General features: G+C 41.2%; 3 protein-coding genes across 3 annotated transcripts; 1 reads left to right on the top strand and 2 right to left on the bottom strand.

Moving 5' to 3' along the window:
• Window positions 1-6,004: 6,004 nt before the first annotated feature.
• Window positions 6,005-18,475, bottom strand: SERPINB11 (serpin family B member 11; the record flags this gene model as incomplete). The annotated part of the gene is made up of 8 exons (XM_081098050.1): window positions 6,005-6,895; window positions 8,456-8,611; window positions 9,268-9,410; window positions 11,014-11,131; window positions 12,873-13,001; window positions 14,068-14,127; window positions 15,925-16,109; window positions 18,370-18,475. 8 exons carry the CDS (start codon window positions 18,473-18,475, stop codon window positions 6,491-6,493), a joined length of 1,302 nt encoding a protein of 433 aa, XP_080954176.1. The 3' UTR covers window positions 6,005-6,490.
• Window positions 18,476-40,802: 22,327 nt separating this feature from the next.
• On the top strand, window positions 40,803-48,885 carry SERPINB3 (serpin family B member 3; the record flags this gene model as incomplete). The annotated part of the gene is made up of 7 exons (XM_081098046.1): window positions 40,803-40,967; window positions 41,528-41,584; window positions 44,206-44,334; window positions 44,653-44,770; window positions 45,854-45,996; window positions 46,291-46,446; window positions 48,008-48,885. 7 exons carry the CDS (start codon window positions 40,803-40,805, stop codon window positions 48,410-48,412), a joined length of 1,173 nt encoding a protein of 390 aa, XP_080954172.1. The 3' UTR covers window positions 48,413-48,885.
• A 7,714-nt stretch (window positions 48,886-56,599) lies between these two features.
• SERPINB13 (serpin family B member 13) lies at window positions 56,600-68,164 on the bottom strand (the record flags this gene model as incomplete). The annotated part of the gene is made up of 7 exons (XM_081098047.1): window positions 56,600-57,004; window positions 58,710-58,865; window positions 59,071-59,213; window positions 60,611-60,728; window positions 61,101-61,229; window positions 67,465-67,521; window positions 68,006-68,164. The coding sequence occupies 7 exons, from the start codon at window positions 68,162-68,164 to the stop codon at window positions 56,600-56,602; spliced, it is 1,167 nt and encodes a 388-aa protein (XP_080954173.1).
• Between the last annotated feature and the right edge of the window lie 3,925 nt (window positions 68,165-72,089).

Below are 72,089 nucleotides of genomic sequence, written 5' to 3'. Positions count from 1 at the left end.
GATCTCAGAGCTGGAGTTGAAACAGTGTTTCGATTATAGAACCCAAACAAACCAGATACCTGCTTTCAGCAGCAGAGGCCTAAGAGCTGGAGCCACGCCTCAGAGCTAAAGCTGGCCCAGAATAAAAAAAAAAAACAAAAAAAAACGGAGCAGTTGGGAGCTTCAGTAACCCACCAGCCTGAAAACAGCCCTCAGCCCCTCACCCAGACTGGCCAGGCACCCCAGTGGGGACCCCCACCCTGAAGAGGGTGTGACCAGCTGCAAACAGCCATCATCCCCTCACCCAGGCTGGCCAGGCACCCCAGTGGGGACCCTCACCCTGAAGAGGGTGTGACCAGCTGCAAACAGCCATCATCCCCTCACCTAGGCTGGCCAGGCACCCCAGTGGGGACCCCCACCCTGATCCAGGACACCCTTCAGGGCAAACCAGCCGGCCCCGACCCGTGCACCAGACTTCTATCCTATATAGTAAAAGGATAATATACCTCCCAGCACCAGGATCAGTGGAGCAGCGAGGCCTCCTGGCACCGGGATCAGCGTGACAGGGGGCAGCGACCAAACCCCCCTGATTGGCCCTGCTCTGTGTGTGGCAAGGTGCGGCGCCCCAATCCCTCCCCGCCCCCCTCTGGCCCTGCTCTGTGTGTGACAGGGTAGAGCCATAACCTCCCCATCGACCCTGCCCTGAGTGTGACAGTGGCGGCGCCCCAACCCCCTATCTGCCCTGCTCTGTGTGTGACAGGGGGCGGTGCCCCAACTCCCCTATGGGCCCTACTCTGTGAGTGACATGGGGGAGCTCCCAACCCCCTGATCGACCCTGCTCTGTGCGTGACGGGGCAGCGCCCCAATTCCTCAATCGGCCCTGCTCTGAGTCTGACCAGGGGCTGCACCTAGGGATTGGGCCTGCCCTCTGCCACCCGGGAGTGGGCTTAAGCCAGCAGGTCGTTATCTCTCGAGGGGTCCCAGACTGTGAGAGGGCACAGGCCGGGTTGAGGGACCCCCTTTCCCCCCCGAGTGCACAAATTTGTGTGAACCGGGCCTCTAGTTTTTTATAAACAGCAAAGTCTTTTTATATTTTCAATGGATTTAAGAGGCTAGATCCAATATCAGTTGTTGATATTTTCTTCCAGTATTTTTATAGAACATAGCTCTCACTTTAAAAATATTTGAAGAGATGCCCAGTTGAGGGATATAATTACACACCTGTAAAAAATATTTATCTGAAAATGGTCAACAGGTGATGGATGTACAATATATGCTAAAGTTTGTGGACGAAAGTTGGAGGAGATACAGGATTTGCATAATCTTAAAAATCTCCTCAAGATATTTATTAACTACAAAGGGATAAAAAGGTAACCTGACAGTGGAGAATCCTAGCAATCACTAAATTATCCAAGTGATCCAGGCAAACGTCACTAATATGGTGAACTGAGAAGGACACAGCATTATTCTTCTGGTTTTCTTCCCCAAAGTGCACCATCTCCCTCCAACTGGAATGCATCACACAAAACCAGATCAATGGACATCCTATAAAATAATAGATAGATACTCTTCAAAATTTTCAAGGTCACGAACACTAGGGAAGACCAAGGGACTTTAATAGACTAAGTATAAATAATAACTAAATGCAACATGAATCCTTGGGTCTGATCCCAGAACAGAAAGAGGACATGGCGGGGGGGGGGGGGGGGGGGGGCTGGGGATGGATAAAATTCAAAAAAAATTTGTAGTTTAATTAATAAGACTATGTCAATGTTATATTTTTTATTCCTGATAGTTGTACTATGGTTATGTAAGATGTCAACATTACCAGAAATGGGTTGAGAGATATAAAATGACTTTTTACTATGTTCGCAACTTTTCTGTAAGACCAAAATTTGTTCAAAATAAAAGAAACTTTTGGAATTAGGTGCTTAAAACATGAAAGAAAGAAAAGGAATTATTAAATATTTTTTGAGTCCCTACTATAGGCTAAAAACTGTTCTAGACATAGTCATGAATGAGTCAAATTCCCCACTGATTTATACTTCCTTTGCAAATATTGAACAAATAAAAAGGAAAAATTGAGCTGTTAAATACAAAGTGAAATAAATTTAATAAGTATAAATTTAATAAATATTATAATGTCTGATTGAAATAGCCTATGAACTATTTTACCAAGATTCCTGATGAGATTTACAAATTACATACCAGATATCTACCCCACCCTCTGTTCCCTCTGCCAGCAAGCCTGCCATCTAGTGATAGGATGGGGAACTACAACAATATATCTATAACCTCTAAATCAGTGGTTCTCACCCTTCCTAATGCCACGACCCTTTAATACAGTTCCTCATGTTGTGGTAACCCCCAACCATAAAATTATTTTCGTTGCTACTTCATAACTGTAATTTTGCTACTGTTATGAATTGTAATGTAAATATCTGATATGCAGGATGTATTTTCATTGTTACAAATTGAACATAATTAAAGCATAGTGATTAATCACAAAAACAATATGTAATTATATATGTGTTTTCCAATGATCTTAGGCGACCCCTGTGAAAGGGTCGTTCGACCCCCAAAGGGGTCGCGACCCACAGATTGAGAACCGCTGCTCTAAATTAATGAGTCAGCTAAAAACTAGGGATTACAGGATTTTAAGAGGAGCTGTGGCAGAAGCAGTCTCTAAATTGACACTCTAACCTCGCCTCCAAAGTCCACAAAGGTACTGAGTAGCATGTAGCAATAGCGCAGAGGGTAAAGCATGGACTCAAACCTTGGCTCTGCAACTAACAGTGTGACATTAGACATGTTACTGACACTCTAAGTCGGAGTGACCAGGTGACATCACATACAGTTATGGGGATAAAATTGATAAAATACTTAAAATGGTTCCTGGCATGCAATAATACTTCAATAAATGGCAGTTTTCATTGATGTCATTCCCCTTGAAATGAAAGTTTTCATGGATGTCTTCCCACAGCACAGATATATCTTATATACATCTCATGTCATTGTCTCACCCACTAGGAGAAGCTCACGACACACCAATTGACACACAGGGTTACCTTGAGTGTAAAAGCTGCATAAAATTTAGCTGAATAACTGGTCAAATCGGTTACATTATTTAATGCAATGAGGTTTAACTTTTGACCATCCCTAGCAATTTTACTTCATATGAATGGTGTCCTAACAAATCAGCAACCACTAAACAGCTCAGCTCCCTGTTAGCAACACCTTTCACTCAGTTAGACAGGCTGAAATTCCCCTGGCACTTGTGACAATTGTTGCAGTGAGTCAGCTGATCACAGTGGTCATTGACTCTCCTAAACTGTAACTTAGATGTTCTGGTGAACCCAGCTCAACACAAGGTGTACCTTAAGCCATTTGAGGTATGTGGGAGTATACAGACTCTTTCATCTTCTTTATCAGGAAAGACCATGCAGAAACAAAACATTTGTCCACAGTGCAGCCTGGGACTATTTTTTTATAGACCATCCTATTAGAATTGTCTGCTGAACTCTACCGTTGGTCAAGTTCATGGCATTATCTCAAGCCTATCTGATTTAATTATTTTTTAAATATATTTTTATTGATTTCAGAGAGGAATGGAGAGGGAGAGGGAGATAGAAACATCCATGATGAGAGAGAATCACTGTCCAGTTTCCCCCAACACTCCCCACACTGGGGATGGAGCCCACAACCGGTCATGTGCCCTGACCAGGAATCAAACCGAGAACTCCTGGTTCATAGGTCAACGCTCAACCACTGAGCCACGCCAGCCAGGCAAGCCTATCTTATTTAAACCAATGATCTTCACTTTCCAACTCTAGAACATAGTAGGCACTCAAAACATTGAAGCATTAGAGGGATGAATTCCTTAATTCATTCAACCCATATTTATTGACTACTATGCTCCAGGCATTGTTTGCACGAGGACCGTGGTCGGCAAACTGCGGCTCTTTGTCTCCTTGAATGTGGCTTTTCCTAAGCCTTAGGAGTACCCTAATTAAGTTAATAACAATGTACCTACCTATATAGTTTAAGTTTAAAAAATTTGGCTCTCAAAAGAAATTTCAATCGTTGAACTGTTGATATTTGGCTCTGTTGACTAATGAGTTTGCCAACCACCGCACTAGGACAACAACACACAGCAAGGTTTTTTTTTTTTAATCCTGACCTCATCAAGTTCACATGATAATGGGAAGAGATTCTCCATACACAAAATAAATAAATAAAATGTGTAATGAGAGCAATAAGTGCTAATGAGAAAAGTAAAACAGGGAAGAGTAATGCAGAAATTCAGGTGGTATGACATGCATGAAGAGGTGTTGAGGAAGCTCACAGGAGCCTATTTGCATCCTAGAAAGAGTTTGTGCTCAGGAGGAAATTCAGGGTGTCCATGACCCTAGGACAGTGGTTCACATTTGGAGGCAAAGGGCAACTGTGCAAGCAGCCCACCTGTGTGCTTGAGCCTAAATCCCAGGGAGAAAAGCCTCCATGGGACAGTTTGAGTAGCCTCTCCTTGAATAAGGCCAGAGACCTGCTTGGAAACTATGGGATGGGATAGCCAATATCCATGGATGGGAGAGTTTTCCTATCCCAGCTTCCATTTCGAGCACTGAAACGCCTCCCCACTCAAATTTATGGGACCCTTTGGGCAGGAACAGCAGCTCCAGGAACTCAGGGAGTCTTGGCCTAATGCAGTTCTGGACATAGCACCAACAGATGGTGGCACCTTTGTGGACCTGTTGGTGAAGTCATAGGCTTCCCCACTGCTCTGTAGCACTAGAGGGAAGGGAGTAGATTCCACACTAAGCCAACCATGAATTGGGGAAAAGTGTGGAATCCCAGACAGGATTTGGGGAACTAGGGAAGTGAGGCATGAGGCTCTGACGGACCCACATATTCAGTGAGATCCAATACAAAGTTTCATGTAGTCTGAGAGACACAGGGTATACAAAGTCATATAAAGATTTAATTAACAGAAAGCAGTATTTTAAAAAAAAATAAATCTGTAGATTGCATATGGAATTCGGAAACCCTGCCAAATCCCAGTCTGGTAAACGTCAACCAACAGCTTTATTACATCTTAACAAAGGATCTTTTCAACATGTGCTGAAGGTGCTTGGGGACTAGACTGGGGAATTCTTGGCATAAATGTCAGAGCTGTTGTGGCTGACTCTGACTCATGTCCATATTACTGGACAATTCCATCACCCAATTAAGCATTCCAGTGGCGCCTTTCACTGTCACACCTAAATTGTCAATGATGCTATCTATCTATGTGTAACCAAAATAAACCATGAGCCAGTTGCAAAACTGTCCCAGTCCTACAAAAGTGATTAGTGACATGGAAAATGTTCTTCTGTGATTTAATCCATGTAGTTTATAATGCCTCTTTCCCATCATGAAGATGGCCATTTGGAAACCCAAGTGATCTTTCTAGAATGTGAATCTGATCAAGTCGTTTTCCTCAGAAAAGAGCCCTCACTCCCTGAAATGCCTCTCAGGGGTCATCACTTAAAGGAATCCCCCCTCCCACCACTTCACTCCATCTTCAGGGCTTGTTTTCATTGAGAACAGTCTTCTCACAGCAGCCATCACCCATTGTCATTACTATTCTATAGTCTGCCTTCTCTGCCTTCTCTTCATATTAGCTTATGAAGACAAAGACTGATATATATATATATATATATATATATATATATATATATATATATTTGGTTTAACATGGTGCTGGAACTTAGTAGATACTTAAAATATTTCTTCAGGCAATGAATAATAAAAGGACCAGAATCTTTTAAAGTCACTAGTTTGGGGTAGTAAATCTGGTGTTTGGCTGGAGGTATATGTGTCTTTGGGGGTCTGGCCATGCTGAGCTGAATGCCTCACTGAGCTCTGCTTTCTCTATCGACACAAAGAGGAAACATGTGCCACCAGTGGAGAGAGATCAAAAGAGTCTATTACTCCATTTAGGGTCTGACAAAAATTTGGCCAAAAATTTCACTAAAATGGCTTCAAAGGCATTTCATGTATTTATTATAGTCAATACAGAAGTTTGAACTAAAATTCAGGATGTTACATTTACACATGCAAGGAAAATGTCAATATTTTAAAATCCAACCAAAGTGGGAACCCTTTGATTGGTTTTTCTAGAGGTGGAGTGGTCACTTATTCAAGAACTCACTGAACTCACTGATATACACAAGTCAAGAAAATGTAATTCTTTAAAATTTCCCTCAATGACTTGATTATGTCACCAGACAGTACTAAAATGAGGCCCCAAAGATAAGAGAACCAGAAAAGCGTTTTCTATAAATATACCTTCCTCCATGATTATCATAATCTTAGGGTTCAATAACTCATGGAATAAGTTGGGAGAGATCCTCGACCCATTTTCAGACAAGCAAACTGAGGCACAAAGGTGTGATAGGTGGGAACTGCTCAGAGTCATGGGTTTATCCCTGCACCTCCTCTGTGACTCTGAGCCTTGCTCAACCCCATTTGCTTAGGGAGAGGCAAGCTTGCCACAGAAGAGAATGGTGTTGGTGCCAGTGTGCCTTATGAAGAACAGGAAAGGGTGGTTCGCCATGAACTGAGCTCGGATGGGGAGTCTTTTCATGACGAAATTGTCCCCAGTGGCTGCTGCTGCCTCCGTGCCCTCTTCGTTGACATCCACATATGACTTGTGGATGACCTTTGATACATACAGGCCCTTGGCTGGTGACATTCCAGACAGATCAGCTTTACTCTGGTGGAAGACATCTGTCATCCCGAGGGATTTTAGCAAGGAATTCAGCTCATACTTGATCTCCAGTTTGAATCGGGGCAAATGGACTTCGACATTCCTTTCCATCATGTTGGAGGAGCTGGTCCACTTGTGAAACATCTTCGAGTTCAGCCGCTTCTCTATCTAAGAGACAAAACACAGATGGACCCACACGAGCCAAGCACACACCTCTGCATTAATTGCTGCTTGTTTTATAATTCTCAGAGTGAACTACTCAATTCCACTGACTTCTTTTCTACCTTTAAACTGTGCTCAAATTTTATCTGAAAGAGAAAATAATCCTGCATTCATCCACATCTTCTATTTTCTATTGTCTACTTCTCATTGATATTTTATAATTAAACTTATCCAATGTGTGTTAATTCATTCCCTCAGTGTGTCGGCTTTACCTAAACTCTCTCTAATGCCTCAGCAATTGTGTTCTCATTTCCTTGAAGAACTCAAGTACTTCTTGGTTCTCATATCTGAAACATTTAATAGCAATCTCCATTATGAACTTGTTTGTTATTTGGCTTCTGTGACATGGGGACTTCTTGTTCCACTCCACTTTAATCTCCTCCTGCCCCACTCTTGAAGCTGACCTCTGGGTGCCTACACTTAGCAAGTCAACTCCCACATCCCTGCTCAGATTTCCCAATGCAGCCTCACAACCCTGGCTTATTTTCCACCCAGTTCCAGATGTTTTTGTAAACTCTTCACACTTCTGTCCTTGGACATTTGAAACTCTCTACAGGCCTCCCCACAGCTCCAAACTAGCATGTCAAACCCCATCATTCTTTTCCTGCAAGAGTTGAAGACTTTTGGGTCACCTCACCATCCTGACAATATCAGGTCAGTGGTTTCTATCTTTTCCTTCTGTCTGTGCCCTCATCCAAGTTACCACAACTTCATGACACAAAATCATCTCGCTGCCTCATACTTCTAAGGCCTTTGCAGGTGCTCTTTGCTCTGGTTAGAACAGTCCCCATGTGTGTATGTGAGCTACTGCAAGGGCCCAGAAGCTAGACTGGTCTCCTAGGCAACAGTCATGCTGGCAGAGCACTGGACAGTCTCAGCAAGGCTGGGAGGAGCCATAGCAGTGCCTTGCCTGCTCTGTGCCAGGCAGCTCTGATGGCAGCCAGGGAGGGGGGGTCATATTCAAACTCAGACCACCTCCCTGAACTCTTCTCAGTGACTGTGGCTCTCATTTCCCCACAAAACCAAGACGCTAAACATGGTGGTTGGCCCACAAAAACATGCGACTTTTGGGTCAGCAGTACATCTTCCTGCTCCTGAGAGGAAGATGACTTCATTAGATGTCCACAGACTGGGAGCTCGACTTGCATTATAATTTCATTACGAAGGTGTTTCCCAAGTGTCAAATGATCAATATGTGTGTGTCTGTGTGTACAGCATGGCCCTTTTGCTACCAGATGCCTTTTTAAATATAACACAAGGTGTTTTCCCTAAATACATTATCCTGAAGGCCAGGGCCAGGAATCCTCCCTTTCCTCTCACAGTCCCTAGGGCAATGGGGCTAAACCAGCTTGTGATCGAATTAGTGCTGGCTGCACTGATATTGTGGAATACACACAGTGTGGGGAGCGCGCTCGTGTGTGTGTGTGTGTGTGTGTGTGTGTGTGTGTGTGTGTGTGGTGCACATGCACGTGTGCTTTTTCTGCTGTCGGCATTCCTGTAACATACCTGTTCTAGAGTCACTGTGCCCATGGGAAGCAGGATGATCATGCTTAGTTTGTCCTGCACGTAGGGCAGCTCAAGCACTTGCATCTGCGGCTCCTTTATGACGGCCAATTTAAACCTTCCCACTTGATACATCATTTCCACAATTACGCTCTTACCCTATGTTTTTGAAAGATTGTAATTAGACAATGGTGAAACATGTGTGTGCACATGCATGTGCACTGATTTTCTTGCACGACAAATATCTGCACTAACACTATAAATGCGTGGGTAAAATATCAACTACAAAACACACACTTATTACTTTCTTATGCAAAGGTTATGATTCTGTATTCCAAAATAAGTCCTAGTGAGAGCCAAATTGTTTGAATAATGAATATAGTAATAAAAACAATAATATAGATGTTCCCCCCCCCCAAAAAAAAAGCCAGGGTTTCCCAATAAAATGAGTTATATAGGAAAATGGTATCATAGGATCGTTTCCTTTTAAATTTAATTAGATATTTTTTAGGAGAAAAATAATAGTTGTGTTGTGCCACTAGAGCAAATAGCCACAGCATATATGGAGAATAGCCGGAAGAGAGCAGGCTTTCTCCTCTTCCAGGACACCCCAGTGTCTGAAGGCTCCATTCAGGTGCCTGTGAGAAAGGTTATGGTCACTTCATAGGGAAAAATGAAAATAAAATTCATAGACTACACAGTTAAAGGTACCTACAGAGATCTAGAAGAGTATTTCCACTAAAACTTCCTAACCTGTCTATAAAAATTATTGTAGTCTCCAAAATTTATCATCGGTCTGAAAATGAAACACATACCTCACTTAGCTGAAAAGGGGTTTTAATCGTCTCTCTTTCCGGAAATTTATTTTGCCATTGTCCTTTGAAATATATGGCATTCACCAGGACCATCACAGAAGAAGGGTCGATTGTGCCCTCTCCAAAGAGGTTTGTAATTTTTCCTTGTAATAAGAAAAAGAATAGATAATAGATTTGGATTTAAACTTATTGATAATAGTTAAATAGTCACAATAACTACCATTAAGTGATATGTGTAAAAATAAATACCCAGCATGTGGATCCCTAATGCACACCCATGGCAGATAACAATAATCAATCTATTCATTTATGCTAAAAAAATATTTTAAGAGACTTCTATGTGCCAGGCACTGTTCTAGGCACGAGAGCAATAAACTGAGGCTAGAACACTAAACTAAACAAACAAACATCCCTACCATGCTTAACATCCTAGTGACTCCATTGCGGGCTTTTTCAGGTAACCTTAGTTTAAGTCTCAGACTCTTTCTCACCACAGAGTTCCCAGGCAGCCACTAGCAGTAGATCAGAGTTGGCATGTGAGATAAAATATATTTTCCTCTACTGTTCTAAGTAAATTAACATGTCTAAAAAAATGTGTAGAATTTTCCATGCATTTTCTAATAGTACAAAGACCTGAATTGATACATATTTTAATCTGGTTACCTATTACTGAATTTGAATGACATCCATCAATTGACAAGATACTTTTGAGAGGTCACTGCTGTTAAATGATATAATAGATACAAATATGTTAGCATAAAAGTCAGAGAAATCTTAAGGTCTGGGAACGGGGTGGGTTAGTTTCTGGGAGAAGACACGAGGGTGACCCTGGAGTGCCCTTCCCAGTAACTAATATTTTGTTTTCCTGACCTGGGTGGTGGTACACCAGAGTAGTCATCATAGTGATAATTCACTGAGCAGCAAACACATCATGTATATACTTTTCTAAATATACGTAAATTTCAATCAAAAAGTTTATTTAAAAACTCAAGCTCTAAGGAACATATTAACCAATTGCAATGTGCAAACATTATTTGGGTTCTGATTCAAACAAAAAAAAGAGGCAACTGGGGGAATACAAAAGCTCACTAAATATTTGTTAATTTTAAATGATTTTTTAATTTTCTAGGTGTAATAATGGTATAGTGTTCATATTTTTTAAAAGCTTATATTTTTGACAGGCACAAACTGAAACATATAGAGAGAAAAAAAATATTGGGATTAGATCCCAAATAATCTGAAAGAGGTGGTGGGTAAAGGGCATGGCTATCTTAAATAATATTGACTTAAGTAATAAGTATTGCAGCTGAGTGATGGATGAATAAGGATTCCTTCTGGTTTCTCTTTTTTCTTTAAATTTTTCCTTAAATAGATTTTTTAAAAGAAATGAACACATCTCTGACATGAACATTTAATGTTCCATTTTTAAAAAAGAAATATTAACAATACATATAGGGTTTGTTTTAAAATTGGGAAATGTAGGTTTAAATTTAATTAAACTTACTGGCAGAATGTATGACAACGTCTCTCTAATGTAGAAACAGTGTTCTTTTCATTCTCAGAGTCACTTAGCTAGATCATTGAGGACAATGGCTAAAAGAGATTTTCCAAAATATTCCCCCACTTCCTCCACTGTTAATTCGTTGTGTCTGTTTCTGGACCTCACCCTGCTTCCTCGTTAACACTGCCTCAGGGAGTTTACCAGCACAAATTAAGTTTGTAGACATAAATGTGACTTATCCTTACCATTAGTTTTGCTTGCAACCCAAGCATTAATAGTTTTCCTGGTTTCTTCCGTAGACTTTTGAAAATCAACAGTTTGAAGCCTGGCTTGATACAGTTTCTCAGAACAACTTAAATATTGCTGTAAAAGAAAGGATAACTGCATAAGACCACAAAAAATAATGTAAGGAAAGCAAATACTTCCAGTTCGATGTATTGTAAAATTATAACAGACAAAAGCAGTTTGTGCATATATGTTGGAAAGGAAGCAGAATCCATACAAAGACATTTAGTCAAATCAAAGAACTTTCCCAAAGAAATGTTCAGGAAGTTTTGGTTGCTACTTCTGTCATCTCATGGGCATTCTTAGCTTCAAAATGTTCAAAGCAAAATGACAAATTGTGGTAGAGTGCCTACCTTTTCACTCTAGCCTTCCAATTTCCTCTTCAAAGGACACAAACAAATGGGAGTTACTGCTCTAATGTTCCACATAGGAAAACAGAACCGGAATGGTTAAATGGTTTCCTTGTTTGAGGTCCAACAAAAGGTTAGGTCTCTATATTGTATATTTCAACCTCCTCATGAGCCACCATAAGTAAAATTAATAATAATATTCTCTGATGTAGACATTGACATTTTTTTCAACTTTATATAAAATCACACTGGTCAAACAAAAGCTAAGACACTGAAGCCAGCAGATTAGCTCAATCACAGCAGGATGACGTAGCAATGAAAAACAGGAATATGGATTTGGACAGGGATCAAATTCCAGCTTTGCCATTTAATTATCTCTTTGACCTTTCTCAACTTGACTTTTTATTATTTGCTTCACAATTGTGGTATTAATGACAATTTTGTACCTGCATCTTAGGACTATGTAGAATTATATAAGACTAGTAGCCCTGCGCACAATTCCATGTGCCAGTAGCTCTCTGTGGGGCCTGGCTGCTCTGCGCCAGCTGCCCAGAGGCTCTCTGCTGCCCAGAGGCCCATCCACAGCCAGGCACGGAACACTTGCCTTGTCACTGGGGCGACAACGCAAGTGTTTCCCCCCACCCCCACACCGCTCCATGCCCACTGCCCAGAGGCCCTCCATGGCCAGGGTGACAAAGCAAGCATTCCGCCAGGCTGCTCACGCTGCCCACTCTTAGCAGCCACCCCCCTGGGACTGGCAGACTCGGGCGGAGCTGAGAGGACTGGGCACCACCATCTTGTGGCTATGGGCACTGCCATCTTTGTGACAGAGTGATAGTTAATTTGCATATTACCCTTTTATTAGATAGGATTATTAGATAGGATAATGTCTATAATGTATGTAGTAGAGTGATTGACACATAGTAAATACTCAATAAAACTCCATATTCCAATGCTACTGGGAAATGGCATAAATAGTGTTAGAATTTTGTAGCAAAAGAAAAAAAAACGCTTGATTTAATCCTCTCATTTTAAAGGTAGAAGTGACTTGCTCAAAGTCATATGTCTAAAGGAGAACAGAACTCAGATCTCTTGGCTCCCAGTCCAGTGTACTTTTGACTAATTCTTGATACTCTGCCTTTTAGGACCTTTGAAGAAGAGATGAGAAATGGATTTTTAGGGTTTTTTTCTGGTCCATAAGGGTTAATTCTTACCTGCTTTATTTTGTGTTTCATCCCTAACATTGGTTCTTGGACAACTTTGGTGATATTGCAAAAGTAATGTTTTTTATGTTATATTTCATAACCTTAAATGGGGGATTGGTGAAACCATTTCATTGAAACTCTAACAGGGTTCAAATTTAATCTCTTAAAGATAAATGTGACTCTTTTCATTTGTGATTTACTTTTTGGTGTGAAATTCAGAGGATGCCAAAGAAAGCTGTTGACCACCATTCCAAATGGACTTACCTGATAGAATGCCTTTGTCTGTGTCCCATAGAGTCTGTTAGCGATGCTGAGGGTATAGTTAGAGTCTGGCTGGTTGATTTGAGAGAATAGGGCTCCAAACTCTGAGTGAATCCTTCCAGTTTGGCTGCACTAAAGCACAGTAAACAAAGACTATAGTATTAAGTTGCTGGATTAAATTACTTGATTTATAGAAGAGTTATAAATAACATGAAAACAACAAAGAGACTTGAAAGCATTTTTCTTCTCTAATTTCCTCTGGCACAATAATCTCAGCTCTCTGTGACCCTGGTTACAGATTGTGTGCAGAACTGAAAGCTATTGCAAAAGCACATGTACTTCCAGCCCCAACATTTTAATTCAAAACTTGAAGTTATCATATATAAAAAGATCCTAATTGGATATTCAGGGCAATAATCCAAATTTTCTGTGCATTTTTTTCTGCCTTTGTACCTAGAGAATCATTTCTATTTTCTCTCACACTCCTTTCAATACCTCCGTTTCTGTGACCACTTAATAGGTCTCTTCAGCTCCTCCCTGAACTGACCTTCCACGCCCATCTGTCCCTCATAGGAGGAATCTGGTTAAGCATGCAGCTTTGATGCATTGGAATTCATGGACAGTAGAGGGGTTATGCCTATATTCCCTAAAGTAAAGATTGCCTAACAATAAATTAGGTCCTGTGAGACAAGTATTCTGTGAATCTATACCCATTTATATGCTTTCTGTTGGTCACAATCAACACACAACTATTGTCATATGGGAGTTTTGTATACATTTCATTTCTAAAGAAATGTTCTTACTGAAAGGAATTAAGAACAGCTGGGCTGGGCAGCATAGAGCCCTGTTTTCCTGGTGTATAATTATGTGACAAAGCCTCCATGTCTTTTCTCAGTCCCCTCACTAGTTTGAAAAATGTAACACTGCACATGGCAGGCTCAACATGCACACAGTTTGTAAAAGAACAGAAAAGCTTGATGACAGTAAGTCACCTGATAAAATCTGGGGATTTTATTATTGTCGTCATTATCATTATGTTAACTCTGTAGGCTAGCAGTTATAAGGAAGATTGAAGGAGGATACCAAGGAGGACATTGTAAGCCTCCTTAAGGAAGAAAAGGGGGCTCTGCTGCTCAACCCCTGCACCATTATCTCTTGGTGCTCTCACAAAGAGCGCTTGACAGCTCAGCAGTCATACCTTAGCTGAGTCCTTAAACTTTGGCTTTAATGATTCTGCAATATGATTAAAGTGAAGCACCTAGAAAATGAAAGAAGAATCAATTGGCATCAAAAGCAGCGTATAGTCTATAAAGATTAACAGTTACAAGTACCTGTTTTTCCATTTCAGATAAAGACCAATGCAATAGCTAACATTTAAAGATGTTATATTACAAGTCCAAAATATAACATTTAAAAATGTTATATTTATAAGCCTTTACATATCTTACTTAACTCTCCCAGCAACTTTATGAGTAGATACTATTATCCCCGTTTTTTGTGAGAGAAATTGAGCCAAAGAAAGATTAAGTGACATGCCTGGGACCATTGTCTGTGAGAGTCCAGGGATTGAGTTATCATTCACTAGACCCTTCTCCCCTCTCCTTCTTTTCTCACACTATTCACTGTGACAGAACCCATCCAAGGCCATGTAAAACATTACATGGTTTTCCAGCACAATACCTATTTTAAATGCAAAAATAAATCATGAAAGCGCATCAAAATATGGAATAAAGAAATAAAAGACAAATAATAATGGAATGTGCAAGTATCCTGGAAGTTGTTGAATGACATTCTTCTAGGATTTTCACATCAATAAACTACATACATAATGAAAAACCACTGTATATCAGCCTGTGTAACCTGAAAGTCACCCTCAGCCTAGGTAACCTGAAAAGTCACCCTTTCTCTCTTAGCCTCAGTTTCCCCAACTATGAAATAAGGATAACAATAGCTACTTGCCACACCGGTTATTATGACATTCAAATACATTAAAGAATTTTTTAAAAACTCAATAATTCTTAAAGTGACATTAAATTGTATTATAAATTAAACTTCTAGAGGGCAAGAATAGTATCGTATATTTGCTTTCTGTTATGTTTAAATCATTGAAAGGATGAACTCTAAAAGTAATTGTGGAAATGTATGTGTGAAACTACCGATGGTGAGGAAGAGACTGTATTACATGTATTGCATTATTATATTACTAAAGGCCCGGTGCATGAAATTTGTGCATGGGAAGGATGGTCTCCTCAGCCCAGCCTGTGCCCTCTCCAATCCAGGACCCCTTGGGGGATGTCCAACTGCCAGTTTAGGCCTGATCTTGGGGATCAGGCCTAAACCGACAGTCAGACATCCCTCTCACAGTCCTGGACTGCTGGCTCCTAATCGCTCACCTGACTGCCTGCCTGGTCGCCCCTAACTGCCCCCCCCACTGGTCTGATCACCCCAAACTGCCTCTGTGTGCTGGCCTGGTCACCCCTAACTGCCCCCCCTGCTGGCCTGGTGGTCCCTCATAGACCCCTGCTGGCCTGGTCACCCCACTCAGCCTGCTGTTCAGTCGTTTGGTCATCCCCGCTGCCAGCCTGGTCATAGGCAGCCATCTTGTGAGGGCATGAGGGTTAATTTGCATATTACCTCTTTATTATATAGGATAATGTATTACATTATTTAAGTCATTATCCACTTTTTTAAAAAATATATTTTATTGATTTTTTAAAGAGAGGAAGGGAGAGAGATAGTTAGAAACATCGATGAGAGAGAAACATCGATCAGCTGCCTCCTGCACGTCTCCTACTGGGGATATGCCTGCAACCAAGGTACATGCCCTTGACCAGAATCAAACCTGGGACCTTTCAGTCTGCAGGCCGATGCTCTATCCACTGAGCCAAACCAGTTTCGGCTCATTATCCACTTTTAAGAAATACGATTTGCCCAAGTGTGTTCTTTCACAAGATGGCAGTTTTCTTGGTGTAAAGATACAAGTAATTTGGCTGACCCATAGCGGGGCACAGGTAAAACTTCCAGACTCTGGGGACATCTTTGGTGCATTCCTTACCTTTTCCATTTGTTCTGCACTGTTTCCTCTGGCACCAAGGAGGATCATACTCAGAGCATAAAGCAAACTCAGTGGGGAAAAGAAGATATTATCTTCCACATGGTTATTGTTCAGCTCTTTGAACACATCAAGGCAAAATTCAATGTTTGCTGTGCTGAGGGAATCCATTTTATGACCAGCACTACCTGAGAACAGAAAAGAAAACAGCTCAGAACATTACTTGCAGATATAGATAATACGTGGAGTTTAGTTATTAATTTCAGGAATTAAAGAGCCTCAGCACACTGCTTCAGAAATTAGAAAATGCTAGAGAGGGGAATTCACGGTAGTTTTAGATTCTAATGAATAGAAGGTTTACTATTCATTTCAACCAATACTTCAAAGCTATCATTTGTGCACATCTAAAAGTGATCTGATTGTTCTGGAGCAAAAGAGCAGAAGGAATTAGATCTTTGTGCTCTGAATTTTCATGTTTAACAACACTCCCCACCCTGGAATTTGTACAGAAAAATTCTTGAGCTACATAGACTCAGCTAAATGAGGTACTTTCCCACTAGACTGTCCACTGTCACAAGGAGAGAACACTTGCATCCTGGTCATTCATGAACAAACAAGGTGAGAATCAGTAAGACAAACTCAGGCAAACTTCTCTGCTCATTTCCTCCATGAAAGTAATGCAATACTAGCAAACAGGTCATGCCATGAGAAGGTGCCCAAAGTCCTCAGCCCTGGGCCGCAGCCATGATGTCAATGAAAATGGAGGACTGGGAGAAGAAAATCTGAGAGAAAAATATAATTCTGGAATATGTGTTATCTAAAGACAATGTTTTGTCAGGAAGGAAGAGTTTATTTTATTCGGTCCCATAAATACTTATTGAGCAATCCTAACTAAAAGGGGTTGTAGATACAAAACTTATTGAGCACAGTTCTTGCCCTTGGGGAGGTGTCATTCTCCAAAAACCTCCATTGGCATCAAACACTTTCTTCCTTTAACCTCTAGGTCATTGTTTTTTCTTGGTTCACCACCTGCCTCACTGGGCCAGTCCTTCTTGGTCTCATTTGCAGAATCTCAAATCTTAGTCCTCTCCTCTGTTTACACTCAGACAGGTGATCTCACCCAATTTCTAGCTTTAATTGTCACTGATATGCTTTTAGCTACCAAACTTATATTGCCCTTGAATTCCAGATTCATATATCTAACTACCTACTCAACATCTCTACTTGAGTGTCTAATATGAATCTCAAATTTAACATGTCCAACAGCAAACTCGTGACTGCCTGAACCTCTCTCCAGCATACACCCCTAGCAGCTATCTTGATCTTTGTAAATGACAGTTCAATTTCTTCATTTGCTCAGACTAAAAACTGTGGGATCATCCTTAAACACTTTCTCATTCACATAACATTCCATCTATCAAAAAATCCCTTTTTCCCCGTCTTCAGAAATACTCACCATCTACCCATTTTTCACACTCTCCAGCTACCACCCTGGTCAAAACTATCATCATCCCCCTCATGGATGATGTCATCTCCCAATTCATTTTCCTACTTTAGTCCTGACCCACCTCCATTATATTTTCTAGAGAAGATAGAGTGATGTTTTTAAATACCAGTTGGTTATGTACTAACAGCAGAACTGCTTATGGCCTTTGCTCAAAAACCCTAGTGGCTTCCCTTTCTTTCAGAGCAGAGGCCAGACTCTTTCATGATCTGGCCCCGACAACTCTCAGTCTCATCTGCTACCAGCCCCCGCACCAGCTCCCTCTGTTCTAGTCATATCAATGCCCTGCATTCCTTTAACATGCCAAGCAGATTCCACCTCAAGGCTGTTGCATATTCTATTCCTCTGCTGGGATGCTCTTCCCAAAATTATCCAAATGGCTCACTCCAGCAGTTCATTTCTCTCTCTGCTCAGATAACACCATCAATAAGGCTTTCACTGGCCACATTTCTCCAGTTATCTTTCAGTCCATTGCAATAGTATATACATATATATGCACAGTTTTACTTATTTGCCCTATGTATTATATATGCACAGTGTACTTATTTATTTGCCTTATATATTATCTATTTATATAAACATAAATAAACTATATATACATGAATATATTATAGTGTATGTTATATATTATACATGTATTTATTGTCCTGAAACCCCCTTCCTTTAGAGTACAGCCTCCATTAAAACAAAGACTTTGTTTTTTATGCTTTATTTCACTATCTAGACCAGTCCTGGCTAGCCACTCACTAAACATCTATGGAAGGAAGAAATTTCAATCAAATTAACACTAGGATATACAGGTATGATAAGGTGTCAGCAAAAGCCACACTTGATTAAAGAATAAGCTTGCCCCTCATTTGGTTCACTACAACCCTGTCCAAATGCCATATTTTGCTACTCTGATCTGTTCCCCTTTGACAACAAGCACAGCTGGAGCTCTTTACCTTTGTTGCTTTCTGGTGGTGAAGTGGACAGTTTGGTAGGTGAGATTGGAGCTGCGTCCCTGAAGAGGAAATATAAAGCCTTCACTTTTTGCCCCTCCCTTTCCATTTGTGTCCTTAGTGATTCAGCTCCACACTTGCTGGGAGGTAAGTTCAGCCCTCAGAGGAAGGCTCCTTAAATGTCATCAGAGCGGCTTTGAGTCCCTGAGATTCTCAGGATGGCCAGTGTTTTCTGGAGAAGCACCCAGTTCTTGAACATTCTCTGCTCTGCTAAAGGGGAAACATTGGCAAGCTAACCTCTATTCAAGAAAGTAAGCCAGCTGTCTAAAAAGAATAATGTGTACACATTCCAGTTGGCAGTGCCATATTCCACATCCCAGGGATTGCCCATGTCCACTTGCAGGCACAGAGCTACTCAATGGGAAAGATTCTGGCCGTGATGGACGCTTCCTGGCCCAAACACATTCGTCCCTAGATCTTTTGTGCCCTCCTCCATGGAGCATAGGTTTTTACGTGGAGCTTCAGCAATCTGCTGGCAGGTAATTCCTGTCCCATAAAAAGAACAGAAGAATGAGCTCCAGCAAGAGTTATTCTGTGGTTTCAGTTTAAAAGCTTGGTAGAAGCAACAAGCCAACCGTACTTAAAGTGAGTTCAGAAGTATGATTCAGGACTGTGTAAAAGAGATTATAGATTAGGGGTAGGGATGCAAGCTGGAGACAAAAAAAAAAAAAAATGTCTGCAGTATGCAGTAGCCAGAATCAGCACTATGTGACAAGCCCAGCTTACCAAACCATTCTTGTCCACATTACCCACAGCCCATCCTCCTGGTTTGATTCCACTGCCCAAAGGTAAGCTCTGATGGCTGAGTGCACTGCACTGAGGTTATAAAAAAGCCCTTCATGGCCGGTGACTTCTCTCTTCTTCCTCAGCAGGCAAGGTGTCATCCCTGGACAAAAGGAAACTGCTCTACTGGACATGAGAACTAGAAAAGATAGATTTAAAATGATGGCCCTAATAGCCACTTTGCACATAAAAATACCTGTATGCAACCAACCATAGAACTAAAAGGAGTCCAGAATCTGTCCAGTCTTTCTGTGCTCAGAGAGAATGTTTTTTGATGTGAGCCAATTCCAGCCAGAGATTTCCATGGCTTGGAAACCTCATATCAATGCATAAGGCCAATCCTACACCTCTTCATCTTGTTTTCACCTCCCTTGAGGTCTAATTAAAAAAGGACTGATTTTCTTAGCTTCCTTGCTAACTAAGAAGGGCTGATCAAAGGAGGTCTTTTTCATCCTTGGTCTATACTGTACTCTTGTTATTTTCCTTATCAGAGGGGAAGCTCTTGGGCTCATTTTTTAAAAATATATTTTTATTGATTTCAGAGAGGAAGGGAGAGGGAGAGAGAGAAATAAAAAACATCAATGATGAGAATCATTAATCAGCTGCCTCCTGCACGCCCCCTAATGGAGATCGAGCCCACAACCCAGGCATGTGCCCTTGGCCAGAATTGAACACGGGACCCTTCAGTAAGCAGGCAGATGTTCTATCCACTGAGCTAACCAGCTAGGGCAGTGGTCGGCAAACTCATTAGTCAACAGAGCCAAATATCAATAGTACAACGATTGAAATTTTTTTTGAGAGCCAAATTTTTTAAACTTAAACTATATAGGTAGGTACATTGTTATTAACTTAATTAGGGTACTCCTAAGGCTTAGGAAGAGCCACACTCAAGGGGCCAAAGAGCCACATGTGGCTCACGAGCCGCAGTTTGCTGACCACAGAGCTAGGGCTTTTGGGCCCATTTGATTTTTCTTTCCAGGTGGAAGGACATCCATTATAGAACACTGTTTGCCTCTCTTTACGCTCTCATTCACTCCTAGTGTTTTAGTCTTAGACCAGTGGTTCTCAACCTTCTGGCCCTTTAAATACAGTTCCTCATGTTGTGACCCAACCATAAAATTATTTTCGTTGCTACTTCATAACTGTAATGTTACTACTGTTATGAATTGTAATGTAAATATCTGATATGCAGGATGGTCTTAGGCGACCCCTGTGAAAGGGTTGTTCAACTGCCAAAGGGGTCGCGACCCACAGGTTGAGAACCGCTGTCTTAGACAAAGTCTTGCATGCATGTAATTTACTTGGGAAATTATCTCAGGAAATAGAAATAGAAGAAACAGGAAAAGTTATACAATAATTGTTAGAAGTTGGCCACTGGTATCTGATCCCATAGACCAGTGGTCAGCAAACTCATTAGTCAACAGAGCCAGATATCAACAGTACAACGATTGAAATTTCTTTTGAGAGCCAAATTTTTTAAACTTAAACTATATAGGTAGGTACATTGTTATCAACTTAATTAGGGTACTCCTAAGCTGACCTTTGCTAAAAACGTCCTCAATCTGATTGAGGTACGTTCGCTGAAGTCGACCCCTTCCAACTCTCCCATCCACACTTGTCTTGTATACTTGTTTTATCTATCTCCTTTCAGAAACTGACTTCTGAAACTGACTCAATCGCACTGTACGTGCGCACCCGCATGTGGTATTTTGTGGAAGAGCCATACTCAAGGGGCCAAAGAGCCGCATGTGGCTTCGCGAGCCGCAGTTTGCTGACCACTGCCATAGACCTTCAGAAGAACCTTATAAAAAGTATCTTGAAACTGCCTTCTCGGTAGAAGAATGGGGGAAGCCTTGTCTCTTGGCTTTCAGCCCATTGACTTTCATCTCATTGACCTATGAACTCAGGTTGCACTTGTATGGGTACCAAGCATGTGCAACCCACATCAAGGCATCAGAAAAGCTCTGGAGCTGGAAATGAGATGTGAGGGGAGGTGCTGTCAAGTTGAAATGCACAAAATTTAGAGCTTGCGCAGAACCAGTAGTCTTGCTAGCAGCTAGATTAGGAGGTGGGGTGACAGAATTTGAAGTGGCTCAGAAGAGGTGGCCAACACATTTCATCTATGCCATAGCCTGCTGGTGGTTCTAGGAGAGGAGCTTCCCTCTAGTTTCCTGATGTAGGTCCTAGCTGTCCTAAGAAAGTGCCCATTCTGATCTATTCTTTCTGCCCTAGGTTTTCCAGGGCAGCACCCTCCATTGAGATCCCAGTAATTTCCGTGACTAGGTTGGATGTATGTCTAACTCTAAGAACCAGAATTAGAAAACCCATTTTAGGCTCATATCTAATATTGTTTCAACCTGTCTTTTTATCTGTCATAAATATTTTGTTCTCCATCCTCCCGAATTCACTTTCTCTCAAAATTTTTCAGGATTTGAGTGAGGTAAGAAGTGTTCTTTACTGGGTGTCATAGCCTAGGACAGTGAGCATGGGCTGGAGAGTGGAGTGCAGGCTGGATTTCTGGCCCCAGCTACTCCCTCAGCTCGCCCAGGTCACCACTAGCCCCACCTGTACTTGCTGGCTTTCATCAGAAGTTAAGGGAGAAGAAAAACCTGGAGGTAACTTGGAGAGCTAGGAGGATATCAGTGATCTTAGCAGACATTGCATAAATGGTGTCCTAAGACATTGTGTAAATAGTGCTCTGTATTTTATCGGGCAGCCCCACCTATTTGGCATTTTCTTGAGAGACTGTGGTAAATATATATATTTACTGACATTTGTTTGAATTAGATACAGAATTAAGAAAGGTTCACAAGGCAGCTTGATGTGAAGCTGGCTACTAAATTTTTGTAATGAAGGGCCAACTAAAATGACCACCAAGTGGTGGTTGTTAGAGGAAAGAGAGAGAACAATCGGTGGAGAAAGTTATTCAAGAGATGTAAGGGGTAAGACACAATGTGGGAGGAAGAACCAACTTTACACAATGCTACATGGCCCTTCCCAAACACAAGAGCAGAGAGGGATGAATATGCATTTAAATAAATTTGCACATATAACTGTTACAAATTTTGTCTAGACTGTTAATTCCTCATGGACAGGGACTATGTTTTGCTAAATGCCCGACATGTGGTAAGCACTCAATAACCATGTGTTACGCTAAACTGGCTATCTTTTTATTGAGAGGAAGAAAAAGAGATACAGTTCAGGTTGGGGTAAGGCAAGAGATGAAGGTTTGGAATTGGCCATTTGGAAAACTGGAGGGTAGCCTGGTCAAGAACACACCAAAGGCTTCCTCACTGACTGCAGTTGAGGAGGATCCACACATGATCAGTAATATAAAGTGAGAATGATATTGCAACAAGTAATTTTGCTATGGTTTGTACCTCCTGGGCTTCCCCACAACCAACTTGCAAAACATCCATTTTTTGATAGGATGTTTTCAAAATGGGGGGCCTTTTTTCAATGAATCCCTATAACTCTTATTTTCCATTACAGATAGCAATTGCTTCAAAAGAAGTCATGCCATGTGAAAATTAAGAGTTTTGAAAACAACATTTAGAAAACTTTGTACTTAATTAGCATCTGACAAATACCCAGTTGTAACAAAATGGAGTGTGAAGCACAGACTCAAGAAAAATAATCAGCCTTGACTGGTTTGGCTGAGTGGCTAGAGCATTGGCCTGCGGACTTAAAGGTCCCGGGTTCAATTCCAGTCAAGGGCATGTACCTTGGTTGCGAGCACATCCCCGGTAGAGGGTGTGCAGAACGCAGCTGATTGATGCTTCTCTCTCATCAATATTTCTCTCTTTCCCTCTCCCTTCCTCTCTGTACAAAAAAAATCAATAAAATATATTTTTTTTAAAAAAAGAAAAGTAATCAGCTATGTTACTGTTTTATTTTCCAGGAGGCACAGAAAGTGCCTTTCCACCATAATAAGCAATCCTAAGGATTAGAAAGATGGATACTTCAAGCCTCGTATAGGTCTCAATACTTTAGTCTGTCTACTTGGAGTATTTCCTCAGGTAAGTCAAAAGGAATTCACTACCTGAAACTTGCCTTTGAGAAATTCTATGTCTCATCAAAAGCCACAATTAAGAAACTAGGTGAGCTGCAGTTTGGGGAAAATATTCACAATGCATATACCTGCAAAAGTGTTTGTATATAGAAAACACAAAGAACTACAACCCCACAAGCTAGAGATAAATAAATGGACGATCCCTGGCCAGTGTTGCTAAGCAGTTAGAGCATCAGCCCAAGCAACAAAGACTCTCAGGTTCAATTCCCAGTCAAGGGCATGTGCCTGGGTTCCAGGTTAGATCCCTGGCCCCGGCCAGGGGTTGTACTGGAGACAACCAATCAACATGTCTCTCTCACATCAATGTTTCTCTCTCTCTCTCTCTATCTCTATCTTTCTTTCTCTTCCTCCTCTGTTCCTTCCAACCTCTCTGAAAAGCAATGGAAAAAAATATCCTCAGGTGAGGATTAAAAAATAATAATAAAATAAATGAACAAAATATTTGTATAGGCACTTCACTGACGATTATGTATGAATGGCCAACAAGAACATAACAAGGTGCTCAGCAGGATTAGTCATCAGAGAAATGCAAATTAAAACACAAAGTCATACCACATCACACCCACTAGAATGAGTAAATAAGAAAGATTGACTACAACAAATGTTGACCGATGTAAGGAGCAACCAGGCCTCTCCTATACCGCTGGTGTGAATGCAAAATATTACAACCACTGGGGCAAGTGCCAGCCTCTTAAAAGGGTAAATATGCAACTACTCTATGATCTAATGATTCCTCTGCAAAGTATTTATCCAAGGGAAATGAAAACATATTTCCACAATAAGCCTTGTACAAGAACGTTGATAGTAGTTTTACACATAAGAGCTAACCACTAAGTGTCCATCAGGAGGAGAAGGTGTAAACAAACTGTGGTGCATCCATACATCGGAACACTACACAGCATTAAAAATAAAGAAACTGCTAATACACATGACAACACTGGATCCATCTGTAAAGCATCATGCTGAGTCAATGAAGACAGGCCAAAAAATAAAAAATAAATAAGGCCAGTAACTACACACACAAGTACATATGGTAACAAAAATGGAAGCAGCGGTTATTTCTCTTGGAGAAGGAAACTTTCTGGAGCACTAGAAATGTTCCATTTCTCAATAAGTGTTACGGCCAAAGGTGATCCTGAGTTGGGGGGTGAAAGGATTGAGAAAAGACAGACAAGAGAATGAAAGCTGGGTCTCAGTGGGACGCTGCTCCTTGATGAGGAGACCGCACCAGCGCCCACAAGCCGTGTCTTTATTTTATAGCAGATGCCACGAGGCAAAGTAGGGGCGTGATCAAGTTGTTTACAGCATTCTCATGAGTTTCAACCTCACTCAACTACATGCACCTGAACTCCATCACAAGGCACGTGGGGCCACGTGTTCAGACCATAGGTTCAAGCTTACAACCATAGCTGTTGGCTATAATTGTGCTGGGAGGGCCCTGCCCTCCAGCTGGGACTTGCATGTGGCAATGAGAGGACCCTGTCCTTTCATTAGTCCGAGGCTTGAACCTGGCCAAAACACTGTAGCCGCGCCCCACATAGCCCTTTTTACTTTTGTTTTTAAACACTCCTATTTACATTATCCAAAAAACTCTAAATAAATTATTCAGCATAATCAAAACATCAAAACAAACCCCTGGCTATTAACAAACTATAAACAACAATGTTAACAAGAGAACAAAACTCTGGCTAATAACAAAGCAATACCAATGCAAAATCAAGCTAAAAACATGTTAATATTTTCAGGACATTCCACCCAGAGTCTTTAGATTTAGCTCTGCAAGATCCCACAGAAAACTGACAGTTCACCAACACTAGCATAGCTTCCACTTGCTTTTCTAACATATGCTTGGCCTTAGTCGCCATCTTCTTCAGCTGACTCCATGTTGATACCTTGGCCACTTGTATAGTAAAATGCCACCGATGCAAAGATGTTGCCGATGCAAAAATAGTCCCCAGGATCAAGCTGTTTGGACAGTTGACCCTGACACTGAGTCTGCACCAGTCCCAGTCAAATCATCCCTGTCCACGCCGGTGGAAGTCTGGTCCCTTCTCAGCTTCTTTCTTTAGCTGCTGCTGCATGGAAATGAGCAACCCTCGGTCCTGCAGAGCTGGAGACCTTCAACTCTGGGTCTGGCGTCTCACACAGACCCAAAGTCCCAGGGAGCTATCAGGTCACACAAGCAAAGATAACCAAAGCCTAGAAACAATTCAACTGCTGCAAGAGCTTACGATCTAGGTCGAAAATAAAAATTACTTCCTTAAACATCATCAACCACAGCCATCTTCTGCTTTACAGTAGCTTAAACAAAACCTAGGAGATTTCTACCTTATTTTGCACCTCCTAATTATTTTCTACTGCTTATTTTCTACCACTTATTTCTACTTATTTCTCTATTCCTACAGCTTATTTCTACCGCTTATTTCTACTTATTTCTTACTTCTACAGCTTATTTCTACTGCTAATTTTCTACAGCTTATTTCTTACCACTTATTTTCTATTTATTTCTCTATCTCTAACTATGAACTATAGGTAGGCTTGGCTGCCCTTGTCCAAACCTTTCCTGGGTTGCAAACCCCACTTATTTCTCTATTTCTTCAGCTTATTTCTACTTATTTTCTACCGCTTATTTCTCTATTCCTACAGCTTATTTCTACCACTTATTTCTACTTATTTCTCTATTTCTACAGCTTATTTCCTACCACTTATTTTCTACAGCTTATTTCTTACCGCTTCTTTTCTATTTATTTCTCTACCTCTAACTATGAACTATAGGTAGGCTTCGCTGCCCTTGCCCAAACCTTCCTGGGTTGCAACCCCCACTTACAGAACCATAGGTAGACCTGGCTGCCCTTGCCCAAACCTTTCCTGGGTTGCAAACCCCCGCTTATTTCTACATGTCTACAGCTTATTTCTACTTATTTTCTACCTTATTTTGTATCTTCCTATTCACTTACTTTCTACCGCTTATTTCTACTTATTTTCTACCGCTTATTTATTTCTCTATGCTAACAGCCATAAACATGGCTGAAGGAGTAGCTGCCACTCCTTGCTTTTCTGCTATTTGCTGGGCCTCAGTTGTTAGCTTCTTCAGCTCACCCCATGTTGGCACCTCAGCCCCTAGTGTAGCCTTTGTTTCCTTTTTCTTCCTCTTTGCTGTCATTGGTGCAACTCTCAGTCTCTTGAACAGAGGGACAAGGAGCTTCTCTGGGTCCATTGTGGTGTCACACCTACCGTTCTGGCACCCAAATTGACTGTACTGCTCCTACTGGAAAGATACAAACACAACCTCTTCTCCCCCTTTTTGTTTTAGTAATTGCATTTTAAGAGTACAATTGGCTACTAAATCCTGAAGTGTCTTCCCCAGCCTGCCTAGCCTCACACAGAGACCACTGGAGTAGAGACAGAGATCCCACTCTTGTTCTTGTTTGTTTAGAATGCGACTGGAGAGGCTTACGAGTAACAGTAAGCTTTCCAAAGGCTTGTCTTAGACCCCATCATCCCAGTCCTGCCTGCGTTGTTCCCTCTCTGCCTCCTCCTCCAATTCTCGTTCTTTTTGGGGAGGAAGCACATTGTCCAGAGGTCTTTCCCCCACAGCAATGGTAGCCCCAGGGACTGGAGGAGGTAATGAAGCTGCCAAAGGTATAAATGGAGCCGAAGCCTCTGGTCACTTTCTACTATTTGTCTTACATCTATCCCTCTATCCCTTTTTGGAAAGGGGCTCTAGGTAGTCCCAAATCATGGACCACAAACTGAAGATAGAACCAGGAATTTTCTCTGGGCCTTCAGCTATATAGCAATCTCTAAGTTGCTTCCGCTTATTTCTACCTTAGGAATTTAAAAATGCTTACTTTAAAAATGCTTCAATTAAGCATTTTCCCATGTTTTACACGAGCTAATTTTACCACACTTCGGCTCCCTACCTTATGTTGTTTTTTTGGCCTTCTTACTTTTGCTTTTTAAGCTTAACTTCTTATTTTCTTACTTTTGTTTTTTAAGCTTACTCTCTGCGCGCGCCTTGGAGCCTCCTTTCACCTGACCACTTTTAAACTCCCCCGAACTCAGGCCTTTTTGGATGCCACTTGTTACAGCCAAAGGTGATTCTGAGGAGCGCGGGGGTGAAAGGATTGAGAAAAGACAGACAAGAAAATGAAAGCTGGGTTTCGGTGGGACGCTGCTCTCTGATAAGGAGACAGCGCCAGTGCCCACAAGCCGTGTCTTTATTTTATAGCAGATGCCACGAGGCAAAGTAGGGGCGTGATCAAGTTGTTTACAACATTTTCATGAGTTTCAACCCTACTCAACTACATGCACCTGAGCTCTATCACAAGGCACGTGTGGCCACGTGTTCGGACCATAGGTTCAAGCTTACAACTATAGCTGTTGGCTATGATTGTGCTGGGAGGGCCCTGCCCTCCAGCCCTCCAGCTGGGACTTGCACGTGGCAATGAGCGGACCCTGTCCTTTCATTAGTCCAAGGCTTGAACCTGGCCAATACACTGTAGCTGCCCCCTGTAGGCACCACCTTCTCTGTTTCCAGGTTCCTTGGAGACTGCATTCCAGTGTTTGTATTGGTGGGATAAGGAGGCAAAGTTCAGTTTCCCAAAGAAAGGCTTACCCAGAGAACACACAGGGTTGACTGCTGGGAGTTGCTGTACTGTTGCCTTGTTATTTTTAGATTTCCAACCTAGGTACTGAGTAATGCTGAAAGCAGGAAATAGTAAATTTTATGTGCTACTGTTATCTGAGGTTTGTGTATATTATGGAGTTTCATTTGGAGAGTTAAAAAAGAAAAGAAACTTTTCCAGGGCTGGGACCCAAGAGAGAGCTTCAGGAGTAGGAAGAAGTGATATTCAAATCTGAGTGAATGCACAGTCACCAAGCAGTTTAATTAACGTACTAATTTTTAGAGAGATAAATATAAAATAGTTGATATATCCACTTGTAAAAATTTTGTAAAGATTCAAATCAGAATACTTGATTTAATCAGTATAAGAATACTTAAAATTTCTATAGCATACCAGACAAGAAAAGAGTGGAAAGAGTTAAGTTCAATGTGGTGGGATCTAAGTGGCGGAATAAAAGGGATGGTGGAGAAGAAGGAAGAAGCTTTGAGAACTGGAGAAGAAGAAGGCATTGGTTACCCCACAAGCTCCAGGAGAGTTCTGGGAGTAGGGACCATGCCCCTTAGGTCCCTCTGACTGAGGCCAAAATATTAGTCCTCTTTCCTTGGCAATCTTGAGAAAATCCTTTGGGCCCCATTTTTTGCAGTTGCAAATCAGGCAATTGAAGCAAATGATTTTCTGGAGTCCTTTCTGGGGTCCTGGTATTTCACCCCATCTCTGAGGCCGGAAGCTGGCCCCCACAAAGTGCCACAGCTCAGCCGACCTACCAAAACACTCATGCTGCTGTTTGTCTTGCTAAACGTTTATTTTGCTTGTATATTTTTCACCCTTTAAGTATATTATTGTCATTTATGCTTGCTGCTGATTTTGCTTCGAAGGTCTTTTTAGTTTCAAGTCTAGGATTCTGGAACCAAGGGCTATTTGGTTATCTGTGGGGTGCGGCTACAGTGTTTTGGCCAGGTTCAAGCCTCGGACTAATGAAAGGACAGGGTTCTCTCATTGCCACGTGCAAGACCCAGCTGGAAGGCAGGGCCCTCCCAGCACAATTATAGCCAACGGCTGTGGTTGTAAGTCTGAACCTATGTTCCGAACACTTAGCCCCACGTGCCTTGTGATAGAGCTCAGGTGCATGTAGTTGAGTAGGATTGAAACTCACGAGAATGCTGTGAACAACTTGATCACGCCCCTACTTTGCCTCGTGGCATCTGCTATAAAATAAAGACAGGGCTTGTGGGCGCTGGCGTTGTCTCCTCATCAGGGAGCAGCGTCCCACCGAGACCCAGCTTTCATTCTCTTGTCTGTCTTTTCTCAATCCTTTCACCCCCCAACTCAGGATCACCCTTGGCTGTGCTGGCGCGGCACAGTTATCTGCTTCTTCTCCGAGGTTATAGTACTAGCCCACAGCCTCAAGGAAATGAGATCCTGTGCCCTTAGCCAAGGAAGACAGCCCATAAAGTATTGAATCTTGAGATTCTATAACCATACCCCCACCCCCTACCCTCACCCTCACCCCACCCCTATTCTCCCACCTCCATCCCCACTCCTCACAGCACCCGTACCACTGTATGAATGTCAGGACACTGCTCTGTTGCCTAACTGGTTTTTTCACCGAGAAGAGGCAAACTAGCTTTGAGTTTCTCAATTACACAGCACAATGAATAGAGACAAGGTAACAGCCCCTTTTTTCATGTTTGCTTAATTTATTAAAGAACAAAGCTTGCAGAATCACTGGAGCTTCCTCCTGCACCTGGGGTGCAGATTGTGCAAAAAGAGCTAAGGCTTTGAGATGTATTGTGTTAAAGCAATGGTCGCAGATTTTCTAGGCAGCTGCACAGACTTCCTGTTGCTGTCTTGCCCATTGAGTTTCATCATATTCTACATCTTAGCCTCTCAAGTTACTTACTTACTCTATTTAATGTGTATTTATTGGCAGATATTGCCAATGAGTGGCTGAGCGACATGAAGATAGAATCTGTCTCATTTTACTTTTTCTCTTTTATAGAACCTAGGACAAAACTGGCACAGAGTACGCATAAAAAAACCACTCATTTTAATGACAGCATATTTCTCACCTGAAACCATGGAGAAGCACAGGTGACACCCTTGACTCAGGATTGGCACCTGATCCCTTAACCTGAGGTTCTCTCTCTCTCTCTCTCTCTCTCTCTCTCTCTCTCTCTCTCTCTCTCTCTCTCTCTCGATATGTACCCCTCAGGCATGCTGGGTAAAGTCAAGGACTTTTGAGAATTTCATTTCTCAAAGTTCCCTGATACTTTTTCCTGAAGTGTACCATTCAGTCATAATAAGAACTACAAGGGCCAGGCCAGTCACAACCTTTGGCCCCTGTACAAAAACACACATGAGGAAAAAAAATAGATTAATTTAGGATCTGGAATCCTGTACTATTTTTGGTCATGATTGAAGATAATTTAATTTGGTAATGCATAGTTACTAATAAATTACTCTTAATTCCTTAGTTTTTTAGTACATTAGCTGACTGATTTTCATATGTTGATCTAACCTTACATTCCAGAAATAAATCTTAATTGGTCAGGATAAACAGTCCCTTAGTATGCTGCTAAATTCAGTTTGCTAGTATTTTATGAGGACTTTTGTATTAATATTTATAAGAGGTGTTGGTTTGTAGTTTTCTTTTTATAGTGTCTATCTGGCTTTATAACAGGGTAATACTGCCTTCATAAAATGAATTAGAAAATGCTCCCTCCTCTTCAATTTTTTGAAAAAGTTTCAGAAGGATTGATGTTAAACTTTTAATCCAGTAGAATTCACCAGTGAAGCCGTTTGGGCCAGGGTTCTTGTTTGTTGGTAGAAATACCACATTCCTATTCATAATCCAATGAAATGTCATCCAGCCATATCCTGTCTATAATGATATCATTCTCTCTGCCTGGATCCTCCCTCCCTTAATAACTTTCAGAACCCAAGGTTTTTACCCAGTTGGTGTGTGACAAGAAATGGTCAGCCCTTGTTTTAAAGAGAGAAAGCCAGAAATGGATTCTGTCCCTATGAAGCGTGTACTAACGAGTTGCTGTTGCAGCCATTGCTACATGATGTCACTAGAGGCATGGCCTGGGATATGCTGAACTTGTTAGCAAACGGCTCCACCATGGCCTGGGTCTGGGCCCTGCAAACCCTTTGCTCAAAAACAACTCATAACTTCTCATTAAACCTGACATATTTTTTGATGAAATCTAAATAATATAAATAGGTGGAAAGGATACAATTTATGTCCTGTTATGGACATTGCTCTTTTAAAATAAAACTGTTACATCACTCTTTTAAAAGCATCCAATGGAGTCTGCCCATATGATACCCACTATCATCCTTTTCAAAATGTTTTTCCAGTTTTATTGAGAAATAATTGACCTACATCACTGTATACATTTAAGGCATACAGCATGATGGTTCACTTTACATATATTGTGAATGATATCATCCATTTTTAAAATACATGCACAATCCCTTTTACTTTTGAATATTTTACATCATTCCTTTTTACATGGAAATTATATTTCCATTCCACTTCCTTCAAAGAATTTTATTCTAGTTAAATATTTTTAGATTTTAAAGTCTCTTACTGATAACTTTATTATCCTTCTCACCAATGAAAAGATGTATATAAATTTAAAATATGAAATGTTTGTATTTTTCATGAACATATTGCTCTAAATGTTTAAAAGGTCTCTTTTAGATTGAGTTATTGCTACATTTATTGTTAGTATAAAATTGAAAAATACAATAAATACATTAAAATTTTGACAGTTATTAAGGCACAAAAGCTAATGTTTTTATTGGAGCAACTTCTCTTAATGAGATAATTCATTAAAAAAATTTTCTCTGCTTTTTAATTTAAGATAAAAATGTATACTGCTAAAAATTCAAGGGTTCTTTATCTAACATAGAATCTTGGACTTTGTTTATAGAAGATTGAACCATTCATCATTTTGAGAGATGAAATAAAATGAAGAGTAACTTTCATAGGAGAAAATATTCATGATATGATTTGATGAAATCAACTTTATGTTTTAATTGATGAGTGCATGGCAAATCTGAAATAAATTTCATAGGTTTTATCCATAGGTTTTATCCAATGTATCTTGAAAATATATAACCCAGTAAAACATGCCAGTTAGTATTGCATTTTCTTGTGCCTGCAGTAAGTATCAGGAATAGCAGAAAAAATTTTCTCACATGTAAATTCATGGGTAGAAAAATCATATTTAGTGTTTAGTAGCTCTTATAGATATTTTTCTGCTCTGTCTTCAGAAGAACATAATCTCGACAGTCATCTAAGCTTCAAAGACGCTGTGTTGTTATTAAAAATTTGTCTTTACTCCAACCACTGCCGCCTTAATTTTTAAATATTCTTATTCAGAACAAGTCAATCTGAGCTAAAATACTTTGGTCTGATATTCCATTCTTCAGTTTCCAGGATTTCCTATAAAATAGAAAAGCAGGAAGCCCTAAGGCATAGAGCATCTTGATTGACCCAATGAGATGTTGCCTGTCACTCCTGGGCATCTCACTGGTGTAAGATTTGAGGCAGGTGGCAAGTTTGCCTTTCTTTTGTGAAATGTGGGAGAATTGGGCAACCTATTACTGTGAGCACAGGACATTTTCAGGCAGATAAATTTTGGAGAAGAGAACACATGCCTTTGATATTTAGAAATTTTCATGCAACAGAAGAGCTTCTGTGTCCACCTTTAGGATTACTCTCATTTGAAGACCACTTTTTAGAAGGCATTTGGGTTAGAGCAAGTCTCTTCGCTCCCAGATACAGTCAGCAATAGTGATTCCATGACATGCCATCCACTTCAGTGGCGTCATTCTCTCTTTCTCTGTTTCCCTCTCTCTGTCTTCCTTCTATGCTGTCTCACAGTCTCTTTCTCTCTCTGTTTCCCTCTCTCCTTCTCTCCTTATTTCTCTCTCTGTGTTTAGGGATCGGGCCTAAACCAGCAGTCAGACATCCCTCTCACAATCTGGGACAGCTGGCTCCTTACTTCTCGCCTGCCTGCCTGTCTGCCTGACTGCCTGATTGCCCCTAACCACTTCTGCCTGCCAGCCTGATCACCCCCTAACCGCTCCCCTGCCAGCCTGATTAACACCTAACTGCTCCCCTGCCAGCCTGATCACCCCCAACTGTCCTCCCCTGCTGGCCTGATCTCACCCTCAATTGCCCTCCCCTGCAGGCCTGGACCCCCCCTGCCAACTGTCCTCCCCTGCAAGCCTGGTTGCCCCCAACTGCCCTCCCCTGCTGGCCTGATCTCACCCCCAGTGGCCCTCCCCTGCCAGCCTGATCACACCCTCAATTGCCCTCTCCTGCTGGCATGATGGCCCCCAACTGCTCTCCCCTGCTGGCCTAGTTGCCTCCAACTGCCCTCCCCTGCAGGCCTGATCTCACCCCCAACTGCCCTCCTCTACTGGCCAATTTGGTTCTGATTGGTCAGTTTCTATGCCAGTCAGCATCAAAAGCTTCACCTCCTAGGCAGCCATTAGCTCCTCACAGTTGACCCAGATTTGCTTCTGATTGGTCAGTTTCTATGCCAGTCAGCATCTCTGGGCCTTTTAATGGGGCCTGATCAGAATGGTGGGGCTGATCAGTAGCCCCGGTGGAGGCTTGGAGAGAAATGGAGGTGCGGCTGATGATCAGGCTGGGAGCTAAAGAGAGAGGCAAGTGCTGATCAACAGCTGCCACAGAGGCTATGGATCAGACCCTGCTTCTCTCTTCAGGCCTCTCTCTGGGCCTGATTCGCAGCCCCCTCAGGAGTCAGTGCTGGATCACTGTGCCTACAGCCATAGCAGTCAGCTGTGGCAACCCAGCGCTGACTTCAGGACTGACTTCCAGTTGGTCGAGCCTCCTGGTTGTTGCAGATGTAACAGACCCAGGGTTTTTATATATTAGGATAAATAGCTGGATGGTTTCTCCTGAAACTGTTTAAAGTGATTAGTTTGGCTAATGGGAATGCTGATTATAGTGGGTTGAATAGTATCTCTCAAAAATGCAGAATCTCAAAGTGTGACCTTATTTGGAAATAGGTGATAGGCATAATTAGTTAAGATATGGTTGCACTAGATCAGCGTGGGTCCTAATCCAATGACTATTACCCTTGTAAGAAGAGAAGAGACACACAGAAATGTCATGTGAAGACAGCGACAGAGGCTAAATGCACAAGTCAAGGAACACTAAGAACCTCCAAAAGTAGGAAGACACAAGGAAGGGTTCTCCCAGAGCCTTCAGAGGTAATGTGGGCCTAAGCACACCTTAATTTTAGACGTCTAACTTCCAGAAGTGTGAGAGAATAAATTCCAGTCATAGTAAGCCCCATCTGTGTACCTTATGACAGCAGTCCTATTTGAGAGTGGAGGCAGAGCACCTTCTCATACTTTCCTGTCTACATTTCTGAATTCTCTTAACTACTATGGCAGGAATCTTGTATTTCAGAAATTTGTAAAAGATACTTTTAAAACGATAAGCATCATACGAATGATATTGTAAATCAAAATGAGTATTGACAGAGTACTCAATTTAATGCCCTGAATTTCAAAAACAATTTTCTTACATAGAATACAATTATTTACCATGTTATCTCAAGTAACCCTCATAGTGTAGAGAAGGATATCTTCTCTGGAATGATTTCAAAAATAGGAGTTTCTCTTGCAATAACGGGTCGTTACTAGTATGTGTGGGAGTAGATATTATTAGACTTGGGCCACCGGAAGACTCAAGGAAGTGATAACTTCTTCTGCAAGTCTGGGAGATGCAAATTAAGAGCAGGATTATTTCTAGGCATACAGAGGCTGGTTTCAGAGGTAATAAGATGGGAAGTATATGGTGACTGAATGGACTCAGAAACTTGGCTTCCCAAAAGTTGAGCAACCTTGCAAACCTCTTTTGCCAATAAGCCCCTGCTCTGTGCTAACCAGGCATTCTATTATTCTAAGCTTAAAGAATATTCTCCACTAACCGGTTGTCCTGTAGACAGGTACAACCACATTCTTGGTGAAAAAAAAAAAAAAAAAAAAAAAAAAAAAACACGAAAGAAAGAAAGAGAATGTCCCCTATAATTTACAACTTAACAATGCTGTCAAATCATCATGCCCTTCACAGGGAAGTGCGGTTCAGGATGAACTAGGAAATATTTCTTAACCAACCTGTAAAGATACTAGAAATAGAAGGATGGTTCCTGAAACTTAACTTCCTCTTGTGTTTCATTGGGTTCCTGGATTCCTGGAGCCAATGATGTCAGTGTATATTCAGAAAATACCCAAAGACATAAGTTGACAAGTACTCATATGCAAAAACTTCTGAGAATTGTTGAGTCTTCAGTGACACTATGGTCAGGATGTCATAATTCTATGTATTGGAGGGTGGGGGGCGGGGAGGGGAAGAGTATGAAATGTCTGCTTATTTGAACTAACCCAAACTCTATATTTAAGCAAACGGCTGGTTCTTATCAATTACTGCCTTTTCCTCAAACCCTACTTCTGCATGAGGGATCTTGGTAGCTTAGTCTTAGAATTCAGCCTCAGAAGTTCACTGGAAGGCCAGTTCATCCTACCTCATCACACTATTTCTTCTTCCATGTCCAGGCTGAGCTACTTGCTTCTGTCCTATGGGAGTCAGGTTGATTTCTTTTTGAGCCCAAATAAACCCATCCTTCTCCTGCTCCAGGAATTTCCACCCTATTTTGTGACAATGGCCTATGATACAACCTTGACTGAGAATTCTTATCCCTCATGTTTGTAATCTTTTTCATCCTGCGTCTTATTTCTTGTTGTTTTCTTCTATCACTAGAGGCCAGGTGCACCACAAGGAGGTGAGGCCTGGAGGGAGCCATGGGCGGCCACGCTCAGGTCGGCTGCACTTAGTATCTTCAGCCAGCGGGGTGTGGTGCAGTTTATTTGTACAGAAACATTTTCAAAAAATTATTTTCAATAAGATGCAAAATCTTCCAACTTTTCAAGCTGATGTAATAAAATATTTGATTTTGTTCTAGGTTTTCTGTAGCTGTGAATTGTTTAAATGTGTCTGATTCAGGATATAAAGCATAAACACGTGCTGTTAACAATTTCTTGTGGGTTTTACTGTTTTGCCTTCAAATAAAGACTTTTTCATAAAAAAATTTATTAACTTAATTTATTAACCATATTGATGACATATAGTCCAAAGAATGTAGTAACCTCCTCATGTTAATTAATTGCTCTTCTCTTTTCAAAATCTATTGTGTTGCCTGATTGAACAATAATTCAAATAGAGTGTCCCAGAAAAAAACCACTTTGGCTCCCTCTTTGGAGTCTTTCTTTTTTTTTTTTTTTTTTTGAATCATCCATTTTATTTTATTTTGTCATGTGCTCACAACCTCTCCTCTCCCTTCCCTGGCAGGTCACAGATAAATTAAAAATAAAATCTACAAGGAAAATAACTTATTAAAGCACTCCCAGGCTCATACCTTCTATCCCTACTGCTCAATTAATGTGTTATCCCTCCCCCAAAATGGGGAGAACCAGCATTTCCCCCATTCAACTCCTGCTAGTCCAGATTGTACCCCAGAACCAGACAAGGACGGGGAGGGGCAGCAGTAGCACACAGTTAAAAATAAAGACACTAGTCCTGGAACCATATGGCCACCTTGGCATTCCCCTCTCTGCTTCCCCGAGGCAGTCCTCCAGGAGCCCTTGCTGAGCTCAGGGTTCTAAGAAGTTGCCTATGGCCAAGAGCCTGGGGCAGGGGAAGATGCTATAAACCTCCATTCATGCACTTCTAATCCTCCTAGGAAGAAACTCAAAGAAGAAAGCAGACAGAGACCTCAGGACGGAGGAGAAAAATCCCAAATGTTCACACAGTTACACGGAGTCTTTATGGCAAAGAGAACATTTAGCAGCTTTGAATATTGAGGTATCTCCTTTTTACTCAACACAAGCATCCTAGACCCTATAAGTGAAACAGGACTCAAGCCCTAAAAACATCACAGCGCAAGAAACTCTAAGAGGACTAGTATTTTGTTGCTGGGTTTTGTTTTGGCTTTTTCCAGTGACAAGCCCAGTTGTTGGTGCATAGCAAATGATGGCACTTATTTCTGTTGTGTGAGACTGTCAGAATTTATTAACCACATTGATGACATATAGTCCAAAGAATGTAGTAACCTCCTCATGTTAATTAATTGCTCTTCTCTTTTCAAAATCTATTGTGTTGCCTGATTGAACAATAATTCAAATAGAGTGTCCCAGAAAAAAACCACTTGGGCTCCCTCTTTGGAGTCTGGCTGGCAGCTCTGGGCATTGCCAATAATAGCCCAACTCACCCTGACTTTGCATCCCCTTCTAGGGGCCTCCCCTTTGGCACAGCTTCAACAGTGGCCTGGAGACAGCCTGGGGTTGTCGGTTGTGTTTTGCCAGGGCCTTTTGAATAGCAGTGTCCCAATGAAGTGCTAGACATTATTTATGTAAGAATGAGCTTTTTCTTTTTTTAACAATAATATCCTTTCAGAAATTTCTAACTACTTTGTAACTGCATGACTTAACCTGGTGATACAAGCAGTTATTAAAAGTCTAACTTTTCCAAAGCTTATGTTTCTTTTCTGTTTTTGTATTTTAATAGTGTCTCTTAGTAGGTGATGAAAATACAATTGGGTTTCTGGAGTTTTTGAAACAACCACCTAAATAACATTACTATTGCTATGTTGTGAGTGACCAAATTTCATTCTTAAATTCTTTTGTTTCATTATATTGAATAGGAAATGGCTCTCAAGTCGAAAAAAAAAATTTGTGCACAGGTGGGGTCCAGCCCGCCCACCTCAATCGGGCAGATCCAGCCAGGCCAGCCTGGGAGAGAGACTGCAGGTGGTTGGCCGGCTGGCCCCGCCCCCTGGCTGAACTTCCTGTTGAACTCCCAATTGAACTCCCAGTTGAGGGGACAATTTGCATATTAGCCTTTTATTATATAGGATTGGACTTATGCCTTAGTTAATCAAAACTTTACTATCTACGACCCCCTGTCACTCCACTCAGATTTTGGAGGAAGGGAGAACTGTGTATGGGGTTTCTTTGAAGAGTGATAAAAATCATTCTGGAATTACATTACGGTGATGGTTGTACAACCTTGTGAATATACTAAAAAACAGTGACTTGTACATATTTTAAAGGTGAACCTTATGGTTTATGAATTATATATCAATTAAAAAGTCAGTGCCAATTCCAGCATGTCATAATTTCAAGAGTTTCATCAAAAGGTTGATGAGACTTGGGGACTCAACAGGGTTGAGTCACACATATAGTCACCTGCATCTGGGAATGGCTAAAGGCATTTCCCCAAACCTGAATAGGAAACTGATTATGGCTGCCAGACAGTTAAAGGGCATCTTAATCTACATGTTATTGCCTCCTACTGGCCAAACAACTGAACAGCTGTAGGCTATTCCCCAAACTGACAATGCCTCTGTACCCTTTGAAACCTTACCCATTGAAGTGTATTATCTCCACCTTGCCTTAGGACAAATTGTGTTACTAAAAGCAAGGGTCCCAGACAAGGAGGGAGTCTTCAGTTCCTTTGGCTGAAGGTCCTCTGACCCCCAATGCCTTTCAAAATTATATCTCGTCTCCGGACTCTTTATTAGTCTCTGGATTCCTATGTCATCTATGCGCAGCCCCTTTTCCAGATTCCTGAACCCTTCTTGATGCTGGGACATGAACCCTGGCAAGTCAGTCCACAGGACAAATATCCCTACCCCTGTGGGATAGGAGCTAGATGCCTGGAATGCCAGCTCTCTCCCTGACCACAGCCATGCTTCAGGTACAGTGTACTCTGGGGAAAAACACTCTTACTTTCAGTTTCCTTCCCTCTCAAGGTCATTCATTTCTACTAAACCCAAGCTGAACAGAGTTGTTTGAAGGATGGGAGGGTTAGGCATGATTTGATTCTCTCTCTGAGCCCAGAGGAGGTCACCCCATTCCAGTCTCCACACATTGTTCATGGTTACCTCTGGATGGATCCCTAAAAGGGTGACTGAAAGCCATGCTTCCTCTCCTGGTGACTGTCAGGCCCAGATGAAAGGTTCGGGGCTTAGTAATTGACCCATGTCTGCCCCTTTGGATTCTGTGTGAAGATATTTTCTCTATTGTGAGTGCCAACGAAAAGAGTTCTCTTCATTGAAAGACAAGGAAATACCTTGTTTTAGCCTGGAGTCTGCCTACTATAGTGTGGATGGTAGATACATGTACAGTTCCTGAGCCAGGTTATCTGTCTAGATAGCTCACCTGTGCAGGTCATCACCTGTAAAAACCTGGGCTTCTGTTCAACTGCTCCATGACTCAGTTCTATCTTCTGTGAAATGGGTATAACAGAGATCTGCTTCAATAGGTTAATAAAGGCATAAGTGGGCAAATACATATCCCAGCTCATAAACATCAACACATTTTAATACTATTCCGCCTCTAGGAACACCATGCACACTAAGAGACTAAGGCTCCGATGGTACCAAAATTAACCATAGCATTCAATAAAGACCTTTTTCTCACTTTTTCTTACAGGTCATTAACTCCATTCTCCAGCCCATGAATCTGAAGCTGGCATACTAAAGGGCAGGGTGACAGAGAAGTGTCATGATCCTGGCTGCTCAAACGATTTATTTTTGTTTCGTAGTTAGAATGCTGCCACACAAAATGCTGCCATGCAAATGATCATTTGTAACAATTGTTGATGATTCCTGTCCTCCCTATATTGTTCAACACCTGGTCAGATGTTGAGCTGTTTTCCTGGTTATGCAGTATAACCACTAAGGGAAGTGGTAGGATGCACAAGCCCTTTTACAACTTCAATTTGCAAATGTAAGTTTTTGGTTGGCTGGTGTTTGAAGTGGACCTGAAAGATAATTCACTGTCAAGAGGAGAAGTATTTTTTAAGTGTTGGTTCTGGGTGGTTGAGCTGGAGGAATGTGAGGAATCTGGGATTTTAACTTTATTCTCATTGATATTGGTAAGGCAACTGCATGCATGCCCTATGGCCCAATGATGGCCACAATTGTAGTAAAGGGGGAAAAAGGTAGAGTAATATGGCAGCTTTCATGTCTTTACCAATAAATATTTCATGCCCCTGCGGGTAAGGATTGAGAAATCAAATGTTGAATTATTTGACATTGCAACTATAGGAAGGCGGGGCAGGAGAGGTATATATTTAGGAGCTCACCATTCACCACACATAGACTCACAGACTCCCTGCCTACCTGCTTCCTCCACGAACACGGGTAAGTGGCTCAGTTGCTTCCACTTAACAACATGAATTGTTTCGGGTAATAATAGCAATTATGTGTTTTCTATCATACATGCATTGCTTTCTGTATGAGGGGATTTTACTTATTCTGTCAGGGAAAAATTCAAATACTTCATCTTGATTTGTCAAGATGTACTTATCAAATGTATTTCCCAGTAAAGAACCACTCTCTTAGGAGCACTTGTGGAGAGAGGCAACCACATAGCCTTGAAGGAGAAGGCAGAGGTGCCTTAGGAGAGCTGGCTGGATGTTATCCACATGGTCTTGGCTGGATGTTATCCACATGGTCTTGGCATCTGTTATAAAGTCTTTTCTACACAGACCTAGTCCAGCCAGTTACAAAGGAAAGATAAAAATGTTCTCTTACTTTCTCACAAAACTCTTAAAATAATAATTGTACTCGTCTTCTAATTATGAAATTAAAACATGTGCTTTATAGAAGGTTTAAACAGTAAAAAACAAGAAACACTTGAGTTGCCAGAATCCTAAAACCCAAATACAAGTTGTTTCTTTAAGAAAAATTGATTAAACAGTAACCTTCTGTTTGGTAAAGTCATTATATAATGAATCTGCTGCTTTTCCAGGAGTTCCAGATCACACCAACGACACCATGAATTCACTCAGTGAAGCAAATACCCGCTTTGCATATGATCTGTTCCAGCTGTTCAGAAAATCAACAAAGGAAAATATTTTCTATTCCCCGCTTAGTATCACATCAGCCTTAGCCATGACATACTTAGGGTCCGGAAAACGCACTGCATCAGAAATTCAAAAGGTAGGTGTCAGCTTTCTTTACTTTGACTAGATTGGGCTTATCCCTCTGTTGTTGTGTGTGAAGATGGTCACAGCTGGCTGTCCCCATAGGTAGCACAGGAGAAGCAAGTATTCCCATGACTGGTCCAACTGCTTCCATACTCCTAGGCTTCCTCTGGGAGCTAGAATGAACCCCTACCTTTGTCCACCAACCAGAGGTGAGGCTTAAATGGAGAATTATTGGTAGAAGTAATGCATTGACTTAAATCCATGGAAAACATTATCACATGTATCCACAGCAATGAATGAATATGAATTGGATTCTTTGAAGGGGTTGGTTACAACCCAGCTTAGCTGTGTTATCTCAAGGAGAAAACTCTTACTAAAGTGTTCTTTATTCTTTTTTATTTGTTTTGCTTTGGTTTAGGGTTTTTTTGTTTGTTTGTTTGTTTGTTTGTTTGGGGTTTAGGTTTACTTTTGTCCTTCCATTCTTTCTTTCTTTGTTTTTATTCTCTTAATTTCCTCTGCTGTAGACAGATCTTTTGAGTAAAGTTTTTTTGTTCCACTTCTTGTCTTTTCCAGGTTCTGCACTTTAATGAGGTCATAGAGAACACAAAACGAGGAACCAAAAGAGCTCAGGTGAGTCACAGCACTCGAGTCTAGAATGAGCATCAAATATCCAAGAGGGTCATAGTTTAAATTGGGAATTTCACATAAACTGTGAAAAGTCCATTTTTTAGGGGAAATCTTAGGCAAAATAGATTAGACAAACAGAGTTGTTGTTTTTTTATTTCATATTACATGCTTATTTATTTCATATTTTTGTTTTCCTGAGAGGAGATCAGCATTGTGAGTAAGAGTATGAGTACTAGAACCAAAAAGCTACCTTCAAATTTCTGCTCTGCTGTTCACACATTGTGACCATGGGCAAGATAAAACTGCTCTGAGCCACAGTGACCTTATCCTAATAAACTAGGGGCAATAAAAGAGCTGCCTCTATTCATGCAAATACATTCAAAACATTGCAACAGTGACTGGATTACTGGAAACCTTGATAAAAATAATGTGTTATTACTATTATAGAATAACTAGAGGCCCAGTGCACAAATTCATGCATGGGTGGGGTCCGCCGGCCCAGTATGAGCAGGCCCAATCAGGGCCGGGGTGGCCAGGGGGAGGGGCTGTGGAGCAATTGGACGTCAGGCCCCACCCCAGATTGGGGTCGGGGGGGCTGATTGAGGGTGGGGCCAGATGTGGGGAGTGGCTGTGGGCAGTGGGCTGGCCAGCCATGCCCCCGAATGGGATGGGCAGGTCGATCAGTGGCCAGTGGCTCGGGGGAGGGGCCGTGGGAGGTTGGCCAGCTGGCCCACCCCCATTGGTGTGTGAAGGGAGGGCAATCAGGGATGGGGCCAGCCGGGGGGAGGGGCTGCAGGCTGTAGTCACAGGCCCTGCCCCTGATTGGAGTGGGGGGGCTGATCAGGGGCGGAGCCAGCTGGGGGGAGGGGCCGAGAGCCAATGGGGTGGGGGGAAAATTGGGGGCAGGGCCTGCCAGGGGGAGGGGCCACAGGTGGTTGGCCAGCCGGTCCTACCCCTGATTGGGGTAGGGAGCTGATCTGGGGCAGAGCTGGCCAGGGGGAGGGGCCACAGGGGGTTGGCCAGCCAGCCCTGCCCTCGATCAAGGTAGGGGAGGCAGATGGGGGTGAGACCGGCTTGGGGGAGAGGCCACAGGAGGTTGGCCGGCCAGCCCCAACCCTGATCAGGCTGGTTCCCTGACCACAGTGGGCATCCTAGCGACTGGTCGTTCCAGTCATTACAGTGTTCTATTCACTGGCTTTTTATATATATAGACTAGAAGCCTGGTGCATGAAATTCATGCATGGGGGGGTCCCTCAGCCCAGCCTGCACCCTTTCCAATCCGGGACCCCTCAGGGGATGTCCGACTGCCAGTTTAGGCCCAATCTCTGCAATCCAGGACCGCTGGCTCCTAACCGCTCACCTGCCTGCCTAATTACCCCTAACCACTCTGCCTACCTGATTGCCCCTAACCACTCTGCCTGCCTGCCTGATGCCCCTAACTGTTCTCCTGCCAGCCTGATCACCCCTAACTGCTCTGCCTGCCTATCTGATCACCCCTAACCACCTCTGCCTTAGCCGGTGCCACCGTGGCTTTTTCCGGAAGGACATCCGGAAGACATTCGGTCTATCTGATCTAATAGCATATTACCCTTTTATTAGCATAGATAATGATTCTAACAATCATAATAGCATTGCTAAAGTCATATAATTTTAATTAACTCACAAATGGATTCAGAAAAATAAGCATCCATCCAAGTATATTTTGGGAAATGATTGTATGAGATATATGGCTTATATCCTTAATAGTCCAAAACTCTGACCTAGCAAGTGGAAGGCTCTGACTCAGGCAGGCCTAGTTTCAAAAATTGGCTCTGTGACATTGTATCCTTAGAGAACTTATTTAACTCTTATTTTCATTTGAATTAGACTAAAGACTTAGAGATATAGATGTAAAGTCCTTTGTAATGTACCAGGCACACACTGTTACCACTCTTCCAGTATGACCATTATGAGTAAAAAGCATAGATCCCAGTAAATCGTTCTTAGAAATAATTCTGCCAAGGAGAATAATTGGGCTTCATGTCACAGAATATTAAAACATTCAAGTTCAACATTCTCATACCATTGGTGGCTGTTAGAAATGACATACAGTCTAGTCCAGTGGTTCTCAACCTTCTGGCCCTTTAAATACAGTTCCTCATGTTGTGACCCAACCATAAAATTATTTTCGTTGCTACTTTATAACTGTAATGTTGCTACTGTTATGAATCGTAATGTAAATATCTGATATGCAGGATGGTCTTAGATGACCCCTGTGAAAGAGTCGTTCGACCGCCACAGGTTGAGAACCGCTGGTAGTCCTTAAGGAGCTTAAGTTTAGCTGGAGATTTAAGCCTAACCACTGAACCAATCAAAAGACAACCCAATAGTGAAATGGTGCTGCCCCTATAGTTCACATGAGAAAAGACTGGAGTGTGTTAGAGCAGAAAGAAAAAAATTTCTGGATAAGTCAATGGGAGGATTATAAAGGATATATGAGGTAAAATACACCAAATATCAGAGAATAACAACAAAAGTCATCTATGGGGCTGCCAAACGTTACATATGGATCTAACAGACTTAAGTACATGGTTTAGTATTTACAATGACAGAGAATTCAGCAAGCTCATTTTTGATGTTTGAAGGTTGAAGAGTCGGGAAACGTACACCAGCAATTTCAAAAGCTTCTGACTGAGTTAAATAGGCCCACTGATGCCTACAAGCTGAGCCTTGCCAACAGGCTCTATGGAGATAAGAAGTTTCAGTTTTTTCAGGTGAGTTTCATGGATCTGCCACACCTGTCGCCTGCCTCCTGGGTCCTCTATCCCCAATGACCAAATTGGGGAAATTGAGTCACATGAGCTTGGCTGACCCACCTGGGGATCATTTATTCATGGTATGTCAGTCAGGATCCCTCACCACAGTTCTGTCCACTGGAGTGTCCCCGAGCCTGACAACCCACCAGTAAAGTGTGGGTTTAGGGATGAGCTGATGTACTATAGTTGGTCATGATAAAACATAACTTAACTTGGGAATGCATAGTTACTGATAAATTACTCTTAATTCCTCCTTTGTTCCTTCCCACATCAAAGGAATACTTGGATAATGTTAAGAAATTCTACCTAGCCAGTGTGGAATCTGCTGATTTTGCAAATGCTGCAGAAGAAACCCGAAAGATGATTAATTCCTGGGTGGAAAGCCAAACGAATGGTACAGTATGAGAGAGTCACCCATGAAAAGTCACCGTGAGTCCCCGCTGTGCATGAACCTGTGCTGACACTGCGTGGGGTACCAGGATAGGGAGTCCACAGAGAGTCTGGGGGAGGGCACTGCGGATGGTGGCCTGGTCCAAGTAAATGTGGACAGAAACAAGGGGAGCCCATGAGGGATCGGGGGAACAGCTACATGAAAATGCAGCTGGAGACTGATAGCATCTTTGTAGATCCCAACTCTCTGCTCAGACCCCATCTTAGGTTCACATCTTTTACTTTAAATCAGAGACTTAACTTCTGTATTACGATCCCTAAGAGAAAAGATGAGAAAGGGATCCCTATCCTTTGTTAACTGGGAAACAAACAACTTTCCTGTAAATCCCCCTTCTTGCCACCTGCCTATCCCACTTGGCCATACCCACAGCTTCTTCCCCAACCACAGCACAGAGTTTGACAGTCTCCATTCTATGAGCTGTATTCTCCCTCCCACGGGCAGCCCAGACTAGACCAACAGCAGTTCAAAGTGGGGAATGAAGAGGAGGACACCACAGGGAATGGCAGCTGACCACATAGAGCATGTGCTTCCGGTTATAGAGCTCGTGACATTGGCTCTAAAGAACATTCAGGCCCTATTTCCCCTGAGTCATGAGCCTAAATTTGAAATAAAAGGGAAAAAAGGGGAAGAAGGAAGAAAAGAAGAGAATGGAAAGGGAGGAAAGAACAGAGGCAAGGAAGGAGGAGGGAAGTCCGGGGGGGCGGGGGGGAGGCACGGAGGGGGGAAAACGCATTTGTTGAAAGAGTAGATGAAATCAGTTCAGCAGTATTCAGTGTGAGATGACTGAAGTCACCCTCAGAGAATCTGAACACCTTCCTAATCATAAAAAGGGTTGTCTTCTCCATGGGGGTAACTCCATCAGGCTGGTGATATAAGAAAGATTGTACCTTGTCAACTATTTGGTCATGGAATCACTAAAGTGGTGACTTGTATGAATAACTAATGATCACTTTAATTTTCAAAGCATCTTCCAGACAAACCACTTGCACCTTTCATAATAGACCTTTGTTTTTCTTTCTTTTGCAGAAAAAATCAAGGATCTCTTTCCCAAAGGCTCTCTTGACAGCTCCACCATTCTGGTTCTGGTGAATGCCATCTACTTCAAGGGGCAGTGGGATGAAAAATTTGATGCAAAAAAAACTGAGCAGGAGCAATTTTGGCTGAACAAGGTATTGTCTATTTTTTACTTATATAATGCAACGTAGCTAGACATAGAATGTTCCATTTCAACACATATTTGATTAATGTACAACTGCAGGTAGAGAACAGAATTTCTCACAGCTGCACTTTCTTATTTTATTTTTTACTTTATTTAGTTAGGAACCCTTAAAGAAACTCTTCTCTCTAACTCACAAATGTCCCAGATTATCTCTGAGAAAGAGGATGTGTTTTCTATCTCAATAATATTATTTTTTTAACTTATGCCTCCCTTTGCATTTGTTTGCCACACTAATTTACTGCAGGATACAAGCAAAGTTGTGCAGATGATGAAACAAAGCAATATGTTTAAGTTCACCTCACTGGAGGACATGCAAGCCAAGATCCTGGAAATACCATACAAAGACAAAGATCTGAGCATGGTGTTGTTGCTGCCAAATGAAATAGATGGTCTTCAGCAGGTAAAACCTTGTATCTACAATTCTTCTTTCTATTGCCCAATTTCCTTGTAGTACAATGCTTGTGTGGGCTGTTTATGGAAGCGGTGCTCACAGCCCATGGGTGATGTCTGAAGGGGTTCAAGAATAGATACTTTGTCTCTTCTATGAATACAGCCTGAAGGAGAGGTGTTAAGGAGAACCTAGCATTCGGTCATGTTCCAAAAAATAAATAATATCTTAAGTATCACGTGTGTGTGATATGGAAAAATATATAGAAGTTTGTAGGATCACAGATCCCATTAACATTCTGATGAAACCATGAATGTCAGTTCAGGAAAAATATATATACCTTGGCACACAGATGGACTATTTTGCAACCATAGGAACCTCAGATATATTCCAATTTATTCACTTGAAGACCAAAAACTAAGACTTTGATGTAGGTGACACTTTGATGTAGGAAAAACATATGCAGGTTCACCCAGAAACAAAAGCAAGCAAATTAAAGCACCAATGGGTACTATTTTGCATACTGACTCACAATGAGTTTGTGGACAGTAAACAAATAGATTTATCTTGATTTTCACTTTTCACTTTAGAAGTAGTCTATCCCTAAGAGCTCAAAGTCATTTGGACCCTCATTTCTGTGAGAGAGAAAAAAGAGAAATTTTCCTCTTAGCATTTTATAATGATTAAAGATAATGTGTAAAAAATATCAATAACAATACCTGACATATTGAGGACATTCCAAAAATGGCATATACAATCCCTATAATAGTAAAGGATGCTGCCAGAGTTGCAGTGAGCTTACCACACTCAAAGTATATACTGTGGCAACACTGGCAGGGGAAGTCCTCCAGGAAAGTAGTCTGGTGGGATATGTGAATAGCCTTTACTTTCTCTTTCCTCCTACCCAGCAGTCCTCCTTATCAATAACATTAGGAGACCCAGTCCTGGAACTTATCCTCTGCTAATTAGTCTAAACAAGGCAAAAGCATTTGGACCAAAGTGTCTAAAAGTAATGAACATTTCAAAACAGGGAACATTGGTGCAGCATTGTATTGCCAATAGTTTAGCTTAGGGGCTGACACCCAGTAAATACTTTAAAAATGTTAATTATGAAAAGAAATATACATTGACTATCAGTTTAATGGCAGTATATAACAATTTAAACTTGATTCAAGAAATATATAGCTATGTGGAGATGTTTACAAATAGGTCAAGCAACAAAAAAAGAATAAAAGTAAGTTGGATGCTATAAATTGTAAAAATTTTGTACAAAAAAACATTAACTAGAAGAGAACTATTTAAAATGTAAACATACAGTGGACAGGCAGTTAAGAATGGAGGTATATATTTCATCTTTTACAAAATAATTTTATTTAATGGTTCTATTGCTTTATATATAATACAGATGATTAGGTTTATTATATATAATATGTACTTAGATATTACTATCTATTATAAAATATATATAACAATCTCCTGTATTTATATTTGCTGGAACATTTTAATCCAATGCTCAGTTGTGTTCAGTGTCCACTGAGAATCATGTCATTTGTTATTTTTTCCATCATTATAGCTTGAAGACAAACTCACTGCGGAGAAATTAATAGAGTGGACGAGCTCACGGAATATGAGCATGAGTCATGTGCATGTTCACTTACCTCGGTTCAAAGTGGAACAAAGCTTTAACCTCCAGGTCATTATGGAAGCCCTGGGGATGGTGGACGCCTTCAGTCCACGGGATGCCGACTTCTCGGGCATGTCAGGAAGCCAGGGTCTCGTGATATCTGCAATCCTACACAAGTCCTTTGTGGAGGTGACAGAGGAGGGTACAGAGGCTGCAGCTGCTACTGGCGTAGGAATTTCTGTCACATCAGCACCAAATTATGAAATGTTCCATTGTGATCACCCCTTCCTGTTCCTCATCAAGCACAACAAGACCAATAGCATTCTCTTCTTTGGCAGATTCTTGTCCCCTTAGATGCAATTAGCATGCTGCTGCTTTAGGGGGAGGGTAACAGAGTTGTTCCAGTACTTTGATTGCAGGAAATGGGTTCTCTTTAGCTTTCCTTTCCAATCTCATAGTCATCACTAAGACTGTAATAGGTGAAAGAGCATGTTTGTCTCTCTCTTTCTACAAATACATGTAGATTATTTCCCCATGATAATTCTACCTTTGGGATAAAATGTTCAAGGAATGGTAAAAAGATATTTCAATACTCTACCATCTACATGTGAAATACCACATTTTATGCTTCAAAAATTATATCTACTATTCAAATGTATTAGCCTTACACCTACATTTCTTTAAATTTATTTACATCTGCTGTAACACTTCAATCCAATGTTGAATTGTGTACATTGTCTAAGAATCATGTCATGTGCTATTTTTTCCTTACATGTCTACATTTCTGATTTTATGAAATACATTATCAATAAAATGGTAATTTAGTCATATTACTTATTGCTTTTCTTTAGTCAAAGATGAAAGCCAAGCCTCACAAACTGCCAATGTTGAAATGAAAGAATACATACCCTCTTCCCTTATGAAATAATATTGTCCTCTGTTGGGGAAAACCTTCGTTGTATAATCTTGTCAGCTCCATCATTACAGGGCTCTGTCCAAATTATCTACGTTGTATATCTGGAGTACACACATGGATCAGCAACTATGTGACAAATGAATGAATGATTGACTCATTCTCTTTAAGTCACTCAGGAGCCTATTATCCTATCTAATAAAGAGGGAATATGCTAATTGACTGTCACACCCTCCCTAGATGGAGGCGCCCATAGCCACAAGATGGAGGCTCCCAGTCCCCTCAGCCACCACCCCCCCTGGGGCACAACTGCCTTCGGAGTCTCCCAATCCCATCAGCCCCCCCAGTCACCCAGGGCCGGCCTGAGGCACAGGCAAGCCTCGGATGGCAGCTGCTCAGCTGCCCAGGGCCACCTGAGGCTCAGGTAAGCAGGGCCAGCTGAGGCTTGCAATGCCAGCAGTGGCAGTAGCAGAGGTATGATGGGGGTGTCACCTTCCCCTGATTGCCAGGTTGCGTCCCACCCCTGAGGGCTCCCAGACTGTGAGAGGGGGAAGGCCAAGCTGAGGGACCCCCCCTCCAGTGCATGAATTTTCATGCACCAGGCCACTAGTTTCTTCTATAAGAACTCACTTATATCTCTATTATAAAGGACATTATAAAAATCCAAGATTGCTTTACTATGTGTAGTGTAGTAGAAGTCATTTAATAATTATTCTGCACATGCTATGCCCCATGCTGGATAAGGCAGCAGGTCTCAGATATAAAATGACAAAAAATAAATAAACAAATCTAGCATCCTAAAGGCCAGAATAGTGGGACCAAATTCAGCACTCAAGCAGGCCAACATTTGGAACAAATGCTCTGATGTTGATGGTCAAGGAATCATTCAAGGTCTGTAAATACAGTAGCAGTATGAATGTAATATACACATGTAAGCACCTATAAATCAACCATAAAATACCTAGTGGGCAGTCAGAAAACTAGAAATCCACAAAACTTACAGGTCTCATAAATGAGGCAAACTCAGAAATGCAGGAAGACATCTTGTTGTAGACCCAGAGACCAGAACTCACTAAAGGTTCTGCCCTCCCAAGTGACTGTTTGTGTGTCATTCCCCAAAGGGTAGGGCCATCCCAGAGCACAGAAACCCAGGGTCAGTCCCTTGTATTTTAGAATCTTTACATCTAAGGCTGCATAGTCTCTGTCCCTGATAATTATGTGCCCTAATGGGTAGAAACCAGAAATACTCATACTCCAAATATTGCCTAAGAAGATTCATGCTTCATTGGAGACTAAGAATGCATTTGTTTCCTTTCTAACGAGGACTTTTTTACCTATATTTTATGTCTAACAATTTTTTTTAAAAAAAAGCTTGTATTTTTAATACACTCTAAGTTAGTGATCAGACTCAAGTCAAGTTCATTCAAGATAAATTACACATGACAAATAGAGTGTTGTCTGCATTTCAATTCCCTGCAGTCATGTTTATCCAGGGGTTGAACATCAATGACCTTGAAGGCAATACCAAGGCAGCTACTGCACAGGAACCTGGAGCTCTGCATCCCAGGGCTGATGAAGCCTATCATAGCATTGAACTCTTGTTCTCCAGAGCATGTCCCGGATTGCACAAATGGTGTTGCCAGGAAGGTCACCCTTTCTATCCCAATACTTCACCCACCAAATACACATCTGCATAAATACAGCAGTTAGACCAGTGCTCAGAGGTACTGGGACTTTCTGCTGACCCCCAGAGAAATGAATGGAAAGGATGTTCATTTTAGAACCAGTTATTCTGCCACACCTCTTGCAGTGAAAAGGTTGGGGTGTGGCAATGAGACAAAATTTGCTTAGAGATGCAGAATGCATAACAAATATAGGATCAGAACTAAATATTGTCAAAACCCAAGGATTAGTTGGAGTAAGCTTAGTGAGTCAGAACTTTTGAGTACACTTGATGGGCTTAATAGACACATTGGTGTACAGCTTCCTGGAACATTGGCTTCCAAATACTGACATAGAGGTATAAATCAAACATTGAGAAAAATGCCTCTTTAACCTGGAATCCACTAATATTTTAGAACTGATGAAATAACAGCTCAGATTTTAATATGGTGGCTAAGGACAGGGTGGCCATGATTTGGTTTCCAAGCAAAGTTAAAGGATGCTACTATTGCTGCTGGTGATGATGATAATGATAACGATGAGGGTAGTGATGGTGGCGATGTGATGGTAATGGCAAGGAAAACAGCAGGCGACATCAATTGGATGCATGCTATGTTCCGGTTTCTTTAATAAACACATAGTCTATTTATCCTCACAACAGCTCAATAAAGTAGAAACTCTTATAAAACCAATTTTTAAAATGAAGAAATGGAAGTTCAGAAAGATGATCTTAACTACTGTAGGCCATAAAACTATTTCCAAAGCCCAGATTTATATTCTGTTTGGCCCTGAAGCTGGCACATAGGAAGAGGATTTAGAAATGGACAAGAACAAATTTGTGTTTGTTGCTAAAGTGGTTGACCTTATTCCCTCTGTATGTCTGGATTATTTTTCATTAAAATTAGATAGCAGACTATTTCATAAGGGGTAGTCACCAATGTAATGTTAGAAGTGTTAGTAGAGATCCTTTTTTACAATTCCCTACATTTAAGCAATAAAAAAACAAAACAAAATTTCAACAAAATTAATTGCCATCCTTGAAATCACAGTTAGGTCAGGGAAGAGCTGGGATAGATACTCTAACTTCCTAATTCCAGACCTGTCACTCTTTTTTTAAAAATACATCTTTATTGATTTTACAGAGAGGAAGGAAGAGGGGGAGAGAGATAGAAACATCAATGATGAGAGAGAATCATGGATCAGCTGCCTCCTGCATGCCTCCACTGGGGATCAAACCCACAACCGAGGTGTGTGCCCTTGACCAGAATCTAACCCAGGACCCTTCAGTCCAAGGGCCAGTGCTCTATCCACTGAGCCAAACTGGTTAAGGCCAGACCTGTCACTCTTCACTTTGCTTCCTTCCCAGCTTGGGCTGATAAAGTTAATGTTACATATCACATTGCCACTCAGACACTCATCTGTTAACCTCCCAGAGCATTGACAGCACAGGCCTAGGGGTATCCATTCCGGGACACACTCACCCTTGACTGTCATCAACAAGTCCAGTACTGACTACACTGAAGTTCATGCCTAACAGATATGTGGGCATTAAACATTTCCACTTTTATATTCTTCATTGATAACTTGTTGTTAGATGCTGACTCCTTGCTCCTCCAATAAGTTGATAGAACATTGCCTATAATGCGCAGGAACATTAAATTAGTCAGATTTTTGAGCACTTGCATTTTCAGACATTGATCTAGATGCTGAGTGTCCAAAGATGACTGCAGTGACTGGTGAGACAGAAAATATAGATACAATAGTTAGAAGTATGAACAAATCTCACTCTGGGAGGACTGCATTTGGTGGGATAGTTTGGGAGGGGCAGAAAATGTCACAAACCCAGCAGTGTCTAATTTACATATTTCAAATTCAGGATGTCAATGTATTGGTTCATAAAAGGAATCATACCATAAATTATGTCTACTAATACCTGGGAACTCCTTCCTGTTGCCTAAGTTCACAAATCAAGTTGTACATGAAAAACCTGCTCCTTCAATGAAGGAAAAGAAAAAAATTAAATGAAATTTCCAGCATGAGAATGGCTCTGTATATCAGTATTTTTCTTCTTTCCTTCTTCTAAAAGGAAGAAGAAGAAGAAGAAGAAGAAGAAGAAGAAGAAGAAGAAGAAGAAGAAGAAGAAGAAGAAGAGGAGGAGGAGGAGGAGGAGGAGGAGGAGGAGGAGGAGGAGGAGGAGGAGGAGGAGGAGGAGGAGAAAAAGAAGAGGAAGAAGGAGAAGAGGAAGAGGAAGAAGGAGAAGAAGAAGAAGAAGATCTCTGTAAATTTCTTTCTCAGTAAAGTTAGAAGGTAGGTATAATTCATGGTCTCATAATTCATATAAAGACTGTGTGGGGGTTCAGAGATAGTCACTCAAAAATGTGCTTCTGTAATATGTGGATTATTATGAGCTAAGGGCAACTGTAACTGCAGGGTCAGGAGAAACTTCTGCCCTCCCTTGACTACCTAGAAGAATTTGAATTAGGAGCCTTGCCCATAAAGGGAGATTATCAGAGTTAGCATCTTTGACCTGTCTGTAGAACAGGACAATTTTTTTTATTTACTAAGCATCTGTTCTTATCATTCTGCAATGACTCTTTAAAGCCCCCAAGTCACCCCACCTCAACCCTTGCTCAGGATGTCTTATACACTCATGTTCCCTTTCTGTCTCTGAACCTCTTCTGCATGCAGGGTCTCTGACTGGCATATAAAGGGATCCGATAGGTTTGTATGTATCAGATTTGGTTGTTTGCTAATCTACCTCATGTCTATTTGATTATTAGACCAGCTATAAGAACCTTGAGGGTGAGGAAGATTTGTTCCTCCCCGACAACTGCCAAAGGTGAAAACAGCTGAGGTTGAGCAGGAGGCCCTGGAGGAAGTAAAGAGAAAAGCAAAGACATTGGTAAGAGGGCTCAGGAGCAGCAGATTTCAGAGTCTCGGCGAAAATCCATTTCTCACAGGAAAGAGCCTCTCCCTCAATACAGAAAATAGCAACATTTATCTTTAAATAATTGGCATGGGTCGGCACTCTGGGTTAGCAGCAGAAAGCTTCCTGGGCCTGACCTGACTCAGGAACCCAGAGGGCATGATTCACCCATAATCACAGTCTTCCAGTTGCTGCTGTGATGGAGAAAGCTGGAAAGAGTGCTGCTCCACCATGACAGAGGGTGGGAGGAATAAAAATCTGGATAATACACAAATTCTTAAGCCCATCAGAAAGTTGTAAGGCCGCCCTACGGCCTGAAATCTAAGGAAAGACAAGTGCCTTCAAGAAGAGACAGGACGCCAGCACTGACTTGCCTAGGGCAGAACATGGGAGGGAAACAGGGCTCCAGACAAGTGCTGAAGGCTGTCTGGGTAGCACCAGGGTATAGAACCCCTGGGAGCCTCAGATACAGAGGGAATTTATACCCAGTCTTCACCACACAGGTTCTAGGGTGTTCAAGAGAGCCTCTTTAGGACAGCTGGCAAGAAAGCCCTTGAGCTCCCTCCCTTGGCACCTGCAGGAGATGCAAACCAAGCAATCACATCTTAACCAGGCACAGGAACCCTCACCCATACCCAAATCCTAACCCAATAAAAGCCCTCATGGGTCTCCTAAGCCAGGGACCCTGCAATGCTCTCCCCAGAAAGCCTCATTACGTAAGTAATCAATCTCTTCATACTTTCTTGGTGCATGTGTGGTATCATCAGTCTCAATGTTCAACCAATTTTTTTGTGTGGAAATAAGGAGACTCCATTCTATCTCCATGGGATGATCACAACATGTCACTATATGATGTCTGTTTTTAATGCAATATTCAGATGATCTATCATAAAATTGTACACTTGAAATCTATATAATCTTATTACCCAATGTCACCCAAATCAATTTAATTTAAAAATTAAAACTTCCTTTAAGTATAAGGATACATCTAAATTAAAATGGAAGGATAGAAAAAAGCATACCATGCCAATACTAGTCATATGGAAGCCTGAGTGGTTATATTTTTAGACAAATCAAATCTCAGGAAAGAATGTGTTCAGGGATGGGGAGATATTGACAGATGATAAACATTTAGATCAGTAGAAGAACAGAGGATCAGAAACAAATCCACGCATGCATGTGACATAAAGTTTCCAGGGTGATTAAGTCATTGAGGTAAGGACAATGTTTTCAACAAATGGTGCTGGAATAACTGAAAGACCACATGAGAAACAATGAGCCCCAAGCCTTACTTCACAAAAATTGAAAGTAAATCATAGGTCTAAATGTAAAAGCTAATGCCATACGAGTCCAAAAGAAAGCATAGAAAAAAGTCTCAGCAAACTTGAGATTTGCAAAAATATCTTAAATAAGACAGAAAAACAGAAACCATAAGTGAAAAAAATTAATGAATTGGACTCCATGAAAATTTTAAATTGCTCAATGACACCATCAATGACAGCAAAATTAAATTCATATAGCTGACAGTTTTTTTCAGAATATATCAAAAGCAATTACAAGTCAATAATAAGAAAACAATTTGATAAAAATGGGTACAAAATTGAATAGACATTTTACAAAAGAAGATATGCATATGGCCAACATGCACATGAAAAGATTCTCAACATCATCAGTCATAAGGGAAATGCATAAATTAAAACCACAATGAGATGCCACCTTCACACCCACTAGAATTGGGTATAATGAAGAACTCTGACCACTCCAACCACTGGTGAGGATCCAGAGCAACTGGAATACTCAAACATTGCTCATAAGAGTGGAAAATGGTACAACCACTTTGGAGAATATTTTGACAGTTTCTTATAAATTTAAACGTATATTGTATATACCATATGTCTCAGCATTTTCACTCACAGGTGTCTACCCAAGCAAAATGAAAGCGTATGTCCACACAAAGAGTTATGCACACAAATGTGCATCCTAGCATTATGCATAGTGGCTAAACACTGGAAGCAACATAAATGCCCGGTGGGTAAATAGGTAAACAAAATGTGGGTTTACCCATACAATGGAATAGTGTTTGTCCATAAGAAGTAATGAACTACTGGTATTCCAACAACATGGATTATCTCAGTGCTCAGCGAAAGAAGCCAGACACGAAAGAGAACATATGATATGAATCCACTTGAATGAAACCCTAGAAATGACAAATACACCCTGTAATGATTGAAGACAGGCAGGCCAGCAGTTGTGTGAGCTGAGGCTGTATGGGGTGGTTGACAGGGAAACAAAACAAGGGAACCTGGGGAATGATGGAAATATCCTGTATGTTGGGTGTGGTGGTATTTGCACAGGTGTACATACTTTATCAACAGTCAAGTTCTAGGATTAAAATGAATCTATCTTATTTTATGACCACATTGGCTTTATTTATAATATCAAGATATTCATGCAATTGACAATGAATAATATGCTCTGTTAGAATCGAGGGTGAAAATATGGGCATCCTCTCTGCCTGATATATTGTTTCACTTTATCCTGGCTTTTGAGTTTTAATTTATGTTGGCTGATGTGTTTCTAAATTCTTTTTTCCTGTATGCAGTTTGCCACACTAATAGCTGAGAAAGAGAAAGGTAGCACATGAATTGAGTAAACTACTGTTTTATTTCACTTTTTATTATAATCTTTCAAAATACTAGAGCTGGAGGGACTCCCAAAATCATTAATCCATAGTCTTTACTGACAAGACAGTTTTTTTTCATTAGTGCATAAAACTACAAGTCGTTCATTTACTTTTAGAAGAAATCAACAGCATATTTATAAGCCTTGATTTAACTCACTTTATACATGACACAAACAAAAGGACATTTCACTTTTAAAGAAAATTATAAACACACACACCCAGTGCAGTCACTAAATCATACATTTTGAGGGTTGGATTGAAATGCAAGCAAGAAAATCAAATTTCTTCAAAAAATGGGCTACTACCATAGTCATATTAATACTCCAACACTGATTTTCTGCCAAGCCAGTGACTGGCCTAAGGAGAGGAAAATTTGCCAAAGAAGAGGACACTGTTGGACTCGTTGTGCCGGATGAAGAACAGGAAGGGATGATTGCAGTGAAAAGTTTCATAACTGGGCACTGATGTGACCGCAAAGCCCATCCCGGTGCCTGCTGCAGCCTCGGTACCTTCCTCAGTCACCACCACAAAGGACCCGTGCAGAAACTTCTGGGCATGCAGCCCTGAACGAGGGGACATCCCTGAATAGTCAGCCTCCAGCTCACTGAAGGCATCCCCCAGGCCCATGGCGCCCAGCGCCGCCTCCAGATCATAACTATCTTCCACCTCAAATCGGGGCAAGTGCAAATCCACAGTCTTTTCCTTCATCTGCCCTGGGTTAGTCCACTCTACTAATTTCTCAGGACTTACTTCATTTATAATCTATTAAGGAAAAAAAGGGGGGAGAATGGCATGATTATCAATAATAATCAGTTTATTATTTGAAACATTTTAACACTTATTTGTACCGGTCAGAAATCATTAATTTTAGTAACAAAAGTAGAAATTTCATTTTGCTAGACTGTTGTCTTCATATAGCAGGCACTTGTCTTATATTTATCTATTTAAATTTTCTGTGCATATATGAAGAGTCAATAGCATCTTGTGAATTTTTAAAGATGAGAAATGCAATTTCTTACTATTTCCCAAGTGCCTTTGTATGCATATATATTATATATAATTTTAAAGATAAAATATGTTTATATAAATTATATAATAAGCAAATTATAATTTATATAATATATTAATTGGTGACTAATATAATGTTTATTATAAATATGTAATACATATTAACATATTTACATATAAATATTAATTCAGTCACAGTGAATGTCCATTTTATACTGCATAACTCATCAACATATCTTCAAGCTGATAGATATTTTCATCAAATTGATACATTTTACCCAACATTAACCCATTCATTCACTTTACAAGTAACTAGTATGTAATCATGCATTTTAACAGATGATAGATTCTGTAGATACAAATATAATTATTATTATGAATTTCAAATTAGATATCCTAATGTATTCAATGCAGAAATTACAAATTTGACTCAGAAGGGCAATTTTTTTTCTTCTGAATTATTTCCCTAGAATAATTTCCACAACTGGAATTTTTGAGTTAGAGTAACAAAATTCTTAAAGCTCTTAAATATATTGCCATTTTGCTGTCCCAAATAATTTCCAATGTATAATAAATACTATTAGCCATTGATTCACTTGCTGTTCTGTGCTTGTTAGAGATAGAGATAGAGATAGAGACAGAGACAGAGATAGAGATAAAGACAAAGATAGAGTATGGTCACTAATCATTACAATACTACACATTAAAAACTATGAAGCCCATTTTATAGATGGAAAAATATTGAGGTTCTAGGAAGTTAAATAGCTTCAAAGGACATAATGCTACTAAATAGAGATATAGGGATTTGAAGCAAAGCCTTTCTGATTTCAAAAACACAGGATACTAGCCACATCAATATTTTAACAGCAAAGTGGGTAGGAATACATCAAGGAGTTCAAGATTAAGGGTCTGATGGACTTTGGGTGATTACTGTATATAAGATCATCCTTGGTTAAAAAAAAAAGAACCATTTTTTTTTTCCTGATAAGTGGTGTTGATTATGTGGGAGGTACGCATGTGTGGGACAGGAGGTGTGTGTAACTTTTTCTCAGTTTGTTGTAAACCTAAAACTTCTTTAAAAATTGGAGGTCTAAAAAAAATTCAGAAGGTCTGAATGGCATGCAAAATTTGCTGGATATGTGCACATGTGATTGTTTTTCTGGAAAAGAGGTGACTACATAATCAACCATTTCTCAGAATACTGGGTGATCTTTACAGTCCCTTAAATGTTTATTTTAGCTCATTCCCGAATATTTTAGTGTTGGCCGTTCTCAATACACCTGATGTCATCTATCGCTCCACATTAGACATCCTGCACAGAGGCAGAAATAGTTTCCACTGGGCACCGCCAGACACCAGCTCCCGATCAGAAGCCCCGCTTCCAGGCTCACCAAGAGTAAGCTCTGAGATGCAGAGCCCCCAGAAATGAAAGCAAGAATGGGGAGGTGCAAGGTTTTACCTTCTCCAGACCATCGATGTCATTGGGCAGCAACACGAACATGCTTAGGTCACTGTTTTTATATGGAATCCCCAGAATTTGGGCCTGCAGGTCCTTCAGGAGAGTGAAGCTGAAGGAGTCACGCTGTGTCATCATCTGCACAGGTTTACTTGTGTTCTGTAACAAATTCACAGAGCACCCAGTGTCCAAAGAGGCATGAGACGACCAGGCGAGCTCACCGAAATGATGCTCTCCACCTAAAACAGTGCTAACGCTCAGACCCTCCAAATCAGCATTGTCTGTCCACCCTGTACGTTGATGGAAATGTGACTTCAGAATGTACATTCCAGGTGTAAGCACATCAATAGTTAAAGAACCATACCTTATCCAGCCAAAATTCCTCCTCCTTGGTATGTTCTTTCTTAAACTCCCTGTCCCATTGCCCTTTAAAATGCACAATGTTCACCAGCACCAGCTTCGTGGTGCTGCTTAGAGTGGCATCAGGAAACAGGTCCTTGATGTTTTCTGCAAACAAACAACAACAAACTTGGCCCATCTTTGAAATTATTAGTGATATGCATGGCAGATACGATGCAGGGGGACTTGACTGGTCATTAAAAACCTCAGCCAGGCCCTAACTAGTTTGACTCAATGGTTAGAGCATCAGCTCACATCGGTGCACTAAAGGGTCTCGGGTTCAATTCCCGGTCAAGGGCACATACCTCAGTTGCAGGCTCAATCCCCATCCCTCTCCCCCTCGGGCACATGCCAGAGGCAACCAATCTATGTGTCTCTCTCACTTTGATGTTTCTCTCACTCTGTCTTTCCCCTCATTTCTACTCTCCCTAGAAAAATCAATGGAAAAAATGTTCTCTGGTGAGGATTAACAAAAACAAATAATAAAAACCTCAGCCCGGTCAGGACCTGCAGGCTCTGCAGACAAGGGGCTCACTGGAAGTTCTCACTGTCCCCCGCCTATTTATCCCATTGGATGGATTGAGGTGTGAGGGTTAACGAGTTTTTAGGCTCTGGGATCAGATTGCCTATTCAGTTTTGCCTCTTACCAGTTAAGGAATTACGGGCAAGTTATTTAAGCTTTCTGTGCCTCAGTTTCCAAATGAGTAAAACAGGAATGAAACTGCTTCATAGGGTTGTTGAAAAGAGTAAATGATCTAATGTGTGCACATCACTTAGATCACTGTCTGGCTCACAATAAGAACTCAGTAAATGTTAGCTATTATTATTTTTACCCACTTGATATAGTTACCACCAGAGGATATATTTACTGATTTTAGACAGAGAAGAAGGGAGAGAGAGAGAGAGAGAGAGAGAGAGAGAGAGAGAGATCAACCTGTTGCCTCCTGTATGTGCCCCAACCGGGAATTGAACCCACAACCTAAATACGTGCCCTGAACAGTAATCAAACCATAAACCACTTATGGGATGATGCTCCAACCAACTGAGCCACTTGGCTGGACACAAAAGCAGGTCTTGATGGAAGAGCTGAAATGTTTCTCACTTGATAATGAGAAAGGAAACCCCCTATATTTCCACTCAAAGACCCAGACTCAGAAAGGCTCTGATATAAAGGAAAGAATGTGAACCCAAGACAGACATGACCCAGTTTCAGGACCCGCAAAGATATTATGAACCACAACCAGGTGTAAATAATTCCCCACTAAGTGTTTCCATGAAATTGGCTCTATGATCCCCTCTGGTTCTCCTTGGCTTTCTCTATAATTTGCAGTGCCTCCTCCCACCCCTCATGCTCAGGCCTGCCTTTCCAGCCCTGTAAAGCCCATACCAAGTCCCCTCCCAAAGCTTGTCCACCCTGGTCCCCCACGCAGTGCCAACCACAGGGCTTCACTCACAGTGGGCACTCAAGAAGCGTTTTTATGATGAACGACCCATCCATACTCTACCATGTGTTTGGCTTTCAACCCAGGAATTAATCTTCTTTCGACTTTCATCTGCTGCATTTACAAAATCAACAGGTTCCAGAGAAGCATGATAATATTTTTCAACATAATCTAAGTATTTCTTTAGGAGAAACAGGGAAGGAATAGAAAGAGTTTGAAATTCAATTTATCTATTGCCAACATCTCTAAATAAGTTCAAGATCACTAATATTCTAAGCAGGGTTTGGGGCAAATCACTTTGAGTACTTCCATGCACCTTTTATGCAGGTGTAATAGGGTTAAAGCAAAAATCAGATTTAAACTGCCAAGATTACAAAGGAGCTCTCAAGGGTCCAGGATGCCTGAAAAATAGGCAGGGGGGGGGGGGCCAGGTGATCTGGGCCAAGCAAGAAAGTCAATGTAGGCAGCATGCCATCAGGACCCACAGTCCTAACAGAGCCATTGGCCATTCATGAATACCACTCACAGAAGTGGTGGACACAGCAAAACTTACTTGAAGGAAAAGGTATGTCTTCTCTCCAAATAGCCTGTTGGCTATTTTCAGCTCATAATTATTATTGGGTTTGCTTATTTCACTCAAAAATGTTTGGAATTGATGGTGTATCTCTTTGGTCTTCTCAATCTTCAAAACAAAACAAAAACTCAATGAGTTACCTTAGCAAAAGCAAGCCTGGATTCTGCCCCAGGAAGACATGGCTGCTGGGTCTCTCCCTCAGCTTGGCAGCCTTGAGGATGGCCCGGGAATTCGGTGTGGCCCCTGGATGTCAGCTGGCTTTTACACAAATCACTAATGTAAGTCACAACCAATCTCAGCTCCACAAAGAAGCTTGCTCTTTGGCCCAATACCACAGATCTAGCTTTTCTGGCTCAGGTTGCATTTTTCATCTCAAATGTAATTGCCCACTAAGTGGGTCATATGCTTGCTTTGAGCTTCCCACAATACTAAGCAACTGGGGGAAGTAAATGATTCCTCAGAAGACTCTTATCCACTTAAACTTGGCCACATCTGTTCCAGACAATGGATCAGAAAAGTAAATCCTGATGGTGTCAGGAGCCCTTTGTTAGCTATATACTGGACTGAACTGATATTTTTTTCTTATCTCTGGGGGTGGGGGGGAGGTAAAAAACTTTTCTAGACATTTTTTGTAGAATCCATCCATTTTCTGATTGAAGGCTGAGAAGTGAGTGCTTCATGGCAGGGCCAGATGACAGAGTTTATGTCCCTAAAACAGAGAGGAACACTGCCCCCTGCCCGTTAAGTGATGTCTGGCTACCTCTATCCACCATTCAGGCTGGATTCCAGGGAGAATCATTTACATTTTGAACGGAAAAGCTTGTCCCTGATTGCACTGAGAACAGAAAGGCCTTCTTCCTCTAGACTATAAAGCCCATGGGTCTTCTGTTTATTTGTTTGCTTCATCTTTTTATTTCATGACTGACTACTCAATGCCCAGAGTAGTATCTGGCACTTAAAAGACACTCAGTTAATTTTTATGCTAATGAACTAATGAACATTTGAAGACATTCAGATGGAAATACATGCTTCTCTAACAAAGTATCTGAGGCTGAATTTGACCTTTGGCTCCCTCCTTGTTACTGTGAACCTTTAAATGTCCAATGATCATTCATGGCTGCTCAGGTTGACTGATATGTGATGTGAGCAGATCAAGGTATTGAACCTATGGGGAATAATGGATTGCTATAAAGAGAAGGATGTAGTGGGAGTATTTCTCCAGTGGGACAGTTGTGACTAAGTTGACCTGAAAAATGGAGAAAGAGAGTAAGGGCCTACTGTCAAACAGGTTTGGGGTTTGAAATTATATTATCTCTGTGGATGGGGAAACCCCAAACTAAGAAATTAACTTAAAGTGGCCCTGGATTGATAACATACCAGAATCTTATTCCAGAAAAAAAAAAAAACCTGTATTAGAAATGTAACTACACCTTAAGTTTTGCTGGACAACCATAGATTACCAACCAAATATTCACTCATATTCCAAAACTATAAATCATGAGAAAGTAAGTCCCACATCAAGAATTGATGGGGGGCGGGGGGCGGGGGGAAGCAAACAGCCATATTGGATTCTCAAGGAGTTTAGGTGTTGATATTATCAGATATCACACTTAAAAAGCAGTACTTTGAAAAAATATATTGAAAATATGGTTGAGAAACAAGAGACTGTTATCAAGCTCCAGGTTCATTTTATAATCAACTAGAATTCCTATATGTTCAATAAGCATTAAAATTTAAAAGCTCAATAGATGGGTTTAACAGCCAATTAGGCACTGCTAAATTGATAGACTTGATAGATCTGAATAATTTTCTCATAATGAAACATAAAGACAAAAAGTGATGAAAATATGTATGACAATTAAAGAAATCTAGAAGATAGAACACTAATTCTAGCATCCTTCCAAAAGACAATAAAGACTGGATGCCCTGGCCGGTTTGGCTCAGTGGATAGAGCATCGGCCTGTGAACTCGGGGGTCCCGGGTTCGATTCTGGTCAAGGGTTGTGGGCACATCCCCAGTGGGGGGTGTGCCGGAGACAGCTGAGTGATGTTCCTCTCTCATCGATGTTCCTGACTCTCTATCCCTCTCCCTTCCTCTCTGTAAAAAATCAATAAAATATATTTTAAAAAAAAAAAGACTGGAGTACATGCATTATTCAAAATATTAATTGACTGAGACTTTTTCAGAATTGATAAAAACTATGAATTTTCATATTGAGAAAGCACAGTAAATATGTCTTGGTAAATTAATAACTCCACATCTAGACACATAGCAGTAAAATTCAGAAACAACAAAAAAGACAGCAAAACTTAAATGCAGCCAGAGAGAGATCACCTACTAAAGATTTTCAAATAAACCAACTTCTTAACAGCAACATTAGACATGGAGAGAAGAATGCTATCTTCGAAGAGCTGAGAAAAAATCTCAACCTAGAATGCAACACATTGTTTAACATTCATTCAAGAGCAAACAAAGGTCAATGCAACCTGATAGCATCTACTACAGGCAAATCTTTACTAAAGAAACTTCCCTGGAGTAATGTCATCAAGATTAAGAATAAAAAGCCCCGAACTAGAGATTCTGACTTAACAACAATACAAGAAACAAATACCTTTGTTAAGGAATCAGGAAATCAGTTAAGAGGTTTCTGTATCCCACTGAGCTTGAAACCAACTGCATTGAAGCCTAGTTTAAAAAAAAAAAATCATAGCTCCCTGGGGAGAGAAACAGAAGAGTGGGATGTATAACTAACATTCTGACCTTTCCGGAAGCTGCCTGAGGGCTTGGTTTCTGTCTTGCCTGAACACAAGTGCTGATAGGAATAGGGCACCAGGATAGCCACTAAGAACAAAGGCAATTAACAGTCACCAAATTCTGCAGTACCACAGATAGACACCAGGGAGAGCTCCTGAATAGAAACAGGCAAACTTCAATTGGGACATCACAAACACCTTTCCAGAGAGAATGCAGCCCCAGGAAAGGCTTAAGACATGCCCAGAATCTCTAGTCAGCCTGATCTAAAAAAGTTTTTCCTTCCTTGCTGGTGTGGCTCAATGGTTGAGTGTCGACCTATGAACCAGGAATTCACAGTTCAATTCCCCGTCATGGCACATGCCGGGGTTGTGAACTAGATCCCCAAAGTGGGGTGTGTAGGAGGTAGCCAATCAGTGATTCTCAACATTGATATTTCTATCTCTCCCTCTCCTTCCCTCTCTAAAATCAACAAATACATATATATATATATATATATATATATATATATATATATATATATATAATTTTTTCCTGTATGGCTGGGTTTCCAAATGCCAAAATCCCAACAGAAGATAAGAAGCATGCAAAGAAACAAGGAAACATGACCCAATCAAAGAAACAAATTAAATCAAGATAAGAAGCATGCAAAGAAACAAGGAAACATGACCCAATCAAAGAAACAAATTAAATCAACAACTTTACATCTCAAGGGACTAGGAAAAGAACAAACTAAACCAAAAGTTAGAGTTACATTTAAAGCAGAAATAAACAAAATAGACAGTAGAAAAACAAAAGAAAAATAAACAAAAACAAGAGACTCATGGGTTTTTTTTTAAGAAGATCAACGAAATTGACAAACCCTTAGCTAGACTAAGAAAATAACAGAAGACTCCAATAAGTAAAATTAGAAATGTCTGGAAATTAAAAGGACTATAAGGAACTACTATGCACAAATGCAAAAATGACTTAACATTAGATATTCTATTAATGTAATTCACTCTGTTAACAGAGAGAAAAAATAATTGATTACCAATAGAAATGGTAAAAAAAAAAATATACGTATGTATATGTGTATGGAAGGATAGATGGATGAAAATGGGTGGCTGAGGATTGTAGGCTGGTGGCATCTCAGGTCCAACTATCTCTTTACAACTATATGGCATAGGCCTATATACACTGCTGAGTGGAATAGATGTTGTTATTATCCTACTATATTTATAAAGACCCAAACATTAGGCAAACATTAGGTAATATATTTTTTAAATATATATATATATCCTATATAATAAAAGCTAACTATGCAAACTGACTGAACGGCAGAATGATCAGCAGAACAACCAGTCACTATGACATGCACTGACCACCAGGGGGCAGACACTTAATGCAGGAGTTGCCCCCAGCCCGCAGGCCACAGGCCAGCCAAGGTGGTTGCTGGGGGGGCCCCCCGATCGCCCTGCCAATTGGCCCTGATTGCCAGCCAGGCCTAGAGACCCTATCTGTGCATGAATTTTGTGCACTGAGCCTCTAGTATGTGTGTGTGTGTGTGTGTGTGTGTGTGTGTGTGTGTGTGTGTGTATTATTGATTTCAGAGAGGAAGGGAGAGGGAGAAAGAAATAGAAACATCAATGATGAGAGAGAATTATTGATGGGGCTGCCTCCTGTACGCTCCCTACTGGGGATCGATCCCCTAACCCCAGCATGTGCCCAAACTGGGAATTGAACCATGACCTCCTGGCCTCCACTGAGCCACACCAGCCAAGCAACATTAGGTAATACTTAATAAAGTGGAACATGCACCCACCCTACCTCCCAAATATATGCTATAAACTGGCACTGTCTCATAGAAATGAAATGAGAACCACAAATCTGAACCACATACTATCTTAAATTTTCTAGTATCTCTGTTCTTTTTTTCTTTTTTTTTTTCAATTCACACAAAGATTCTATTTGAAAGGGAAAGTACTATCAAACAACTGTGTTTCTTGACTGAGTGGACAGCGGAGCAGTTATCTGCCCCAACTCTGTTGTACAAAACCTGGAAGGAAGCCTGACTCTCTATATACACATGAACCAGACAACCTAGACATGTGGGATGTAAAATGAATCGTACATTTGCTGGGTGACTTGCCCCTGATTTTATGAGGGTCTGGGGCTGAGCTATGACTACTGTCAAGGCAGATATGCCCTTCCTAAGAGCCCTAACCATCTCCAAATGCCAACCCCAAACTATGGACTTAATATCCCTCCTATGTTTGCATACTCTGTATTTCAGGGGAGGAATATTACAACCCTACAGCTGAAAGAGACCCCAAGAAGACATTAATCCTGTGCTAATATCTATACTAATACAAGAGTAATATGCTAATTAGACCACATCTCTTCCAGACATCCATCTGGACGTCCTTCTGGACAAAGCCATGGTGGTGGGGGCCGAGGCAAAGGCAGTTAGGGGCAATCAGGCCAGCAGAGGAGGGCAATTAGGGGCAGCCAGGCTGGCAGGGGAGGGCAGTTAGGGGCAACCAGGCCATCAGGCAGAGGTGGTTAGGGGTGATCAGGCTGACAGGCAGAGGCAGTTAAGGGCAATCAGGCAGGCAGGGAGCAGTTAAGGGTGATCAGGCCTGCAGGGGAGCAGTTAGAGGTGATCAGGCCAGCAGGCAGGCAGAGGTGATTAGGGGTTATCAGGCAAGCAGGCAGAGTGGTTAGAGGTGATCAGGCAGTCAGGCAGGTGAGTGGTTAGGAGCCAGCGATCCTGGACTGTGAGAGGGACGTCTGAGGGGTCCCAGATTGGAGAGGGTGCAGGCCGGGCTGAGGACCCCCCCCCCCACACACACACACACACACACACACACACCCCTGTGCATTAATTTCATGCACCGGGCCTCTACTTTTTTTAATAAAACATCAGAGCAGGCAATGAAGGGACTTAAAATAAAAATACAATGTAGTAATAATATCACTTACTACTACCATGACCACCACTAGGCAAGTCACCAGTGTGCCAGACAGTCTACTATATTTATAAAGGCCCAAAGAAGATGAATAACTTGCTCAAAGTAGCACAGCTGTTAACTGACTGGGCCAGGATTTGAACCCAAATCTGTTTCACTCCAAACCCATCCACTCTGCTATAGGGACTTCTCAGTCTGGTAGCCTTTACCAGGTTCTATCATAGTGGTTAGTGTGCATTCAAGTTAAGCTCTCCTCTTAACACTAATGGTTGATTATAATTGTATAACCCTAGTAACATTATTGCATTGCTGTGATTATTACTGCTTATAGAAGTATGGAACAGACTGCCGAATCTCAGAGGGGAGGCGGGGGTGAGTGAGTGGAAGGGAAGAGATCAACCAAAGAACTTGTATGCATACATGCATAACCTATGAACACAGACAATAGGGTGGTGAAAGTCTGGGGTGAGGGTGGGGGTGGGCTAGAAGGATCAATTGGGGAAAAATGGGGACATATGTAATACTTTAAACAATAAAGATTTTTTTTAAAAAGCATGAAGTAGTACCTCCTCTACGCATTTCCCCAGTGAGCCCACATCTACTAAGCCACCTTAGTGAGGTTGGTAAGACATGTCTCCCACCTCTTTTCCTTCAGCTTTGATTCTTGAGCTATCTGTGTCTTTTTCAGAGAGAGGCACCTGGAAAAGACAGAAAATATCATGGTGAGGATCAGAGCAGAGAAAGCCCCACACACAATCAGTCAGGGGAAGTGGACATTTGCTAAAGACTCCTCGGTGTCACACAGGAAGATTTGTCTCCTTGCCAAATCATGAAAAGCTCTGGCTGTCTTCAGAGGAGCTTAAATTGGTTCATCCATGCATGTACTCATCTTTGATGTGTCGCATATACCCCAGTGGGGATTATGGTTCTGTCTTTATCAGGTTAATGTCTTTGGACAGGGCCTCTCCCAGCCCTCACCTGGAGGAATTTCAAGCACCAGGGAGCAGATGGCAGGGTGGAATTTGGACAGGGAAGAGGTAAACCTAAAACTACTTCATGTCCTCACACGCTTTCTTTGTTTCCTGGCCCATGGGTCAAAAAGATCATGTTTTCAAGGCAATTTTCGAAGGCTCATCCCAGAAAAGAGTCTGCCAGAAAAGCCATGGCTGCCATCCTACCTACCTTCTGCAGCCGGGTGGCAGTGGCTCCCCGGGTCCGCAGGAGGAGCATGCCGACAGCTGCTAAGATGCTCGCAGGGGAAAAGAAGATGTTGCCATTGTTTTTTCTATTCAGCTCTTTGAAAAGATTAAACCCAAAGGTCACTGCGTCAAGTGATTCCATGATGATTCTAGTGAGATCTAGAATAGCAACAACAATCAAAACTAATACAAAATAATACTGAATGTGAAGTTTAACTGAAAAATAATTTTTTTAAAGAAAAATCAAATGAGCGCTTGTTGGAATTGCTTTAGATCATGGGAACCCTTCTTGCTTCTCTTCCTGCATTGATCCAGAAAAAGATGGGTTATGGAATATTTCAATAAACAAATTAAATTCAGATACTGAGATAGGCCTGGATTTGAGCTGCAGAACTCTCAGAGAGAATTTCAGACAGTACTTTCTCTGAGAACGATAATAGCTACAAACCCTTTTGAAGATGATATATATGTTTATGGTCTTGATCACAGGGATTAAGTTGCATACATTAAATATGTAAGCTTTATTCATATCAATTATACCCCAATACAGTGTTTTCTTTAAAGAAAAAAAGATGGAAAAGTCCCTGTGGCCTGCTTCTCACCCCTTAGCCTTCTCTTGACTGGAGATGTGCATCAGCTGGGCACCATCTGCTGCTTCGCGGTTCTCATTTCCCCAGGGAGCTAGGTGCCTTGGTTTGACTCTCTCTTGTTCTCTGTCAGAACCTGCCTGCATCTACCTGCCCTCCGCCTCCTCCCTGAGGTAAGCTCCCCGCCAGCCCAGCGCCTGCCCTCCTCGTCTGGCCTGCCCAGATGCTGCACCCACGACCAGGCAAGGGGAAGCCAGAGGAAACCCATGGCCTCGGATCCAAGCTGTGTTCTCTGGTCCAGCCATAACAACAATAAAGCCAAGAGGTATCCTTCTCTAATATTTTCTCAATTGATTCAAAATCCTGTGCAGAGATGGTAGGATGCATTCACTCTCTTAAACCCCAAAGCCTAACTGCATGAAAACTTGATTCTGGGCTCAATTTTTCCTCAACGGTAATGCCATGGATTATTAAGTGGAAGTGAAAGAGTTTCCTTTTTATAATTTTTGTTTATTTTAATTTTCTACATTTTTTCAGTTTATACAGTAAGTTCACATTAGTTTTATCTCATCAAACAAACTTTTAAGAACAATTAATATTTACCACAAATAAACTACATTTTATATTTTCTTCATCTCCAGCTACCTAGAGATGTTAATAATTAGTTAATAAAGGCTTTAAGAAAAAAATCTAAAACAAGAATGAGATTAAGGCAGAATAATTTTTTTGACAGTCTACAGACTTTGGGGGGTTCTTTGTGATCAAGGACCCATCCTGCTAGCTAAGACATCTTCCATCTGCTGTTCAAACTTCCATTTCACCCCTGAATTTCCTCACAGGGATTCCTTGCAGGTTAACCCAGAAATACAATGAATTAACCTGTTGTCAAACAACATGAAGAAGATATTGTTTCGTGCTATGTAGGCACTAAAGTAAATAAAACCACCCCAAGGAAAGTTATCCACTATAAAAGTTCTTTCAAATCAACAAACATTCTCAAAACACCAAAAGTCTTCCGTGGGAGCTGAAGAGAGAACTTACCTGGCTTCTGGAGAGACAGAGGTGTCTGAGCATGGACCTGGGAAGCACGTGTAACATGAGTAATTTAGATCTTTTATTTATATCTCTCCCTCTGCCTCTCCCTAGTCATTACCATTTTTGCATTTCCAGTGAAACAACCTTTGGTTTCTCAATGATAATGTCCCTCATAAAATTAGCATGCAAGGTTTATGACAAAATTGAGGATTGCATTTTCTATGTCCTGCATGGCCATGAAGTTATGCACTTGAAGTTGTCAGTAATTGCATTGTGAACTGTAGCTCAGAAAAGAGACTTAGAAGAAGAGAGCTGCCATTTCTCACTTCTCAAAAATCTCTTAGAAATTCTTTTGGGAAGCCAAGTATAAAGCAATCTAAATTAACCAGAAAGCAAAATTAAACCAAATTCAGCGGCTCAATCCAGGACCACAGGCAGCATTAGAACAGCCAAGTTAAATGAATTATTACCCAAGCAGGGGGAGACTTTGAGAGGGCCTTCAACCCTAATGATATCAGGGATCCTCTGAGAAAAACTGGTTCTACACCTTGGGTGCACATTAAAATCTCCTGGGGAACTTAAAAGGAAGGAAAAAAAGATCTATGCCCAAACCCCACGCACTGAGTCAGCATCGCTGGGGTGGGAACCAGCAGCAGAATTTGTATCACCCCAGGTGACTTAATGTGCAGCTGAGGTTGGGAACCAGTGGTTTATGGCCACGGGAAGCTCTGAATCAATGCATACTTACTTACCACAGGTGTAGAGAGCTATGTCCTGACAAGCCCAGTCTCTGTAATTAAGTTAAATTTGCGGTTGCATTATGTGGGGGATGCCAAATGCAAAGAAGAAAATTAAAATATAAAAAACTATCTTGCTAGAAATATAGTGAGAAAACGTCATGAGAAAAGTTTGGGCGGGCAGCCAAACACACACACACACACACACACACACACACACTTGTTCTCAAGTATTCTGTTTATTAATTATGATGTCTCTCACTTTAATTCATTCGATAAACATTTTTTGAGAATCTATTGTGTAGCAAACATTGGGTTAAGCATCAATAATTCATAAACATCCAACAAGCTCACTGAACTCAGGAAAACAACACTACTAAAACAAAATCCTCAACAGAAAGTTCTTCCTCCAAATTCCGGTTTTTCCTACCAATCCTGGGGCATCCTTACTGGCTCTACTAGTTCATTAAAGGAAGCAGTGCTTGGACTGAAGGTGTGGAGATTCATCACATTACCAAGCAGCGAATCCTAGAAGGATATCTAAGCTCTTCCCTCTCACGTGAATGTCTTCTTAAGCAAGCAACTTATCTCAGCGATACGGCTTCTAAGGGCTGGCTGATGCCTGTGCCAATCTCAATACTCACAGTTTGCTTTTTAAAAAAATATTTTGATTACACCTCTTTAAGCAAACTCAAAGCTGTACATAATTAACTTTGCTTTCTAACTCTCCGATAAATGTGCAAACTGAGGAAGGTTTGGAAAGAATTAGCACTTAGTTATGGAGTCAACCCTGGATGCCAATGAAATGAAAAAAAAACAAACAAATCTCATAGACACATTACCAAAAGGAAGTTGGGTAGAGGGTAGTACAGGGTAAAAGGGGTCAAACAAATGGTGACAGAAGAAGTTTTGACTTTGAGTGGTAAACACGCAATGCAATATACAGATGATGTATCATAGAATTGTATTCTTGAAATACATGTAATTTTATTAATCACTGTCACCCCCATTAAATAAACATTTTTAAAAAATGGCATAGAATCATTGAGTTGGCAATTATGTTTTAGTATTCCTATCAATATGTCTTCTAATTCCTTTCTCTGGGACCCTAGACTCCCTGTTCCAATGCCCAGCTATTTCCATTTGCTCGCTGCTTCTTCCTAAAGCATTTTCTCTATCACCCGGTCTTCACAAGGATGCCTGGCTTTCCCTGAGACCACCACACCCCACAAAGTCTTCACTGAGGGAAGTCACTCAAATCTTGAGATCAGAAAGCAAGGTGCCCATTTGTCATCCCTCACTGCTCTTGCTTCTTCCAAGCTATTCTTCCTTCAGTCACTTCTAATGTCCCCTTTTCAGACTTACAACATCTCCCTGTGCCACCCTGTCCCCAACCATAACCTTGCACCCTGATGCTTGGCATGTGGTCTTCAGTCCCCCTAAGCATCCCTCTGTACATCTTCACAGTCCAGGTCAGCAGCATCTCTCACTTCCCTGACTCTCGCCTCCCCTCTCCTCTGGAAGCCCATGTACATGGCCGCACTGTGGGTGTTGCCATCACCAGGGACTACTCCTGCTGTAACCAAAATTTAACTGGACACCAAAATTTCTCCATCTGGTTACAGATGCCTGTCCTTGATCTTTCTAACCCTCATTTTCAATGTCATCAAAACCTTCAAGCATTGGATCCCTTCCCCTTCTATTTTAT

Source organism: Myotis nattereri (genome assembly GCF_964212035.1).
Source record: "Myotis nattereri genome assembly, chromosome: 8".
In the NCBI taxonomy this organism is placed as follows: Eukaryota; Metazoa; Chordata; class Mammalia; order Chiroptera; family Vespertilionidae; genus Myotis; species Myotis nattereri.
Note: the sequence above shows the minus strand (reverse complement) of the source record. Positions and strands in the feature narration are given on the sequence as shown.